At 38.9% G+C, this 59,001-nt stretch overlaps 2 protein-coding genes across 7 annotated transcripts; both read left to right on the forward strand.

The window, feature by feature from the left end:
• The first annotated feature begins 205 nt into the window (after positions 1 to 205).
• On the forward strand, positions 206 to 15,235 carry LGI1 (leucine rich glioma inactivated 1). 6 transcript variants are annotated; one of them, XM_088128970.1, is made up of 8 exons: positions 207 to 1,009; positions 1,384 to 1,455; positions 7,034 to 7,105; positions 7,204 to 7,275; positions 10,928 to 10,999; positions 12,431 to 12,600; positions 13,798 to 13,962; positions 14,045 to 15,235. In XM_088128970.1, exons 1-8 carry the CDS (start codon positions 810 to 812, stop codon positions 14,860 to 14,862), a joined length of 1,641 nt encoding a protein of 546 aa, XP_087985096.1. In that variant the 5' UTR covers positions 207 to 809; the 3' UTR covers positions 14,863 to 15,235. The 6 variants fall into 6 exon arrangements, with proteins under 6 accessions (XP_087985097.1, XP_087985096.1, XP_025029985.1 ...); XM_088128971.1 differs by lacking the exon at positions 7,034 to 7,105 and having other exon boundaries at positions 206 to 1,009; XM_025174217.2 differs by lacking the exons at positions 207 to 1,009; positions 1,384 to 1,455 and adding an exon at positions 1,462 to 1,612.
• Positions 15,236 to 38,919: 23,684 nt separating this feature from the next.
• SLC35G1 (solute carrier family 35 member G1) lies at positions 38,920 to 53,799 on the forward strand. Its single transcript, XM_088128969.1, has 3 exons — positions 38,920 to 39,244; positions 49,521 to 49,701; positions 52,041 to 53,799. The coding sequence occupies exons 1-3, from the start codon at positions 38,920 to 38,922 to the stop codon at positions 52,798 to 52,800; spliced, it is 1,266 nt and encodes a 421-aa protein (XP_087985095.1). The 3' UTR covers positions 52,801 to 53,799.
• Positions 53,800 to 59,001: the final 5,202 nt, after the last annotated feature.

The following is a 59,001-nucleotide window of genomic DNA, read 5'->3' on the forward strand; positions in this document are numbered from 1 at the left end:
ATCTCCCCCCCCCCCGCCCTTTGGATGTTTTCCCTCGCTTTCTTTCCTCCACGCAGACCGGCTTTTTCCCTTGGCTGTCGCTTGGCAGATGCAAAGCCCGATTCCCCCAGGGAAAATTGACGCGGGTGGAGAGATCCTCCCTCCCTCCCGCCCTGCCTGCTTGCCTCCCTCCCTCTCTCCTTCTCCCACGGAGGCACCCTCCACCCCCACCGCCCGCCCACGCAGCCGCCACCAGCCAAGCAGAAGGTGGTCCTATTTTTGGCCGCGAGAAGAGGGCCTCCCCTCAGAAAAGTGAAAGCCGTGCCTCTGCTCCGTTGCGTGCGTCACACTTTGCAACCCCGCTCAGCAGCCGCGCGCGCCTCGCTGCCGCCTGTGTGTATGTGTTGCGCGGGGATGCGAGTCTCCCTCTTTCTTTTCCTTCTCCTTTTTTTTGCTCTTTCGCCTCTCCAGCTGGCTGGACCCCCCCGCCCCCCTCCCTCCTCCCCGTTTTCCCGCAGGTCCCTCTCGCACCGCTCGGCTGCCTGGTGAATCCAAAAAGAACCGACGGCTGAGCGGCTGGAAGCTTCCAGCCCCCCGACAGGTTCAGAGCGGGGAAAGGAAGGGCAGAGAAGGGCTGGCGACGGGGAGAGCGAGAGCGAGAGAGCCGGAGGAGGGATGAAGGGGAAGCCGCCTCGCTCGGGCTCTTCACGCAGACCTTCCTCGGCCCGGTAAAGCGCGGAGGCTGCCGCCTGCCCGTTCATGGTTTGGGCTGCGCTGCTTCCTCTCGTCCTCCTCCTTCCAACTGGCTGGAACCAGAGCGGATCCAAAGGATGGGCCAGGCCAGCCGGCACCCCGGTGGAAGAAGACCCGCGGCAGTTCTCCTGTGCCTTTTCTCCGCCCTGTTGCTGACCGAAGGGAGCCGACCGGGAAAGACCGCCTGTCCGGCTTCGTGCACTTGTACCAAAGATAACGCGCTCTGTGAAAACGCCCGAGCGATTCCGCGCAGCGTGCCGCCCGACATTACCTCCCTGTAAGGGGCTGTAAGCATTGGGGGCTTGTCGTGGACCGTGGAGCCGGTCTGGGGTTGACGCTCAGGCCGGCAGGCGCGAGACCCGCTGGCACCGAAAAGCAGCCGGGATGGAGGAGGAGCGGGGGGCGTTTGGAGGGGCTTGAAGTTGGGTCTCTCTGCGCGTTTCCCTTGATGCGTCGCCGTCCGGGTCTGAGCGGCAGCGAGCTTGCATCAGCCCTTCCCTCCCTTTGGAAATTGTCCTTTTCAAAATTGTCACTCCTGTTGACGGGGACAGGTAACCAGCCAGAGCGAGGTGACAAAAAGGCTGCCCGGCGAGTTCCTGTCCTTTAACCTCTGGTCTGTTTTCTTTCCTCCCCCCCCCCTTCCTCTTCCAGATCCTTTGTGAGATCTGCTTTCACGAAAATCCCAGAAAGGAGTTTCATCTTCTCGCCCTCTCTGCAACTTCTGTGAGAACGGTTTATATCGTGATTGCTTGTTATGAAACGTGTGTCTCTAAAAGCGCTCCACTAACGGGCTTTAAGTACTTTGTTTTATATGGAAGAGCTAGTGCAGAGCTATTATATAACAAAATGCACGTAGCGTTTCCAGTGGAAGTAATTAAAGGTGTGTCATACCTAGCAGATTATTATTATTATTATTATTATTGTTGTTGTTGTTGTTGTTGTTGTTGTTGTTATTTTCTTCACGGTGTTGAGTGCTTGTTAGGGTCTTCTTTAGCATCAGCACCTATGTCAGGGTGTTTATTTGGTAACTTGAATTGATTGGAAGCGAATTCCTGTTAGGGGAACGACACCACGTTCCCATACGGTGTACCACCGTATCATGTACTGTATTTCCGAGGCTGGCTAATGGGTCATCATAATTCATTTCTCTACACTTTTAGAATTAGCTGCTGCTGAAGGTTAGAGTTGTGGCTGACTAAACAGACTTGCTTCTCTCAGAATGGAAACATGGATTTCAATGGGGCAATTTTACAAGCAAGCGTCATACCAAGGGTTTAGACAGATGCTTCATATTTTGAGGAGGGGTATTTGAGGTTCGATTTTCCTCCCCTCTGCACTAAAACAGTGGTCTGTGTGAGAATTGAAGGCTGTTGCTGCAATCAACCCAGCCCAGAAATATTTCTTTGGTTAGCATCATTTGGTCCAGAAGAAGAACCCCAAGTTCTGTGGAAAAATATGGTCCATAAATCAAGACCAATCTGATTCCGAGACCTGTCAAGCAATACCACTTCCCTTTTAAAAAGAGCCTTAGATACCCAGTCAGGCTCGCACATGGCGGACCGTATGAATAGGCCTAGGGCATAATTTTGCTTTAGCATGAAGCATTAGGTCTGTCTGATCCCTGTATCTGTCCAATTCAGATGCTGATACTCTGGCAGTGAGGTGATGTCCTTTCCCTTTCTCACGTTGTGTACCGGGAGCTGATCAGAAGGAATGCACACTCAGCTGGGGTTTGGATCCCAAACAAATGAGTAAATATAGTTACCATGGGAACTATACAGTTTCTCCCAGACCTTTTTCAGAATAAGAAGAACATAATAGGCATAGGGCAAGAATGACACCTCATCATGCTGGGAAGAAAAGATGATGACCATTGTTGTTTCTCCATAAAGGGGAAGGCACATGGTGACTTTGCTATTTAGTCATGAGGGACCCAGACCATGCCAGGTGGGCCATCTCAGCAGGCTTTGTCGTGACCCTTTTATAGATGGAAATGGTAAATGTTAATGTAAGTAAATATAAATCATACCTTTAATATATAGATGTACATTTTGGGACCAGAACCTCACTTGCCAACTTGAAAAACACAGATTTCCTGTTATCTGTGATCTGTAACCACTGACATTCTAGGGCGTCACAGGATAAATATACCAATTTCCTCACCTTATTCATTTTTGTATAGATGATGACACATTATTTCTGATTCATCTTCTGTCCATTCTGTGCAAAATACTAGTTCCTTGTGCCCTTTGGAAAGTCAGATCGTTGGTGAAAGAGAGGTGGGCTTTTGAAGAATCTATTTACATTTATGCCTTTTGATGTTATCATTTCTGCATTGGTGAAATATTGCTGCCATTTCCCAAGAATATTTAAAAAACAGAAAAGAATTGTCAGAATATTGAAAATGTAGCAGCAAAGCTAAAACGTGGAGTGTAATTCCCAAGGAATATACAGTATAGAACAGCCTTCTTTGACCTGGCATCTTCCAGCTGTGTTGGATGACAGCTCCCATATTTCCCCCAACTGGCATCCTCATGCTGGCTAATGAAAGTTACAGTCCAAGATCTCAGGAGGGCACTAGCTTGATGAAGACTGATGACAGTTATAACAGAGAAGGACAGGTGATGCTACCCTAAGGGAGATCCCAGCAACGCAAAAAAGAAAGTGACTAAAATTGACATTTGTAGTTAGTTTGTACTTCCTGACTGAGTCTAAACTACACTTGAAACCCCAAGTGTGGAGGAGTTCAAAGAGTTTTCAAGAATCCTGCCCCCCCCCCCCCATGGCATGGCATGGCAAGGCTACAGCTACTGACATTAGCCCTGAACATATCAAGAGGCAAAACCTGGTCCACAGTAAGCCACAATTAGAAAACAGGCACACAAAAGAACAGGAACTTTGGAAAGTCTAGTCCACTGAATACATGTCCAAGGCTTCAAAACCGGGGAGAAGGACCTCCAAAATCAGGAGCTGTATATATCTTGAAAATTAAAACTTTCAACAGGTATCTTACAGTTGATCTTACCCACATCCTCCACAATATTCTCTTGGTCACTTTGTTTCTAGGCCACCATCTTCCCTTTTATTATCAGGGAGCAGCATCTTTCCTTCTCTGGCTCTTCCTCTTACTTTTCAAAGATGGGGTCATAGGTGGCTTCTCTTCTTCAGGGGGTTTCTGAGTACCCCCTGGGGATCCAAAGGTCCTCTGGGCAGTCAGTAAGCCAGGTGTGACTCCACTTCTCGAACTTCAAAGAGAGAAAGAAAAAGTGCTAATAGCTGGTGAAAAAATGGGAAGAAAGGAGAACACAGGTAGGCCAAATGAGGGAGCAATGAAAAAGAAAGGTCACAGAATGGAGAGCAAAACTAGCGGGGGAAGCTCCTAGGGCAGAGGTGACAAGGAAGTCTCCATTGGGATGGGGAAACAAAATGTTTAGTCCATTTTTGGAGGTTATTGGGGGTGAAATGAGTGTCTTGAGCCTTACTTATGGCACTCCTACCACCTCTTTAAAAAACTCATCCCACTTCTCAGATGGGATTATTTTTCCAGCTGAAGTTAAGGAACAAAAAGGGCGTTTGAAGCTTCTCCTTAAAGTGCCTATTTCAACCCTTAACCCCCACCCCCAAATTGGCCAAATAATGTGTCCCCTACTTATTCCAATAACATCATAACATCACATGCCACAATTCCTGAACGCTTCCAAATCAAATACTTTTTTAATGCCACAACCACCATAACAAATATTATTTTATTTATTTATTTATTTATTTATTTATTTATTTATATATATTTCAAATTTGTCACTGCCCATCTCACTGCAGAGTGACTCTGGGAATATTGCAGGAATAAAGCAGGAATATTCTTGCATTAGGGCATCTTGTGAAGGGTCATCTTGATTCTGAGAGCATCATTGCAGGAGGGAGTTGCAGAACAGATGACCCAAACTATATCTATGGCTGCAATTCGTAAGAATTGATAGATCTAATGAAACTTCTATTCCACAAAGAATAAGTGACTAGGATAAAAATCACCAAGCAGGGAGGGAGTGAAGTTAAATTCTAGTAGCTCTTGGACATCTGGATAATGGCTGGGATCAAGTTTTACTTTCTTTCAGTTATGTAGAAAAAATATAAGGCATTAGTAAAATGACTGTTCAAATAACAGAGATTAATACTTCAAGAAAATTTAAAAATAATAAAGTGCCTCTCTGCTATTTCTATTTCTATTCCTATATTTTAAATCCAGGAATCCTATTATGCACACTGAACTTTGAAGTAAATAAAACTATAACCTATAGTCTTAAAATTTGCATTTGGAAATGTATTTTAACTATTAAAAAACTAAAATAAAAAACTTTGAAACTGCATTTCTTAGGGCAATGCACTATGTCCTTTACAGAAATTCAGTCAGACTTAATATAAGTGTATATTTCAGCCTATTTTTAAAAACTACTGATTACAATCTTAATTAAGTTGTAAAGACATGCTTGTTAAGCTTATCTTGTTTACCTTAATTTATGTAGTAACTCTCTATGGGCTATCTGGTTTAATATAAATTGCTTAAACTTCCCTTAAATGCAAAGGAAATATCAGGGAAAAATAGTATTTAAATTTAATATATCAACTTTAATTACAAAGAGACAGATGATAGCTGTAGTGGTACAGAGAAAACATTAGCATATTACTCCATTGATCATGTAACTTGCATTGGTTTAGGGGGCTAAGCGGCGTGTTTACTGCAAACAGCCCTTTTGGGGCAAATATCATGCAGATAGGGGCATTTTCTAAAAATAGAAACTGTTATAACCTCCAATCCAGTTGATGCTGCTTTGTGGGGTGAAGCTAGATTCCTTTTGTGCTGGGTAGGGATACATGTCATTGTTTAAATTTGATTAACTGCATCTCTCATTTGGCCCCACCATATTCTTGGTAATTTTTCTACAGTTCCAAGAAGTAGGTAGGATCCCATGATACCATATGAATTGGGGAGGATTAAACTTTTCAACCGTAGCCACTTACAGAGGTGGGTTGCACACTGCTCAGAGTTATTCGCAACTGGAGCACCCTATAAGCTAATGAAATAAATAAAATAAAAATATGCATTTCCTTCCCATCTCCTTCTTGAGTTTTAAAAGAAAAAAGAATACTACTAGTGCCATAGGATTATTTGTCTCTCATTTAAATTCCACGTTTGGTAGAGAGAGGAATGTTCTTGAGCCTCAGTTTCTGAGCAAAGGTTTAGCCTCAAAGAAACAGACAGGGGAGGGCAGGGGGCAGATGCTATTAGAGCTGCAAAAATCTGGAGGACCAGGGTATGACCCCTTCGTTCTCTACTACCTTCTACTGGTGGTCTGGAATTTTTCAGTCCAAAATAGCAATCCTACAATCTATATCCTATTCTATGTATAGGATATATACATAGAAACCAGAAGACCCTGAGTTCTAGTGCTCCCTTAGGGATAAAAGCCAACTGGGTGACTTTGGGCAGGTCACCCTTTCTCAGCCCAACCCACCTCACAGGATTATTTTGGAGAAAATAGGAGGAGAGGGCATTAGGTATGTACAGTACACTGCCTTGAATTGACCAAAAATAAAGATGGGATAAAAGATACATAATCTAACCTGTAGTTTGACTCTCATCAAAAACACCTGTAGATTTTTAGTTCATTTAAGGAGGGGAAAAAAACCAAACAAATAATTTTGTGTGTTTGGATGTGGGCTTAAATATGTGCCTTTTGTTGGAATGAATAGCAATGCTTATCCTTGCAAAAGTTCCATATGCAGCTGAGGATAGTGGTGAAGCTCTCAAATGGGAGCTATTATGTAAATTTGCACCAATTTGCATTCAACTTCAAACATTAGAGGAAGGGATAATTACAAGATGATATTTCTGACTGCAGTGAATTCAGTCTTGTAAAGGCAAACCCTAGAACTCTGAAGGAGACATTGTAGAGTTGTTGGAAACTACTCAGAAATGCCAGTTCTTTAAATTATGAGATATTTAATCAATAACATGAAATGGTTTTGTACGTATTATAATGCACCTATGTAAATTTATGTCTTGAAGATCGAGTTCAGCTGGCTGGACCATCTAAGAAATGTAGTTCTAACACATCTTGGAGGATATCAGGTTGGAGAAGGCTAATCTAGACTGTGTGCGTGCGTGCGTGCGCGTGTGCAATTTTGCTAGGTCATATGCAGGGCAAGAAATATAATCATCTTTAAAAATAAGCACCATGAAAAATCTGTTTATGTCTTCTAAGAGCATGTCACATTATTCTTTGTCTGATATTTCTCTGTACAGATTATTTACAGCAAACACATTTGACATCATTAGTAGCGATGCTTTCATGGGCCTTCCTCATCTAGAATATTTGTGAGTTGAAATATTTATGGTCCAAGATTCCTTGAGTGTGTTGAGTGCCTGTGATGGAGACACAGCTTTGACCAGTTGCCTTTATAACCCTATTACAGGTTTATAGAAAACAATAACATCAAATCACTTTCCAACACATCTTTCCGTGGGCTAAAATCCTTAATTCACTTGTAAGTATTATTTATTTATTTATTTATTTATTTATTTAACTTTATCGGCTGCCCAACTCCAGTGGACTCTGGGCTGCATACAAAACTAGGGAAAACATAAAAACAGCTAAAAGCATTGAATCACACAGACAGCCCAGGCTAAAATAATCTAATAGACAGCAAAAACAACAACCCAAAACGGGCCATTGAACAGATCATAAACATCAACCCCAGGCCTGGGACCAAAGCCAGGTTTTCAAACCTTTCTGGAACCCCAGGTGAGAGGGCACCCTCTTTATCTCAGGGGGAATGCTGTTCCAGAGGGTGGGGGCCGCAACAGAGAAGGCACACTTTCTCAGTCCCACAAAGTTGCAATGTTTAACGGAGGGGACCTGGAGCACACCCACTCTGCTGGAATGTACTGGGCGGGCAGAAACAGCTGGAAGCAAGTAGTCTTTCAGATATCTAGGCATTATGCCATACAGGGCTTTATAGGTAATAACCAGCACCTTGAACTGCATTTTGACAAGTTGTAGCTTTGGGGTGGTCTTCAAGGGCAGCCTCATGTAGAGCACATTGCAATAATACAGTCATAAAGTGACCAAGGCATGAGTGACTGGCTGAAGGGCCTCCCGACTGAGGAAGGGGAAAACTGGTGCATATGATGAACCTGTGCAAAGGCCTTCCTGGCCACAGCTGCCACCTTCTCTTTGAACAGTAGCTGCAAGTACAGAAAGATCCCCAAGTTGCACATCAGTCTTGACTGGGGAAGTGCAGCCCCATCCAAGACCAAAGATGGTGACATCCCAACCCAAGGGTCCAAACAGCCACAGCCACTCATTCTTGTAAGGATTGAGCTGAAGTCTGTTCTGCCCCATCCAGACCTAACAGCCTCCAGACTCTGGGTCAGTACATTGACAGCACCACCCCCATCCTGGCTCCATGAAAGGTCATCAGCAAGTGTGACCAACACCTCTATATTGTACACTGGCCTGAAGCCAGACTGAAATGGGTCCAGATAATCTGTTTCCTCCAAGATCCTCTGTAGCTGTCGTCCAACCACCTTTTCCACAATCTTTGTCAAAAAAGGAAGATTGGAAACTGGCCAGTAATTCTCCAGCAGGGAAGGGTCCAGCAGTGACCCCTTGAGGAGGGGGTGTACCCCCTTCAAGGCTGGTGGGACCACCCCTTCTCTCAAAGAGGCCAAAATCACTGCATGAACCCATCCCATGGTCACCTCCCGGGCTGCTTTAATAATCCAGGAGGGCCCAGGAACTAACACACAGGTGGTTGGACTGAGAGACAAAAGGACCTTGTCCACTTCCTTGGGTGTAACAGAATCAAACTCAGTCCAGATAGTAACACAAGCCTGTTCCCTGGGCAACTCATTAGGACTTACCCAGACAGAGTACAACTCCGAGCGAATCTGAGTGACTTTGCCAGATGGCATGAATATTCCTGACCACAGCCCTGGAGTTGATCCTGTGGCCCAAGCCCCCCCCCCCCCCAGTAGGGAGTGGGTCACCCTAAACAGAGTCGCCAGGCAGCTATCAGCAAACACAATAATGGTGGAGAAAAGTAAAAGTGATCATATTTACTCTGTCCTATTTGCATTAGTAACTCACAATACGATCCTACTTGCCTCTGTTTAGAAGGAGACCCTATTACATCCAATGGGACTTGTGTTCTAAGTGTGTATAGAAGCATTTGGGGCCCTGAAGTTACCTTTGTTGCTGAGCTGGAGGCTGCACATGTGATGTGTGTGTGTGTACATATTTATTGTCATACTCACACACACATGCACTTATAGAAAGGGGAGAAATTCATCACCATCATTCTGCTTCCAGCTGACCTGTTGCAGCTCATTGGTTCTCTCTCCACCATTAGCAGTGGGAAGCTCTAAGTTCTGAGCAGTGCCACCGAGAGAGAAGTGAATCTTCTCTGGCCCAGTGACTCTGCCCCATAGGGCGGCATAATATTGGCTCAGCAGATCCATTGGATCAAATGATTAACAAGAGAAGAGAAGGGCCTTTTTTATGGTTATATGGTTCACAAAAAGTGTGACCAAGAGCACAAGTGGGCTTCTGATACGTAGACTCCAAGGTAAAGATATATAGAATTGCCATTTTTAGTTTGAATGTTAACCAAAGTAATCCTTTTTAGTTTATTATATGTCTGCTCATTAATCAACGGATCAGGCGTCCATGTGGAGCTGAGAAACCCTTTGTAGCCAGGCCCTGCACGTTTTTTTAATTCGAGTTTTTTTTGAGGGCGGGGACATGGCAGAGGTGCAGTCATCAAAAGAGAGCTGGAACGTTCAGCTCTTTTTAAATTATTTTGAGAAATGGCCAAATTCAGCTCAGACAGGTGTATAGTAAACCTGTTGAGACCTCTCCCAGTTGTTCGTTTCCTGACAGATGGCAAAAAAATCACAATTGTGGGCATCCTCTAGGAGCAAGGGAGCAAGTGATGTCACATGCATCACCACATCATCACACAAATGATGTGAATTATGTTGCTGATGTGACAAATCCAATAGCATCATCTGCAGAATCAAATTGTGCTGGATACCTGTAATCCTAATGCTATTATTCAGCAATTTCCACTGTTCAAATTTTAACAATATACTGGGCTTTGGGGGCCAGTGTGGTCTATAGACCACCAAATGCTCAGCATTTAGTTATAAATATATCACCCAATAATCCAAAGAACCATAAACCTAGTTTTGCACATGGGAGGGGGATCTGGGGCTGGGGTTTCTAATATATCCAAGTATTCACCAGAAGTCAACTCCAGGGACTTTTTACCTTTACCTTCCTAAACTATAACTAGTAGGGAAGGACATCCGTAGGGAGGTTCAAAACAGTCAAGATGATGGCCACAAACTCTTTTAAATTTTGGAACTATTAGTGGTATTATGACAGTTTGCTAATAAAGGGGAAAAAATTAAGCCCTTGGAAGAGGCCTCATATTGGCCTATGGACAGACCTACAGCAATATGTTGGAACTGAGTCAATGTGATACAAACATTTATTTTTTTGCATAATATATATTGGGTGGGTTTATTCATCTTTTCTTGCCATTTAAGAATATGAATAATAAACAGCATGACAGCAAATGTATTCTGTTGTTGTGGGCAGAGCACTGCGTGGAGGGCCATCCAGGAAGGTTATGATGCACTAGTGGAAGGGGATCCAGTGGGTGGGAAACAATTTGTGGGGAGGTTATAGATGCCTCTTAGACAAGCAATAGCTATAAAGGTATTGCCACTGATATTCTGGGCTTCTAGAGGTAGAAGTGGTATCAAGGTAGGGTTTGGGAACAGAGGAAGCTTAAGGCAACATTGAGTCTTTTACATTCTTAACAATAACAACCAAAACACAAGGATTATGGTTGAGTTTGACAAGACAGCAGAGAGCTGGAAAAGCTGAGAATAATACGAAGCGTGGATGTAATATTTTAACGGGAATTGTGTACTTTGTGCTATAATAAGTAGTTCTGAATCACAATGATATTACTATTACTACTTGTACTATTGCTATTACAACTTATAATAATAATAAATCACATCATAGCAACGCATGTATTAATTATTTGCCATCTGAGTAATTTATCAAACAGGAAAGAAATAAAGAAAGGATTATCTAACCCTAATTATCTATATTTTTTACAGAAGTCTTGCAAACAATAACCTCCAAACACTCCCTAAAGACATATTCAAAGGATTGGATTCACTAACAAATGTGTAAGAAACCTTTTTAATATTCCCATTATGAATGGAAAGAAAAAAGCTCACGAATACTTATTATGGAACAACTGCTCATACTATGGGCCTGAAGTTATCCATTTCATGCCCACTAAGACCATTATCGTCAATTATCTCATCTGTCTGATAGATTTTTTTTCCATTTGGGAGCGTTCCTCAAGGCAGTTTTCTGCAAGCTGGCAACTTCCAAATGTGCTGGAGTGGGCCAGATTGCGGAAAGGTGCCATAGAACATCTAAAACAAGATTGTCCCCTACAATAATGTGTTTCTGCGGGTACTTTATCTCATAGGCACTTTTCCTTAAACTTATTTTTGTGTGCGTCGTTTGGAGTTGCCAATTGCCTTGCAAAATCCAGAGAGAGAGAGAGAGAGAGTCAACTACTTCATATGCCTGGGAAGTACAATCTGCGTAAGATTTCGTAGAAATGGGAATGGAATTAATTTCTCAGCCATCTCTGCTGAGAGCATTAGCTGTACTCTGTGCGCTAATTTAGCCACAACCATTCCCACTGTCAAGAAAGCCAGCTGCTTTAAACAATTTGCTCTGCAGCAATAAAAGCTGCTGCAGTGAAATCAGGAAGTCAGACTCTACCAGGGAGTCCCCCGTTTGCTTCCTGGACATAGAGAGGGGCATGGAAAACATGAGGAACTGTTGGAAGAATTTATATTTGTGAATCAGAAAATTCTTACGGAAAGTCACATTTCTTTTCCTTGCGATTATTCATGGCACAAATGTGCCTTCATCTGATACCTTGCCTACCTGTGAATGAAACAGTTGTCATTGGCCCTTGGCGGTTAAGTATATTAAGTATATTTTCCCTTTTATTCTAGCAGTATCCAAGGGCAAACAGAGCCAGCTTGGTGTAGTGGTTAAGGCACCAGGTTCGAAACCAGGAGACCATGATTTCTAGTCCCACTTGAGACACAAAGCCAGCAGGGTGACCTTGGGCCAGTCATTCTCTCTCAGCCCTGGGAAGGAAGCAAGGGCAAACCACTTCCAAAATCCTGCCAAGAAAACTGCAGGGACAAGTCCAGGAAGTCACCACTACATCAAACTGGCTCTGTTTGCCCTTGGATACTGTTAGAATAAGAGGGAAAATATTCTTAATTATCTTTGTTCCCCCTTGACCCACACTGTGCCTCTGCATCCATGTAATAGAAGGATGCTTAATTCAGTCTTGGATTTTTGCCTCCTCCTGTTCTCTCTCTTAAGAAGTTTAGTATACAGTTACTTTTTTAAGCATCCAGTTTTTTTAAAAAAAATATAGGTTAGTTTTTTTTCTTTAAAGTACATTTTTTTTCATGCAATAGTGATCTAAAATATTATAATCTGATAACCTATGCTTTTTGAAAGAAATGGTAATGTTTTTAAATCTTAATACATTTTTCAAAAACCTCCATTCTGTCCAGGGACCTGAGAGGAAATGCTTTCAAATGTGATTGCAAATTGAAATGGTTGATGGCATGGATCAGCAGAACAAATGCAACAGTAGAAGACATTTATTGTGAAAGTCCACCAGAGTATAAGAAACGCAAAATCAACAGCCTCTCTCCCAGTGAATTTGATTGCATTATTACACGTAAGTCTTCAACATGTCTTCTGTTTTTTTCATCAAGTTTGGTTCTGCAAAGGAATTGTCTGGGTAGAACGGTCTACCAGGTTAATCTGTCCATCTGCCTAGCCCCAATATTGCCTGCCTTCATTCACAGAAGCTTTCTAAGATCTCAGACTGAGGTTTCTCTTCTCTCTGTCTTTCAATCTCCATGTGGAGATTTCTCTCCTTCCCTCTCTGTAGGAGAATGAGCCTAGACAATAGTGATGTGACCTGGTTCACCTATTGCGCTAAATCTTAATGAGATTCCATTGATTTTGGCTTAGCCTCTTGTGTGACTATCTGTGACTTACTTTAAAAAGCCATAGTTAAACAAATGGTAATTCAGTGTGAAATCAACTCCACGGTACAAATTCCTTATATTAGAGAAGTTAAACAAGCAAAACTGTGCAGGAATTCTCAACTATATGGGACTCTTTTACTGTGTAGGGTCTAACTGGTCAAAACTGTTGGTTTTCATTCATGCTTAGAGAAGATGAAGATTTCTCATTCCATATTGACTGAAAATGGCAGTATCTTATTTGCAGTAACAGGTCTGAGTCCTTTTATGGCCCTAATCATATTTTATGAAAATCAGTGTGGCTGCTATATTCCTAATTCTAGTCCCAGGGCACTAGAATAGAAAGGGCCTGTTAGGTCTAAGGCAGTGTTTCTCAGTCTTAGCAACATGCTGGCTGGGGAATTCTGGGAGTTGAAGTCCACTCATCTTAAAGTTGCTAAGGTTGAGAAACACTGGTCTAGGGGGTGAGCTGCTAAATTAGAAGCTGGGAGGCCAAACATTCTAGTCCTGCTTTAGGCATGGAACTCAGCTGGGTGACTCTGGGCCAATCACTCTCTCTCTCTCTCTCTGCGCTAGGAAGAAGGTATTGGCAAGCCACTTCCAAAAATGTTGCCAAGGAAACTATAGGGACTTATCCTTGTAGTCAGCAGGAGTCAGATGTGACTTGATGGACCATAACAACCACAGTAGGAAAGTGGCTGATTAGAATCGGTTAAGATTCAAGCATGCATGTTATTCTCTTGTTAATAAACAGTTTCATCTTTTTTGTTGACCGAAGTCTAATAAACAGGAGAAATAGATTTTACAAAAATAACACTGCCTGTGAACTTTTTAAAATAACATTCAAAGGAGTAAATATCAACTTTTAGTATGTACTTTTCCAGAATTTGTTGTATTTCGAAAATTGCCATATCAGTCCCTGTCAGTGGACACTTTCTCATACATGAATGATGAATATGTGGTTATCGCTCAGCCTTTTATCGGAAAATGTATCTTTCTGCAATGGGACCATGTGGAAGGGACATTCAGGAATTTTGATAACATCACAGGTATTAATAGTTCATTTCTATGAACATTGTGTTGCCTTATCATAATGCCAGTTGATGATACCCTTTATCAATCTTTGTGCAGGGACTTCGGTGGTTGTCTGTAAGCCAATTATTGTTGAGAATCGCTTATACATCATTGTTGCCCAACTCTTTGGTGGCTCCCATATATACAAAAGAGACATTCATGCAAATAAATTTATCAAAATTCAGGATATTGAGATCCTTAAGATCAGAAAGCCTAATGACATTGAAACATTCACAATTGTAAAGGATGCCTACTTTGCAATAGCAGATAGTTCAAAAGCTGGTATCACCACTATCTACAAGTGGAATGGAAATGGATTTTATTCTGACCAGTCTTTGCATGAGTGGTACAGAGACACTGATGTGGAGTATCTTGAAATAGCCACCAAGCCTCACCTGATCATCTCAAGTAGTTCTCAACATCCAGTCATGTATCAGTGGAACAAAGGGACAAACAACTTCGCTGACCCAGTGGATATTCCAGATATGGAAGATGTTTATGCTGTCAAACACTTCAAAGTGAAAGAAGATATTTATGTGTGTCTAACCAGATTCATTGGTGATTCCAAAGTAATGAAATGGACAGGATCCAAATTTCTGGATTTACAAAGAATGCCATCCAGGGGGTCCATGGTATTCCAGCCTCTTCAGATAAAGCATTACCAGTATGCTATTCTTGGAAGTGATTATTCTTTCACTCAAGTCTATTTCTGGGATCTTGGAAAAGCCAAGTTTGTGAAGTTTCAAGAATTAAATATTCAAGCTCCAAGATCCTTCACACATGTTTTTGTTGACAAACAAGATTTTCTCTTTGCATCAAGCTTTAAAGGAAATACAGTGATCTATAAGCACATCATAATTGACTTAAGTGCATGATACATACACATATACATACACACAGAGTATGGAGTCTGTTGTGAGACTTCTTCCATTAATAATAGAGACCTAATGAACTAAATGCATGACAGTGATTCTCTTTACTTCCAGTCTGCAAAATGCCTTTAACAGCTGAGATTGTTAAAATAAAGCGCTACAACAAATATCTTCAACCATAAATGTCAAGTCTAGTGCTGTTGGAAATTGCAATTTTAAAAGAAAGACAAATTAAAGCATTAACTATTATTTGCAACAACTGTGTAAATAGCTAGCAAAGCTCCATCCTTCTTAAATGAGTTGGAAAGAACCAATCAAATGTACTTTTCCATTATTCACTGATCTGAAAATTGCCAAATAAAATGTTTATGTTTTCTTTCCTGTTCTCAAATAGTTTTATTTATATAATCATCCTGTAGGTAGTTTTTGCTCATGTTCAGTAGTTTCCTATGGTCATGGAAGTTCAGTATTACCAGAAATGTTATATTGTACTTTGATTCAAGTGTATTACTTACACTTTTCTAAACAGAAAGGTATTGTCTGATATAACATAAGCAGGAAATTTGTATGCATTCACATGTATGGAATGTGCAGCTTATTTATTTCCATGACCTTCATAAGAAAAAAAGTCAACTTGACTATGTCTTATGTTTTGTTCACGGCGTATACTGACATAATTTCTATCCTAATGGGAAAGAGACCAATTGCCATCTTTCTAAAGCAATTAGAATGTCATAATCTGTTGGCATTTAAATATTAAATATTCATCCTCACTCCAAGGGTTTATTTTTCATATTTGTGGATTTTTGCATGATTACTCATAAATAAACATGCATAGGATCTGCAAATATCCTATCCTGTATGGAGAATGAGCAACAGCTCAGTTGAATCCATCCAGTTCAGTAGGATGCATTTCCTCAAAAGCGTACCCAGCAACATAGGCTTATGCTTGCGAGAAGTAAGAGCCACAGAAATCAGTGAGCTTTCTTCTGAGTGAGTAGACATAGAACTGGATGAAATAAGAGATACTACACACTGGTTCTAATGCTTTCATATTGCACACTTAAATATTTAAATAGTGTCCAAAGCGAATATGAAACACTATTTAGATGTAATAGTCCTTTTCTTCCACAAAACGGCACAGTGATTATTTAATTCCTTATGGGTAGACACTGACAAGCCATAACCAATTCTTCCTTTTTTGGGGGGGAATGACAGAATGCAGTGGCTGAATAGTGAATGATATGATGCAACATTATTTTGGAAAATATTGTGGCGTCAGGCATCTTTCTAGTGTTACTTTGTACGTAAACATAGAGGGTTTTTTGATCCAGATGCTGATAAAGATAATAATTGCATCCATTCCCTCATCAGAAGGGGAAAAAATGAGTGGATTTCTTTCCATGCTCAAAAGAATATTGAAACTGATATTATATCATAATTAATTGTTGGAAATATCTGATGCAGTGGAAATGAAAGTACTATTGAGGACCCACCCCCCTCCCCCAAATTCCAGCATATATTCTAAATAATAGTAATGTCCTATTGGCCACACACTAGCACTTACCAAAGGTTTTGTATCACATGTGGTCACAGTGGCAGTATTTTTTATAGAACTATCCTTCAAACATAATCCACAAGATTCCTGGCACTCTATTAATGGAAAAACATCCCTAGTGATGATTTCCTGGAAAACCCCTGGAGGCTTTATAGAGCTCCAGGAACTCCTTTGACCATCTGTGTTTGTTACAAGAAAATTAAGTCGATTCAGATAATAAAAGGGAGACTTGCTGGATGCAGTTTAAGGAATATACGATCCTTTAATTGCTCTGATTCCAAGATGACTTAAAAACTAACAAGAATTTTGCACATATGAACATGCATGTATGCGCGCGTGCACACACACACACACATATATCCAGTAGTACTAAAATGACAAGCATGGTAACATCGTTTTGGTATGCTTGTTTATCTTCATGCATCACTGCATAAGCACCCTTTCCTGACAGGTATTTCGTAATATCTGGAACTTATCATCCATGCTCTGTGTTCAGAGTGCTCCTGCTTGGAATAGTTAAGGGTTTTAAAAAAATTATTTATAAAGTGTCTAATATGACCTCCCCCCACCCAGATTTTTTTTTTCTACATACACTTTTTCTAACCATTTTTCAGTAGCAGCAGTGTTGCAAATTTGATCATTTGAGCAGTGCTACACAGCTAGATAAGGGTAGATGTTGGAGAGAAATATTGTATTTCATAAGAATCACCCTTTACATGGCCATATGTATTACTTTAGTTTTGATGTTTCTTTTCTCCTGCTCTTCTTTTACTGTCCTGAGATGTTAGAACAAATAACCAAAGTAATTCTGTAAGCCAACATTAATTTTATATCTATCTACAGTATCTGTCTGTCTGTCTGTCTGTCTGTCTGTCTGTCTGTCTGTCTATCTATCTATCTATCTATCTATCTATCTATCTATCTATCTATCTATCTATCTATCTATCTATCTATCTATCTATCTATCTATCTATCTATCTATCTCTGTTTACAGTATCTATCATCTCTCTATTACTCTGTCTCTCTACCTATCTCTACAGTATCTATCTAACAATAAGAAAGAGAGAGAGAGAGAAAGACCGTGTGTGCATTTATGCATTTTAAGATCATCATGACAACAGAGATAAAACAGTTTCCTTCTCCTTTGAGATGTAAGCACATTTACATTTTGCTGTTGGAAAGGCTAATACTTTAAAAGTAAAAATAATAAAATGAGGATCCGTACCCATGTAATGTTCTGAATGTTCACTGCCAAGCACATACCTTTGTGCATTTTATGTTTTCATTTTAATAACAATGAAAGGAAACGTTGGGGTAATAAACCATAGTGTATCTGTCCCCCATCCTCCGAGGCATCATTTGGGTAGTAATTCGGGACGTTTCTTGGCTACAGGGACTTGAAGCTTGGCTAATGTCCACCATAAAGTGCTTCTTTTCATTGATGGAGAGATTTGAGCTCTTTTTATATACAGTAGATTCTTGCAGTTTGGCCATCACCAAAAATGGGTCCCCTTAGCAATCTGATTGCAAAGGTCATTATGATCACTCCCTATGAAAGCTGCCTTTCTAAACATTAATAGTAACATCTCTCAAGCTTTTTAATGCAGCAGGATTATATCTGAATTTACATTTATCTTAGCCTTGAACTGTCTGTTCCTGACTCAATCAAGAATATTTTTTGGGCAAAATCTTCCACAAAGATGACCTTGATAATTGCAGGCAACTTAGAGAAATGCAACTTTAATTTCATATGTTCTGGTTCTATATGAATTGTTCAAGCATCTTGAAAACCTTGAGAAAATTGGAGGGCTAAAAATCAGTATCCATATATTCACATGTGAATCAGAAGCAAGATGACTGGTTTCTGACTTCCCTATAACTTGTTTGTGTGCAATCCTTTTTTTTCCAGACAATACTGAGCAATGATATTGTCTTGGTATAGCCTTCTCTAACTTGGTATCTTCCAGATGTGATGGACAACTGCCAGAATTCCTAGCCAACATCTGTCTCCCAACACACCTAACAGCAGAAGTAGGGGAAGATATGTCATGCATAGGACTACTTGCAGAGTTTGGACAAGCCAACAAATTATATTTGAGCGGGCCATTCCAGGTAGTTACCTACTAAAGGAATGAAACAGAATTATTTCCTATAAGGTTAGTGAGAATTCTTAATGATGGCATTAAGATTAAAAAAAAAGAAATACATTGCAATATCAGGGACAATAGGATAAAACAGACCCCCTTTTCTTTCTGGACACACTTGCATTTCTCTATGATGATCACTGGCCAAGCATAGTATCCTTGGAATCAGCTTTTGAATGTCTTGAATATCAGAATGTATCTTTGTTCTATCACAAGTTGATATGATACTACAAGAATGGTTATATCTTTGTGGTCTTCATTAGCCAGACCAAAGATCTGGGTAACCCTGAAGATTCAAGGCTAGCCAAGAGCAGCTGGATTGATCATGCATTTCCTATTTAAGTCTAGTTACTTATTTAGGTAGGATCAATAAAATAGGTCTGTACTTCTGCTAAGTTAGTCCTGTTTTAGCTTCCTCCTTATTGCTAGAGCTTTCCCTGGACAATTTTTGCTACTCTGTCAAGAGTACATGGCATGGACTAAGCTCTCAATACTTTCATATGACTGTGAAAACTAGATGATGATAAATAGATAATAGATAGATCAATTTCATCCACAACACAAGGACTTCCAAGAAATCACTTTCTTCACTCCAGATCTGTAATGGTATATGGGAACAACCTTGGGAAACAAGAGGAAGAGGCTCAGACTACGCATTAGTCAGATAAGCGGCAGCTTAGCCCACAGAAGGAACATGGGAATGGCAAACATCTCAGAAGGGACCCTCCCTAGTTTCTTGGGCTGTAAAAGTGATGGGGGAAAAATGTACTTTCAGACTTGCAAAATTCTGTTAATGTAATCTTACAATAAAGTAGAGCTAGTACTTCTGGGTGTGCTTCTGGTCTGGACTACCTCACAAGGCTGCCAAGATCCCATGAGCCACATCTTTCCAAACTGAGCTTCCTTTTTGAGTATTGTACATGCTACATGGATTGACATTACTATTTAACTATGATGAGATGCCTTTTGAGTTAAGCTATTTGAGACTCCGATTTCTTGTGTTTAGAGACCAGGAAAATCTTAAAAGATGCAATGCAGGATCCAAGCTGAAATTATCTGTGTTAATAAAAAAAAGTCTATGTACCCCTGAGTTGAGAAGCCATCAGCTAGATATAACCTTTTTCTGAGCACAGTAAAGAAAAGGATATTTTTAGCATAACATTTATAGTAAGCTAATTATTTTCAAGGCAATTTCAAGCTACTGTGTTTCCGGTCCCTCACAAAGCAGTGTGAAACTATAGAGGCATCTGTATTAGGGGAATCAAAAAAGTCAAATCGCTGCCACTTAGACTTTTTTGCCCCCCCCCCGCCCTTGCCAATGACTTTCTGAAGCTAGCCTATGATCATTCTCATAACCACACGAGCCAATCAAAATTCTTGCCAGTGAGCTAATAGGAGAGTCCAAAGAATATAATAAAATATAATCAGTATACAGGTGGCCCTCGTTTAACAACCACTCATTCAGTGACTATTCAAACTTATTATGGTGCTGAACGAGTGGTAGTTATGACCGGAGCTTGTACTTATTGCTATCAGAGAGTACCTGCAGTCACGTGGTCGTGATTTGCGACCTTCCCTGCTAGCTTCTCTCAAGCAAAGTCAATGGGGAAGTGGGCAGGAAGTCAGAAGCTGTGATCACGTGAAGTCCTCACTTAACAATCCGTGTGGTCCTCACTTAACGGCAGCAACCAGGACTGCCTGAACTTCCATTGCAAAGCAGAGCAGGCACGTGATTTTTCGACTTACAATCGCATCACTGAACGATCAGGTTTCTGGTCCCAATTAGCATTGTTAAACAAGGATTACCTGTAATACAGTCAGGGTACAACCAGTGTCCAGCCACCAGCAGTCATAGAATCATAAAATATAAGGGCTGGAAGGGGTCTTAGAGATAATCTAGTCCAAATTCCTGGCCATTTTTAAGTCCATATTTGAATCAGTTTCAATCTTGTCCAGTAAAACTTGTTCCTCTTCCATAATATCATGCCAGGCCCAGCCCAAGAACAACAATGGAACAGTCCAGTCTAGTACAGTACCTATATTTGCTTATACCTTATAGACAGAATCTTGCCAAACTAAATCTATACTACAGCAACTAGTAGATATACCCTGTGAGATTCTAGGGAGTGGCTATCCTGAACCTCTTTCGCTTCCCATACTCCCCCTGCAGACAGTATTGTCTCTTGTCTCCTTTCCCCTCCTGGAATGCACCTCCTCCCTTCTGACAGCCTTGATCTCCCACATCTCTCTTGTCCTCATAGATACAGTCCATCACACATCATTTAGTCTATCAATAATGGCAGAGATCTTTAAAACTAACTTCTGGGTCCCCTGTTCACAAATATCTCTCAATACTTCCATTGTTTAAAGATTTTGCTCCAGTCTGCATTATCAGATTGAGTTTAAGTATTCTTCCGCTTTAATTATAATCTTTATTTCCTTATGGTGCCCTCTAGGGTCCAACCTTTGAAATCCCATCTTATCATGTTTTTCTCCCTAATACAAAAATATGAATAGTTTCCCATGGGAAGGATTCTTATATTTAATTTCAGAATGTTATTAAATCTATTTGGACCCTTAATCCATTTATAACTTTCTAAAATCAGCAGTCTAATCACCCTTTCACTGCTAATTCCAAAAAAAATATTTTTTTTTTAAATCCTTAATTTATATTTAAAACCTCTTTCATAAAGGATTGAAGAAAACTCAACCGGTGAATACCATGAAACTTGCTGTTCTGGAGGTTCTCAATATTTAAAAAGCAATAAAAAGATGACTTTGGGGGAGTAATGGCGGATTGAAGATGGAGCCAACAACTGTGTCAGTTAAGAGCAGATGGCAAAAAGTTTGGCTCTTTGGAACCATCTCCAGACAAAGGAGATGACCGGACCACCCACAAGTACTCCTTACAGAGGCTCCCTGTGAAGAGATCGCAATTTAGTGATCTCCAGTGGGTTCAGCACTCTGGGATTTGTGGGAAATATTAAGCCTAAGCCGTGGTTCAGAGCCTCTAAAGAGACACTAAATTTGCTTTCACTTCCTCTTTTAATTAACATTAGAAATTACTTATGATTTACTTGGAAATTAAAAACCTTCTGAAAGGCAAATTGCTGTACACTGGGAGAATTTCCTTCTATCCTGGGAGAAAGAAGTTTAAGTAAGTTTAAAGATTAAAAAGAAAAAAATTAATTTTTGGAAAAAAGCAAAAGGGAGTTAAGAATGTTGGCTGTAGACAGTTAAGGGGCCAGATGGATTTGAAAGAATAGTTTTTTTTAATGTACAGTTTTAAATTTTATAAAAATACAGCAGATGATTCGGGAATTAACTGTAAGAAAATTTATTGTGGGAAAGTTTTGGCTCTGAAAATAAACAAAAGATAAGGCTTTGAAGGTCAACTAGAGGGAATCAGAGAGCAATTAAAGGAAAAGTTGCTTCCTAACATAGTGGAGGAACATTGTTTTACTATAGAAGAATTTAAATCTGTTTGGGAACAATGTATTCAGGACTTATTTTTAAAATTGGATCTAATAGAGGTTATAGAAGAAGAAAAGATTCTACTGGATAAAACAGAAGCTGAGGATGATTTGAATAGGGATTTTAAAATTGACTGTAAAGAATTGCCAGACTATAAAAGAGATATGGAAGATATGGAAAAAGATGTTGTGGATTTGAAAGTGGACTTATTTGACCACAAGAGTGACATGGGGAAAGAAGTTGTAATGGATATACAAATTATGCTGGCTGATGTTTTAACAGTTAAAAGGGATATCCTGATTAAATATCAGAAGAGTGTCTTGGAAAGTTATCTTATTTTGGATCCACAGAAGGGAAGCACTAAATCTCTGAAGTTGCTACTGAAAACGATAAGAAATCACTATGTGGAACTTTATCTGAAGAAGCAACTGAAGATTAAGCCTCTTAAGAAGGAGGAAAAGGAGTTCAAAGTGGACTTGTTTGACCAGGGTTAAACTGTATAAATTTTGATTTTGAGTTGTTATTATTGGAATCTTTTTTTTTTTACCAGGATTGCAAGACGATGTAAAGATTTTTTCATATGGGGATAAATCTTTTACCTCCTACTTCTTGGAGAAAATTATGGGTTAGAATGTAAAAGGGACCTATTGGATCTAGTTTAAAATATATATGTTACTATTATTGATATTCTTTATACCTATGGGGATAAATCTTTTATGTCTTACTTATTAGAGAAAATTATAAGTCAAAATGCAAAATACATTTATTTGTCTAAGCTTAAAACATATAGGTTACTGTTACTGGTACTCTTAATGCTTTTGCTGAGAAAGACTGATTGATGAATCTTTCTATAATTTGGTTATTGTTTAATGATGAGAAATGGGAAGAAGAGGTTTTTTTTATTTCTGTACTATTAGAGAAGGTGTTAAGTTACTGTAAATGCTTATACTTGTTTGGAGGGAGGGGGAATCACTTTTTATATGTCTTTCTTTTTCTTTCTCTTGTTCTCTTTCTTCCTTTTTGTTTGTATATTTTTTCTAATTCTGTATTAGCTTTTAACTATATAAAACTCTAAAAAATATTATTAACACAATGTAAAGCAATAAAAAAATTAATTCCAAAGTGATTAAAAAATGAGGATCGGCTGAACCTTATGTCCTTAAAGGCTACATTATGCCTATGAACTTCCATGGAATCCCTTGACTCACAGCTGCTCAGCTCATAAGCAGATCGCAAAAATGTTGGTTCCTGCCATCTACTCATGAGGAGCCACTATCCAGAATATGTGTGGGCAATTTCATGATCTCTCTCTAGAGAGATTTCACCAGTCCAGATCCCGCATCCAGCCACCGATTTCAGCCATAATGTCGTCCCTGCTTCTTCAGGGACATCTTCAGTTCACCATGTCCTCACCAGAAGTCTGAATAGAATGTTTCTCATGCTAGTTCTGAAAAGTTAATACTTTATTTGTTCCATGTGTATGCACAGAACAGATAAATTTTATAGATATAATACTTCCATGGAATTATTTCTGATTTCAGGCTAAGGATCATGTTTGAAGACAGAAAATGTTAATATTACTTTCTTATGGCCTTTTATCAGTATGGAACACTGTTCACACTTAAGGTGAATGCTTTTTTCCTGTTACTGCAATAGGGTTATTTCTTTGCTTCAAGGGTGATTTGCTGAAGTAGAAATGGTTTCTTGAGGTTCCAAAGTGATTTTGCTTTAGAGTGACACATTACGTAGAAGTAACAAATGCTCCTGATACGATAAGCAAAGCAGAAAGTTATTAATGGATAAGACTGCAGATCAATTTTCCTCTACAAGAACTTCTCTTTGCTATACTGTGCTTTAATGTATTAGCTGTAAGAAGCCTTATTTCATATACCATTAGCTTTCTTATCTAGTATAGTATTAATTTTTAAATAATGTCTATTTATAAAATCTGTGGATTGCATAAGCTTTGTTTTGCTCCATCAATTAGCAGTGGAGCCAAAACTTTATAATTGTGTGTTTGTGTGTGTGTGTGTGTGTGTGTACTGAGAAATGAGCTTTTTCCTACATTTGCCTTTTGAAGGACATGTTCGATAAATTTGGAACCTTATTTAAAATATGAAGCAAGGAGAGGAAAATGGCTGAAGCTTGAGATACGAGTCTCTGTATTCAAACCTATGATTTTTGGAAGTTTTGTTCAGCTCTGATAGAAGAAATCTAGGGGCTCAGATTGCCTTAATTCTAAGGGTCAAAAGGTAAACGTTCTAAAAATATGTAGCATGCACCAATTTATATGGTTTTGATTATGTAAATTATAGGAAGGAATAATAATCGTAAATGCTACGTGCAGGGAAGGAAGACTTATGCCATTACTGTCCAGCACAATATTCTTTTTCTATTCAGCTGGAAGGCATGAAATGTTGCAAAGAAACCCATGGTGCATAAAACAGGGCTATTTTTGGACCTATTTTTGCATTTAGATCTTTCATTTTCTCCTGAAGTGTTCACCGTGTGTAACTCAAAGCTTCTGATCTGAAATGAATTGCTACGAGAGAGAAAGGTTGGTTGCTTTTGTTGTCATCCCATTCATCCCAAACCATTGTTTCCCCAGTACTATTAATAGAATCACCAGGAGATAGGAGACATGGGCTATCTCCCCAATGCCCTACTCTAAACTTTAAAAATAGCTTTCAGTCCCTGCCTGCAATTTCTTTTCATTGCTTTTAAGGAGAGTTGCAGTGCTTCAGAAATGCCTTTCTTTTCACGGCAACGCCTTGAGACATACTCTACTGCATAATTTTACTTAGGACACACTGATGTTCTAGAAAAAATTGATATTGCAGAATGTACTCACTAGCCAGGAGGGCGGCATGTGTCATAAGCAAGCCATCCCTTTGTGTCAACTCTGCAGAGATATCACGAATGAAATGGCATTCTTGTTTAGAATAATGGGCTGCCAGGATGGAAAGAGATACAACAAACGCTATTTGAAGTTCTTAAAACAGTTCTTTCAGAGATTCATGGAGTTTCTTTTACACCGATCATCTCAAGAGATCACATGCAAATCCCCTTATTACCCTTAAAGTATTACTGTCTCCCATCAATACACTTAATGAAGAATACATTCTGCAGATCTGATAGCACAATAATCCAGAGTGGCAGAAGAATGCTCGTGTTTTCCATATGGTTACTATTCTGCCTTTCCTAACTTGTTATTTTCCAGATATATTCAGTTACAACCTCCACCTCCATTACTGACGGTCAGTATGGCCTTTATTTATTTATTTATTTATTCAATTTCTGTAGCCGCCCATCTCAATCCAAGTGACTCTGGGTGGTGAACAATTTCAAGAATTAAAACCATTAAAAGCCTTTCCAACTGGTAATTTTGAGAGCTACGCTCCATCATATTTAGGGGACACCAGATTGAGGAATGTTGTTTGATGCTGAGATACTGTGAATATAAACTACACATCTGCTCCACTTATGTCTGTATTATACATGTACCATTGCACAATCCTGAAGCCACAACAAATTTTGAAAAAACAACAACTACAGGAGTCTGGGAGCAGCCAAAGACTTGTTCTAAAGTGCCAGTTACTTAAACCTTTTGGCAAGCTTGCTTCAACATATTTTAAGCCAAGTTAAACAAGAAATCCAGCTAAATCCAGCTATAGGACTGCCTCCAAAAACAAAACATCCCAGTGAAAAAATGAAGAAGGCATCTTTTATTGTGTGTAACTCTTGAGAATTTTTTCAAACATCTTGAAAGACATGGATAGCTTGATCTTTCAAGGAAGTAATTAAGATAAAGGCTTGTGGTAACACTACAATAACAAGGAGAAACAGGAAAAACGTAATCAGTGTGAAACATGTTAACAAAGAACAGGTCCTTCATAAGAGGTCATTGACAGCACTTGTCCCAAAGCACGAAGTATTCATCTTCCAAACTAACTACCATGAAAAGGGAAGAAACAACTTCAAGGCATTCCTGGAAACGAATCTGCTACTGTAGTCTGGAGATTCCTGGGTTCCAACAGAAGTCCTTGGGTTTCTTGCCGGTCCAGTCCAGCTGTATTAGTGCCATTGACAGAGGGACCTGCAATGCTCTTAAAATGTTTCCTGAAGAAAAATGGCGGTGGGGCGGGGGTGGGATTATAGCCCATCAACTGATTTTTATTTTGCCTGATGAGGTTGCCCAAGGGAAATATCAGTGGAGATACCAAATGGATGCTTCTTATGGTGGAATCGCAAATGCAGAGGGAAAACATTCCTAGTATGATTTGAAAGAGAAAGGTGGGTGAAAGAACTTAGAAAGAGGCAAACTAGGAGAAAGCTAGTTCACACAATGAACATGCTAATCACCCTCAGCAGCCACTTGTTAATAACTCAATAGAAAAAAAACTGCCTAATCCCCAGGAAGATACACACATATTCTGACACCAAAACAAGCAGCCACTCGTTAACCCAACACCCCCACACACACACCCTTCAGGCACCCTCGCTGATCTCTATAAATACCCACAACAGGGTCACATCATCCTGGGCACAGAGAGAACTGCTCCTGTCTGTGCTCCTGCCCTCTGAAGATGCCAGTCACAGATGCTGGCGAAACGTTAGGAAACAAAACTTCCAGAACATGGCCACACAACCCGGAAGACCCACACCAGCCATAGGAGAAAGCTATTCCCCATAACTAAGAATTAAATGTACCGAAAAACCTGACCTCCAGTTCCACTTTTTAAATGTTGGAATGCTAAGGTTGCGTATATTGTATTCATACTTAATTGGATACATATAAAGTTAAATTGAATGGTCACTTTAAAAATGCTAAAAACATCCTTTCAATTAGACAAAACATTGCAAAGGCATTTCTCTCAGTTTTAGGTATGTAAACTTATTGGTAGGTCCCTTCAGGGCCGGATTAAGGTCAGCTGATGCCCAACAGTGGTGCCCTACTGCTTAACTGAAAAGAGATTAAGACTCAATCAGTGGTAAAGGTGAAATAAGAGATGAAAAATTCAGTTTTTTTCCAGGCCAGATCTTACAACCACATTAAATATAAACCTTTTTAAACTTTTTTATTTATGTAACAAGAAATAGCAGTAAGTCATACAAGCAAATTATTTACTTACAATTAGATAGGGAAAATGCAAATTTTCAACATGTTTTAATACAATTGTTATAAGGGAAAGAGTGCAAAACAAAAATTTATTGAAAACTAAATTTGAGTGTAGCAGTGAAAGAGTTAAGGGCACGAAAGCTAGGGGTGCCCCCTTCCCTTGGAGGGCCCTAAGCAAATTCTTATTTTACTTCATGGTTAATCCAAGGCGGGGCCCTCCCAGACACAGCACTGGGCAACTTTTCTTCTTTTCACTAGTCAGCGCTGCTCATGACATGGGCCAGCATGGCAAAAAACAGAGACTGCTGGGGTGTGTTTGTGCCATAGGACAAAATGGACACAGCTGTAAGGTTTGTACTTTGTAGTTCTTAATGTGACCAGCAGATGGTGCCAGCTATTCTCAAGTTCTTTATACAGGTACAGCATTGTTCTCCCTGTGAAAAAATATTCCCAAGTGATGATACAAACTAAATTTACCTGTTCTTCATCAGAAGATATTCTGTCCATTCCCATATACATGCTGATCATGTATCAAATACCTAGCATACTGCATAATTGAAATTCATATCATAATTCCATCAGTATTAATATACAATAATATGTTATAATATGGTCATGCTTCTGTAGAGATGAATTTCTTACATTAAATTAATGTACATTAAAGCAGGGGCAGCTTTTTGGCAAAGCTGAGTAGGACCTGGCCTAGGGTGCCAAAGCTAGGGGGCACCATATTTTTTTGCAGCAATATGTGCCATTCCATTTAAGCTACCTCTTTTAGAAATAGTCTTCTCTCTATCCTAGAAGGGAATCTAGGAGTTTTAGATAAAGAAACCATAAAGATTAGACAAAGATTAGATAAAGAAACCTCCCTTTAGATAAAGGGAGACAAGTCGGTCAAGATGCTGATTTTCTTCTATCAAATCAAGATAGAAGAAAATGTTCTTGGCCTTGAGCCTCTGTAGCTCTGTGCTAATCCCCCTGCATCTGAAATACAAAGTACATTCAACTGGCAACAATTCACAGAAAAATCTTGATAATTGTCCTGTGTGCTTTGGGCCTTGTTTTTTTTGGTTTCCCCGGGGAATTTTGTTACAGTCCAGGGAATGGTCCAGAACGCAACAGCACAAACAGTTCTGGGCACACCTCGGCACCCTCATGTCACTTCTCTCACTTCTGCTATGCGAGTTGTGCTGGTCACCAGTGAGCTTCTCGGTACAATAAAATGAGCTGGATACCACCTATAATGCCCTTCACAGCACAGGGCCTGGTTCTCTGAGACACCAGCTCTCTCCCATGATTTCTGCCTGCCCTGTCAGACCTGACAGGATGCGCCTACTTTGTGTCCCCTCTATTAAGCAATGTCTCTGATGGGATCTAGGAAGCGTGCCTTCTCTGTTGTGGCGCCTGCCCTCCGGAATGGCACCCACCTGGAAGTTCAGACAGCCCCGACCCTGAACCTTAAGGAGCCTTTAGATCAGTGTTTTTCAAACTTGGCAACTTTAAGATGTGTGAACTTCAACTCCCAGAAGTTTCCAAGTTTGAAAAACACTGCTTTAGATGCTCTTTAAAAATGTGGTTTTTCCCTCAAGCACTGGGATAGGTTGCTGTGTGCCCATTTGATTTATATTATTTGTTTGGGCTGTGTTTCTCCCTGTACCTGGTCTTCCTTTGGTTTATTTTCTTTTTAGGTATTGTATTGGTTTTAATGTATGCCACGCAGAGTTAGATTTGAGTTGGGATGGCCGTATAAATCAAAATTCTAAAGGCGGGGAAGGGGGAGAGATAGACAGAAATTATTCCCACTAATGAAATGAAATTTTCTAAGCCATCCTTCACTGGCAAGCATAAGAAGCAGATGGAAGAGAAAAACTTTTCTTCACAAACCTCCCTAAATTAATTAATTAATTCTACATACCTGTATGACATCCATCCCCTCTCTGATCATCCACCAAAACTTTGCAGAGTGCTTTGGGAGTTATAGAAGGAATAGGAGGAGGGAGATGGGTTTTTTTCTTCCACATATTTCTTTAGGGCCCAAACCACTCTACTGACTATAATCCCACATTGTCATCATGCTGCAATCCATAAGAAAGGAATTTTACAAAAAAGTAAATTTTGAAGTTAGAACGCTGAAGGCTATGGATAAATTTAGCAGTTCAGAAGATGTCCATCCAACTAGGCAAGGACAAGGAAATGCTTTCTGGAAAACAGTAAGTTCAAGTTATTACAGCACTTGAAAAGGGAGGAAAATAACAAGTTGTTTTAATAAAACTTTTTATGAAGATTTAAGCTTTGTCAAGCCATAAAACCTCTCCTATATGTCTTATGCCAGAAAAAATTACTTGCATTCAGTAATTATATATTAGATCGAGGTTAACAGAGAAATAAGTAAGAAAGGAATTACATGTGACCATCTCCCTAGAGAGAGATAAAGGCCACCAATAATGTCAATAGTAATTAAAGAAACAACTTTTCAACTTTCAGAAACAAGATTTTGCAACTGAACTGTTAATTGGATAATCATTAGGATACATTGTGTATCAGCATATTCAAGGCCTTGTAATTCCTTTTGCATCGTCCCCCCTTATTCGTGGGAATAAATCAGTTTGTTGGTCATACATACTCTTAAGTTTTCTATATGGACTTTTTGCTATAATAAACTGAAATAGCTCATTATACTGTGACTAAGGCCTCTAGCTTTCTCAAAAATCTCATTCATAACACATAACCAATTTGATAGGAAGATCTGAAGAACATAAGGTTTTATTCTATAGAGCTTGGGACCTGGGTAACTTTGAGACTGTCTACTCCAGGTAGAATATGTATGTCTAATATGAATTAGCAAAGGTAGCATCTACAAGTATCTACCTTCCAGTAGACAGAGCATCTATAGGTTTGGACATGAATGTTGTCCATCATAGCTACTTCCTATACAAAAACTTGCCTGCTTCACCCCATTCCCCAAAGCTAAGTTGGCTTGTTCCTTGCTAATTTTTAGGAAGCCTGTTAAAACATTGCTTTTCCCCAGAGCCTTTGGGGAGTAAATTTCTGTTAGATGGATGGCAATGTTGTTTCACAGTTATATTTGTTTGCCTTGTCATAAAGTTTATGAAGATTCTCAGTCATCCAGGTGGAATTGTCTGTAGGCTGAGTCACATTGTTGCCTTCCTGGTGAACTTTTGAACTGTTCAACCTGATGAACGTCCACCTCTATTGAGGGAAGGACACTCATTTGAGGACAATAATGTTCACATTTTGGACAGAGAAGATAGGTAGTTTGAGAGAGGAGTGAAGGAATCCATTTATGCCAAAGTGGAAAATCCTTCCCTCTATAGAGGTGGAGGCCTCAGACACAACTTGTTCCCCATTTTCCAGGCTGTCCTTTCAACAGTCCCCAAGAAAATTAAGAACAGTTTAGTGGGAAGGCAACAATTAACATCCCCCTGGGGATCAGTGAGGGATTAGGAGTAGACATCTACCTCTCAAAGACTCTACTAATCACATCTCCTATTGTCCCTCAACGAGCCTATCATGCTAGTAAGAAACACAGCCACCCTGGAAGACTTTTATGGGGTCCCCCAACCAACTTTTTTAGACTGAAGAAGCTGCTTGGACAAGTAGTGAAACGTCTCTGCCAAAAAGAAAAATGTCCACTTGCCATGACTCATCCTTCAGATGCCTTGTCATAAATATATTTTTATTATTTATCTATTTTGTAAGGATTGTACTACAGAATCCTCAGTCCTAAAAACTATAATTGAGGCAGCATACAAGATGTAGCAAACCAATCAATTAATATTTAAAGTTGACATTTCAGCAGAGAATACCCACATTTCTATAATCTCATTCACATGAATGCATACCAAAAATATGTGCATGGGTACTGGTAATTTTTATGCAGTTTTTGTGTTCTTTACATGGAAGCTTCTAGAAACTGCTGCAGTCCTTGTTGATTGTGCACATAACTTTTCCTAACCACACCTAAACCATATTTTTGCTCCTGAAGAAGTAAAATAGAACTTTAGAAAGTGATTTATCCTCCATACTAGGAGAAACTCTAGCTCTGATAATAGCTGCATCTAGAGTTTGTTCTGCTATGGGCCTTGAGAGCTAAATCATTTGCTGAGCAATCAATTTTGTTTCTGACATTTCTGTTGTTAGTTTCAGTGTTGGTTGGTTGTCTGAATATTATATATATATTGTAATACTAATGTGAGATCAGTGGTTCATTGAGCACATGATGATGTAGCCATACGTCTTCACCAATACACAGGGCAGTATCAACAGATATGGAGGGACCACACACATGATGAAAAATCAGGAGGCTAAAATTAGTAAGAGTCTTCCTCCTTATAAAACATTTCTATGATAACTCAATGGCACTGAATATTGAGCGAGTGGTTGAAATGGGGAAAAAGAGAATGTAGTGAGGGAGATTAAACAGATTGGTGTGGGTAGAGATGGAACACTGCAGATCAGAATTGTAAATGTGGTTTACAATAACCACATACTGCTGTTTAGCTATGTTACCATGCTATTATGAGCTGGTGGTAGGGCTGAAATGAAGAAAGAAGTTTATAACGTTGCAATGATATTTATTTATTTGAATTTATTACCTGCCCAACTCCAATGGATTCTGGGCAGCATACAAAACTAGAAAAAAACATACAACCAGATAAAGACATCCAATCTGCCCAAATTAAAATAATCTTAATAATATTACTGTTATCATGTTGCAAGATGAGATGAGGGATATGAGTTCTATGGCTTGACTACTCAGTTTGCAAGCTCCAAAATGGAAAGGGAAATATCCTGCTGATTTTCCCTGTCAGTTTCATTCCCTTCAGCACACATCTACATACAGTATTGGTATGGGACATAGGAAGCCTGGTGGTGGTCAGAATAGAAAAGCAAGGATGGGAGACAAGGACACAAGTTCATGTTCCTCCTTCCCAACTCATTTGAACACAAATTGGTTTTATTTGCAGACGACATTCTTTTGTTTATTTCTAAACCTCACACTACTATTCCAGTGTTGATGCAAAGAATAGATGCCTTTAGTAAAATAGCAGGATACTCTAATAACTGGTCCAAATCAGAATTGATGCCAATAGGTGAAAATCTGGTTACCCATTCATTTAAGGAATATGAATTCCATATTTGTATCGAATCTATTAAATATTTAGGCAGGTGTATACCAAAGGATATAACTCAGTAAGCAACATGTAATATAAATAAAATATAGAGAGAAGTTTCTTCAGATAATGATAGATGGGAGTCATTAAACCTCACCCTTTGGGGAAAGGGTGAACACTCTTAAAATGAACAGTATTCCCAGATTAATTTATATTCTGAGAGGAATTCCAATTTTTATATCTGGAACATATTTTCAGAAAATAAATTCTTTGTTTAGAAAATTTCTATGGGGTCCTCAATTCCGAGAATATCTTTACAGAAAATGCAATTATCAATTAATGAGGGAGGATTCAATCTTCCGAATCTGGAGCTATATCATTATGGGTACCTATTGTCAAGTATTGAATACTGGAAGGCAACGAGTGGTGTTAATTTTCCAATTTGGGCAACTTTGGAATAGACATATAAATACCTTTGGTCAGATGGACATTATTACAATCTAAATATACTAAAACTCTGGAAACAATTTTGTCAGTTAGAAAACTATGGAGCGTAATGTCTAATAAAAAAAGATTTGATGCTTTTTCCCATGCCAAATTGACTTTATGGGGAAGTCCAACTTTAAAAATTGGGAAAGAGATGGTGATATGGAAAAACTGGATGGAAGCAAGGATATTGACTTTGGACCAACTGATAGATGAAGATGAATTTTTAATGCACTCTGTCTTAAGAAATAAATATCATCTATCAGATGTAACCCAATGGCAATATTTACAGTTACAACATTTGTTAACAACATTATTTGGACCGGCAGCATTTTTAGCTTGTGAAACACCTGAGATATTAGAATAACTTGTTAAATTCTTTAGAACTACAAAGACTTAGTTTGGATAGATATTTGTGATCAATAAATCAATTTGATATGCAGATGTTAAGGGATGAGTGGAATAAAAAATTAGAGGTTCCTATATTGCCTAGACAATGGGAGAGTATCTTAACTTCTATAGCAAGAGTGTCAATGGACCTTAAACTATGACTTATACAACAAAAAATAATATTTAGAATTTATTGGACTCCACTACATCTGTATAGAAAAGGATTGTCAGAAACAGCATTTTGTTGGAGATATAATAAGGATAATGCTTCTTTAAAACATGTTTTTACAATGTCCTATATTTATTAAGTTTTGGGAGAAAGTAGTGGACTATATAAATATGATTGTGCGACAAAAGCTAAAATTTTCAGAGGATAATATTTTTTTGAACTATATACCTAGTACATGGAATTTGACATCCAAACAACATAAATGGATTCTCCGTGCCCTTACTATGGCCAAAAGACTGATATTGCAGCACTGGAAAGATAAATGTATGGCCCCATTTATTCAACGGATTGAAGACCTGAGTGCATTTGCTACTTACAAGCGGATTGCCTACAGACCTAGACTTTGTATGGACAAGGATAATGAAATATGGGACTCATTTATACAAAATATAGTAGGTTAAAAAAAGTAGTCATATAAATCTATTAGAAATATGTATATACTTGTATTAGGTAAGCATATATAGAATTGAAATTGTTTATTGTTATAATGATATGTTAACACTTTTTTTCTGTTGTATTTTTTTTACTTTTTTGTTAAGCCACTCTTATATATTTTTTTTCTTCCTTTTGTAATCAAAAATTTAAACAAACAAACAAATAAACAAATCCATGTTCCTCCTGATGCAGAGGAGGAAGTAGCTGGAATTTGGGGCTGCTTAAAATAAGCTGCCGCGGGATTTCAGGCAGTGGCATTAGAATAACAGGAAGATGATCTGCACTCCTAGCACGCTACTTCCTGTCTGTGATGGTCATCCATATTACAACAATATCCAGCACAGGTCACTGTTATAGCCCCAGTGCAGATTGGAGGACTGTGCTGGAAACACAGACAGCCTTGCACTAAAAAAGTTGTTTACTTTTATATTTCAGGACTACCATACTTAAGTTATACTTACCATCACAGACACCCTAGGCTAAAACCCAACTCTCACTTGAAAGGGGAAACCTGATGCTCTGCTGACTTGCAAACTGGCTGAACTTTTGATGTTTAATGTTGAAAAACTGATTGAACACATTTTGCAGTAAGGTGAGACCCACATTGGAGCACAGAATCTCGTCTTTTCATTTATTTTTATTTTGCAGATTCAGGGAACAAACATACCAAAAATGCTTTGCTATCCCTTGCAGTGCTCTGCTCTTTATTGTAAGCCGCCCAAAAGAATATAGAGAGGCAATGAAAAGTTGTTTTAATAAGCCCTCATTGTTTCTGAAGGAAAATTAGGTATCTGGATATAAACAAACATACTTCCATGACTGCCCCAAGTCTGAAATTTTGACTTTCACAGAAATTGCAAAGGGAGTTTGCCTTTTTGCTGTGTTAACTAAAAAGAAATTGATAAAACAAAATATTACTTTTACAACACCCATGAATAACATAATAATGATAAAATATCAGCATATAGAGCCAATGTGTTGTAGTGATTAAGGATTAATTACTAATTACTTAAGAGATTAATTGATTAGTGACTAGGAGCAGGGAGATCCAGGTTCTCAGCAGAGATGTTCCCTGGCAGGCTTTGGGCCAGATGCTCTCTTATACCTCAATCTACCTCACTGGACTTTTGTTGGGGAAAACAGGAGAAGGGAGCACTATATAAGCCACCTTGAACTCCTGTACAGAATGTACCAATAACTAAAACTGGATATTGTACAAACATTAACAACTGATATGGCTTAAATTACTAAAATAACAATATAGACACGTTTGATTTTTTAAAAGAAAGAAGGACAAATGCCTAGAGATCTATTCCATAGACAGAGCAACTTGAGAAATCTAACCAAACTGCCATCTGATCACAGAAATTGTAGCTGAGGGATTGGGGGGATAAAATGTTTGGGGAGCTCTCATGAGCAATCTTTGTTTACTGCAGTGTTTTTCAAACTTGGCAACTTTAAGATGTATGGACTTCAACTCCCAGAATTCCCCAGCCAGCATGCTGGCTGGGGAATTCTGGCAGTTGAAGTCCGTACATCTTAAAGCTGCCAAGTTTGAAAAATAGTGGTATACTGCATGAAATAATCCTGAGGAAAGGAAAGAGGTGGCTAAGGAGGATGGCTGGGTCTGGCTGCCCCATTGCAAGGTTCCCTCTACTGGGAAAGACAGCGAGCAAGCAAGATTGTTCTGCTAGGCAAAGAAAGAATAAACACTTTAAGAAAGGCAGGATTTGGGCAGTTTGGAGATGGGATTAATAGATGAGATCGTTTTAGATAAAATGTTGAAAAAATATTACATAGAGATAAACCACATTTACACACCACTCAAAAGAGACAATAAAAAACCTAGGAAGACTACAACATATCCCCTCCAGCAGCCAACATTCAGATAAGCAGGGGTCAACACCATACAAACAATCAAGCAGAAAACAATACTCTAATCAAGGAACCATCAAGAAGGAAGCCACCACCCCACCAAAATGGGCAGGGCAAGCTATTATATATAAACAGGCAGCAAACCCACACTCACTCACACAGATGATGTTATCTAGCTGGGTAATGAAACGTCACAAGCAAACAACCAAGCTCAGAGAGCACCAGAAACTCTGCAGTTCAACCCTGAGCTACAGATATTATCTTCTACTACATTTTTGTCCTACTAATAAAACCGAGTGATATTGATGTTCCGGTTAATAAAAACACTGCCAGCTAAATGACCAAAGTGAAATGGCTGTATTTCCCTGTCTTGCCAGTAGCTTTGTTTTACAGTAATTGGGTTTTTTAAACGATTTCATAAAATGTGTTCTTTGATTCCCTAGAAATGTTTGTATCAATGCATGAAAAGGCTTTAGGGTAGAGGCCCTCGGATTAATAGATTAGTTATCGTACTGCATTCATGATGATTTAAGTTTGAGATCCCCGGTCTAGTGCATGGATGCAAATTGTTTGAATCCTTTGAGAAAACCATTTTTTTCTTGATCAAGCCATATCCACTGATCTGTTAAAAGCGAAAAAGGATAATAGAGCCCCTATCCAGACTTTTTCCCATTTTAATGATTATTCTCTTAGCTCATCCTCACACTTAGGCAGTAGAATGCAGTATTTAATTTCTCCATGCTGTTTTTCAAATTGATGCACATACATTATAGCTTATTAATTTTTGTACAGAAAAGTTTCCAAGGCTGAGTCAGTCATGCCGTGTAAAGTTACACTTTCCCTACATACTGATCCTGAATACAGTTACACAACAAAGTAGAAAGAATATTTGTGCTTCAAGCACAGGCATGCCCAGCTGATTGGGACAGCGCCAAGTCACAGTAGAAAATATATTTGAAACTATTGAAAGCAGGAAGTTTATCAAGCATTTGTTAAAGGCAATAAGCATTTACATCTCCTATTAACAAATCAAACATTCATTGCAATATATTTCATGTTCATATTATTTCTTATATATATGCACGTATATATTACACACACACACACACACAGAGGTTTCTATTGCTTTGAATTTGTTCTATTCTATTTTCTACAGTGATAAGTTTACCATTGGTTCAACATGGCTATATTAAAATTTCTTTCTGCAATGAAGTAGTGATCAATACTGGCTGCATAATTTATCACATAAATGTTATACCATCTGCACCCCAATCTGAGTGGCGAGAATTCCAGCATTTATTATTTATTTATTCCATTTCTATGGCCGCCCCTCTCACCAAAGGGGTGATGGAGAACGGAATTTAAAATTAAAGCAACAATATAAACAACTATAAAACAGGACATACAATTAGAGGAGAAAAAAAGAAATGACAGCCAATTTACAGGATTTGCATATATTATGTAAGATTTTTAGTATAACGAGCAGGATACTTTTCATCAAAGTGACAATGTCATGAAAAATGCCTGTTTCTGTTCCCCTCCTCAGTCCCCCCAACAGGATGTGGCATTGTATGCGTTCTCTTAACATTACAGATATTTTTATGGTACTTTTTATGAATTTCCCCACATTTTGCAGACAAAAACAAAGGGGGCTTTATGTTGTGCAGGTGACTACTTATGATTTTGTTCAACCAATTGAACTGGATTAAAATATTAAGTGGAACACCACAAGATTCACATCTCAGGCCAGTCTTTTTCACCATTTTTATTAATAAAGCAGTGAAGGAAATGTTTCACATTTCTCTAACCTATCCAATTATCTTGATAAGTTAGAGAAATGGGCGGAATACCAGAATTTAACAAAGACAAATGCAAAGTTTTTCACTGAGGAAACAGAAATCAAATGCACAGGAATAGGATGGGAAATACCTGAAAAATACACACACACACACACACACACACACGCTTGTGAAGAAGTTACTGGCATAGTAGTTGATTACAAACTGAGTATGAATCAGTAGTGTCATGTGGCTTAGAAAAAATGCAAATGAAGTTTTAGACTGAATCGACAGAAGTACAGTTTTCAAATTATAGAAAGTTCTATTTTACTCTGTATTAAGCAGACGAACCTTGAGTATTGTGTCCACTTCTGGGACTCATAAGTAAGATTCAGACCAACCTCTCTGAATAGATTCAGAAATGGGCCATGTGGTTGATCAAGGGACTTTAAATTACTATTAAATTATTTATTTATTTATTTATTACTAGTACTAGTCAGACTGAAGAAACTGGGCATTGTGACATTGTGATGTGCATGATAACATGATGCAAAATCTGCCTTTTATATATTTGTATGTGATGTCATGATGCAAATAGGAACAGCACTTGTGTTGTGACATCATAATGCATGTTAAATGATTTTGGTGTCATTAGGGTTAAGAATGGACGCCTTCTTGTTGGGAAACTGAAGAAGGTATTAGGAGAATATAACAGAAGCAGTGGCACCTATTATTAGAAGTGCAATGTGGGATGTAACGTTCAAAGATATTTGAAAATTTGTTTCTTGATGTCACTGGACTCTTCACAGTCAAAGATGTTCACATTTTTCAGGAATATGCCCAATCCGCCATTTTGGAATACAACCACAGTAAATTAAACTCCCCTTCCACTTATTTAATTCATAAAGAAATACAAGTCCCATTTTTGTTTCTGCATGCAGAGATAGATAGATGCTGTAGATAGATGATGAATATTGTAGATGGATGGATGGATGGATGGATATAGATAGGAACAAAATGTCCTTTCTCTTCCACAAGGTATTATTTAATGCAGTGTTTTTCAAACTCTGCAACTTTTAAGATGCATGGACTTAAACTCTCAGAATTCTGGGACTTGAAGTCCACACGTTAACTGGGAATTCTGGGAGTTGAAGTCCACACAGCTTAACTGGCTGGGAAATTCTGGGAGTTGAAGTCCACCCATGTGAAGAGTTGCCAAATTTGAAAAACACTGATTTAATGGGGTTGAACAGCCTGATGTATCCTCAAATATTCTCCTCCAAGCTTAACTCCTGACTGCGCCCTTTGGAGTCATCCGCTCAAGGGGGACCCCGCAAGCACCCCGCCAGAGGCCCGCCGTCACCAATAACCCCCCGTGGGAACCCGGCGGCCTCGCCCAGCGGACGGAGGGAGGCGGCGCCAAGCCGGCCTTGCCGCATGCGCACTAAAGTTGCCGGCTCCTCGCCGGACAGAGCCGGCAGGCAGTTTGAAGCCGCGGAGCGAGCGACCCTGATGGTGCAGGATCAGAGCGGCGGGGATGGCACCGCCGGTCCCGCCGCCGGAGCGCCAGCGGCAGCGGAGCGATGGGAGCTGAAGCGGGAGGACCCCGGGGCCCGGGAGGAGGAGGAGGAGGACGACGACGACGACGACGGAGGTGCCCCGGAGCAGCCCTGCCCCTTTCAGGTTCACGACATGGAAACCGCGGGCGCTGCCAAGCCGGGCGACGGGAGCTCCTGCCCGTGGACCTGCTGCAGGACGCCCGGTGGGTGAGGGGGGCAGCGTGCCCGCGGCTCCTCGGGGACCCGGCTTGGCGGGCGCCAAGCGTGCCCCCATCCCCGCGCTCTTCCCCTTGCGCCCCTGCCCTTGACCTTCGCCCGGGGCGCCGAGGAGCGGGGGGCTCCGCTCCCTCGGTGCCCTCCGGCAAAGGCGAGGCTGAGCCGCCGCCGCCGCCGCCGCCGCCGCCGCCGCTCCTGCCCGGGCGACGGGGCGTCCCAGCTCGCGCCCGAAAGACCTGCCCCTGCTGCTTAGGTCTCCTCCAACTTTCGAAAACTCCGGCCAAAGAATGCGAGCGGGGCTCCCCCAAGGGAGAAAACGGGGATGAACTAAACTGGTCTTAAGCGTTGAGTTAAAGAAGAGAGGTTTCTCTCTGGTTCCGTGAGAATAAGAAAAACCAAACCAAAGAACAGAAAATTCCCGAGTGGAGCAACCAGAATGGAAAGATTATAGAGTGCCAAGACAGGGATGGGTACCCAGTGTTTTGTAGCACTTGGGTGGTCCTCATGAAAGGCTTGCACAGCTCCATATCTTTGGGTTTTCATTTTTCACTCTTTTATCGAATTTATAAAATGTGCATATCCTGCCTCTTCTGTTCTGGAAATATGCATTCTTTTGGAGGTTGCATCTGTCCTGAATGTCAAATCTGTATTTACTGTGATCCATTTATTCTGCAATGTTGTGTCCAGAACTAGCATTAACACCGTTTAGTATCCCTACTTCATGCAAAGTGATAAATAGAAACCCTCCTTTAACTGTGCAACAACTCTTATCTAAGTTAATTTAACCCAGGACCTTATTCCTTAATGTGTCTTAATTTCTCCCAGCCTTCCAATGGAAAAATCCATGTTTGTATGGAATCAGGGAACTTTAATTCCAGATTAAGTACTATAAAAGGAAGGATTATTATTATTTTGTTTGTAAACTATGTTTGCACATTTTATTATTTTATTTAATAGGTTTAGAGTCTAGTAAAATCATACAGCATATGCTTTTTACAATAAAGCAGTTTGGGGTTTTTTGTTTTGTTTCTGTTTTTACAAAGTACGATTAAATTTTGCTGGGGGATAATTCATTTAAGTTGATTTAGAAATCATGTACCATGAGTCTTTGGATCTATAGTAATATGGAATATGTTACAGAATAATGTATTAGGTAGCCTGTATTCTCATTCTTTGTTAATATAAATAATTATTTGTATACCTTTATATACACATATGCACATGCACATACATTTTAACTGATGTTCCACCTAAGCATATTACTGTGGAAAAACAGAAACTAATGCTTCACATTTCAAATAGCTTTGCAGATGTAATGTGCTATTATGTATTCATTGATTCATTTTAAATAATTCAGTGCTTTTAGTCAAAGCAAAGAGCAAATGATAACCTTTTATTTTAGAGCAGATCAACTTCTACTAGTATTTCTTTTAGCAAATGCAATTATATTGTATAAGCTTTAACTTCCAAAGCGATCCTCACTGAACCTTCAGGTTTTGTTAAGCATCTCACTGCTATATACATAGTCCCTGAAGCCTCTCAGCATACAATTTGGATTTTTCGTACTGCCACAGTTACCCTTTTATTTTAATCAAAGGCATGATTTTCATTGTTCTGTAAGGTTGTTCTTAGTCCTTGAGAACTTAAGAGATACTATCCTGGCATATGGTATTTTGATTGGGCTTTGCCTCATGTGATACCTTTGAATAACTTGGCTTCGTTTTCATGTAGTAAACGCAGTGTCTGGATTGTACCATTTGAGACTGCGAGAGGGGACAGAGATGCTTTACTGCCTTACGCAAAGAACAAGATGGTACCACCCTTCCTAATCCCATGATTGACAGTTTAATCTTGTTTGATAGTGGCTGAGGATTATAGCTTATCTGTCTCTATCTCTATATCACGCAAAGAGTCGCTTTGTGTGAGATGGGTGGCTATATAAGTGTGATATAAATAAAATAAATAAATAGTTTAGGCCTGACATAGTTCTGTCTTCTACTACCTCACACTGCTCCCCACCCCACAATATCTGTAAGTTTATTCTGATTTAGGACCAGCTGTAGATGGGGGTGGGGGTATGACTGAGTACTGTAAACTTATATTGAACCTATGCTGTTCTAAGATCATAATAAAGATTTGATTTGACATGTTGAACCTTTGTATAAAACATGCATAGGTTGGTGTGTTTATGACTGAATGCCTCTCCCACGTGAAGAAATATATTTTGGATGCAGCCTATACTGCTGACATTTTGTGCTTTTATGTATAATAATTCGTTCATATACAGAAAGAATGATAACTTCTGTGGATCTGGCATCTGAAATGGCAAAGTCCAGTCAGACTTGTACCTTAATAAGAATGACATCTCTGTTCCTCAGCATAACTATGAAGTCAGGTTGAATTTAAAATTCCTGTAAAGGGTAATGTTGCCTTTTCAGTGCTGCTTTGGAAGTATGACTATATTTTAAGATCCAACTTGAGTGGAGCATAGTGCTTGAAAAATATTATCTTACTCCAGTCTTAAAGCTTACATTGAAACGACAGACCATGCAAAAAGTATAGTAATTTGCTGGGTTTGTGGGAAAAAAAATACAATGGAATGAAAAGGTCCTTTATTTTATTGTATTTACTTCAGCGATGTGAAGTAATAGCATAGTCTTTCATCTGAGAAAGTATTAGAAGATAGATTAATCTCCCAGCAGAATGAATGGAAAGAGCATGCAGAAGCTGCATGGAACAGAGTGAAAAGAATACATTATAGAGTGCCTATCGTGTGTGGGAATTATGCTGATGGGACGCATGAAAAAGGATGCTTTGTGAAATTATGACATGAAAGAGGATGTGCATGAGGAAAAGTGCACACCAGAGAATGACTGCTGCAACAAATGTGAGGAGGGGGAGATGTTGTATAATGTGCATACAGAGAAAGAGATCGTTGAGAAGAATAGTGAGAACAGGGAGTGGTTAAGATTAAAAGAGGTGCAGAAATTGAGCAGGTTTACTGGAAAGAAATGTTTTGGAAGTAGGTGAAGGAGCTTCCATGAAATTGAATGAAACTGGGATGAAACTGAGGTGAAGAAAAGCTGGAAGTATTTTAGAGATTTTAGGGAATAACAGTGATATACTGAAGAGTAGAACTGAAACAAATGCTACAAATATTAGTGTCCAAGGGGGAAAAAAAAGCAAATGGTTCAACATTGAGCTGGGAATTGTTTAATATATTTATAAATTAATGTATGAGGAATGCTTGTGAAAAGTTAAAGGTGTTGGTGATATGAGTGTACCTGTACAGATGATGCCATGCTTTTGACTAAGAACCAGAATGATCTGGAGCAAATGTTAGATTGTATGATGCAGTGAGGAAGAGACAGGGTCTAGAATAAATAGGTGCCAAATGAATGCAGACAGACTATAAAAGTGAATCACCAGTACAAAAGAAATATCTGAAAGTAGTTTGGTCATATAGAGAAAATGAATGAGAACCAAACTGCAAAAGCCAAATATGAAGGAAGAGTGAATGAACTGAGAGTAGGGAGAAGACCAAGCAAGTGATGGTTGGATGGAGTTGAGATCCTGAAAAAAAGAGAGGGAAGAGGTTTAAAGACCAAAAGACAGAGTATGAAGTGGTGTGTGATCATGGTGGAAACAAGAATGGTTTGAAAGGATGGAAAAGTACCGAGATGCGTAGCAAATAGTGTTAGCGTAAACTGGCTTTTCCTTTAATTTCTTCGTCTATTTCTTACTCTTTCCTGCGCTCTGCATAATATAGCTTACCCTGAAAAGGAATAGCATGATAAGCATGCATGTGTGTATATATATATATATATATATATATATATATATATATAAATAAATAAATAACTGTTGGTAATGTAAGGATTTTCTCTTTGTTAACTGTAGTAGCAGATATTTTATATTTATTTATTTATATATCAGATTTATATCATATTGATTATAGATATTGATAGAGCAATACGTTTCAAAGACTTTTATCATATGGTACTTGGGAGAGACAGGGTTGGACCTGCAGTTCTTTGGGTTGTGGTCCATTTTAACTGTTCCACTATTGACTTTGGCATCTTGTTTTTCTGATAATCAAACAGACTGCTAAACATTAACCTGATATTTTATTCTTCAAGGTCAGCATGGTTTGTATTTCCTTCATCAGCTGCAGTTCATTCTGAGCATCCTTACTTTAAAATAATATGCAGATAAACAGTACCCATTAATGTGGGCCTGCATTGTATAATGAGCAAACTAGGAAAATAATGTAATTGGGATCAAAACAAGTTTGCAGTGGTTATAATCAATCAGATGTAAAATGGTATATCTGTTCTTCTAAGAACAATCCAGACTGAAACTACTGTGATTAAACAGAGGTGTTCATGTGCAGCTCCAGTTGTAATATGCTTGAGATTCAACCTGCTTTGGAAGCTTCCTGCTTTTTTATAATCAGTATATTGCACACTGCTTTGAATCATTTTTTGATATTAGCGAGAGAGAATGAGAGAGAGAGAGAATTGCCCTATGTGTAGGACAGAGATTTTAGTAAGAAAATTGGTAGTTAGAAGAATTGTGAATTTCTTATGGAGAAGGTACAGTCTGTGTAGTTAGGGTAAGGGCCAAACTGCCTGCAACTACAGGTAGTTCCCAGGTTAAGAACAGACTACAGACAACCCATAGTTAAGAATGGATCTATTGTAGCAAAGTTTGAATTAAATACACAGTGATTCGAGTTAAATACACAGTGGTTCAAGTTCATTACACAATACTACTTATACAGTATTATACAATAAATACTGTTCCAGCTTACAGACAAATTCAACTGAAGGACAGACCTTGGGAACGGAACTTGTTCTTAAACTGGGGACTCCCTGTACTGCATTTTAAAAAAGAAACATGCATGTAAGTGGATTTCTTTTCTCCCAATTGAGTACACTTCAAATATTGGCAAATGTTGGTACAGACACTTCCAATGACACATGTATGTCTATGCTTTGGGAAATATCGGTGTAACGTTAGTGTCTTCTGACACAGTTGTTAAGTATTGAAATGTTTTGGGTGGAAGAAAAGACAAGAGAAGCCAGGAATACCACAGAAAGTAAAAATATACCCAGTAAAGTCTTTCCTGGCTCTGCAGGAGGAGAGGAGCACTGAAGCCAAAGGAGACTCACAGAGGGTCATGCCAAGAATGCAAAAATCTGTGACCACATCATGACTTTGGGGTTTTCATCAAGAACTCAAGTCAGTTTTATTTTTATTTGTGGCAGATACACGAATATACGAATACACAAATTTTTACTTTCTGTGGTATTCCTGGCTTCTCCGTACCGTAAGTATGCAACATACTTCCAGAGGATGCATGCAGTCTGTTGGAGATTTCAGACATATGTTGTCCCAAATTTTGCCATTGCATTTTGAAACTAACCCACCCTTCCACTGTAGTCATCTCTTGTCCTTTTTCCCAACTGTGTCTCATTTTGCCACGGCTGCCTCATCCCTGGGCCTAACTCTAATTTGATTAAACAAAATACCCAAACAATCCATGGGTTATGTTTAAGTAACGATTGCTGACTTGTATATATAATTTCTTCCAAGCTTGGAATTGGAGCAAGTAACAAAACTTAGTCAGAAGTCAGGGTATAGGAGAAATAAGGAGAAATTAAACTTTTCAGATAGGAAGGTCAGTGCACTTGACAGAGCAAGAAGTAGAATCCAGGGACAGTGAGAAGAGATCAAGTACAGGCTCAGTAAACATAGTTTAGAGCAGTGTATCTCAACCTTAGCAACTTTAAGATATGTGGACTTCAACTCCCAGAATTCCCCAGCCAGCTGGCTGGGGAATTCTGGGAGTTGAAGTCCACATATCTTAAAGTTGCTAAGGTTGAGATACACTGGTTTAGAGGATGAAGTGTCTCTTGTACTAAATACTGTTTTTTTTGCAAACCATTTCTTTCTATATGTTTCAATAGTGACTCCTTATCACATCAACGTTAAGATTTTATTTTAAAGTAAATACTGTTCAAATCAAAGGCAAGACATAACTTTGCTCATTAAAATTTCTAATGAATTCGAATTAAAACTTTTCCAGTGGAGGTTCAACTTAGGGTGGGTAAAATGGTGGTAATAAAGACTAATATTTTAATATTGACATCAGGTGTTTTCAACATAAACATTAAGTCTCTCTTAAAGAACAACTAGGTTAATTTTAAACAATCAGATGTAAATTTATTATCCAATAAGTCTCCAAATGCAATGATTGTCTAAGCTAGATAAAAAGGTAGACTCCTTTGAGCTCACCTCACCTCTTAGTGACTTCATAGATACCTTCAGGAAGTTTTCTTGCCTTCTTCTGGAATATTTTTTGACTTCGTAGATCAGCGTTTCTCAACCATGGCAACTTTAAGATGTGTGGACTTCAACTCCCAGAATTCCCCAGCCAGCTGGCTGGCTGGGGAATTCTGGGAGTTGAAGTCCACACATCTTAAAGTTGCCAAGGTTGAGAAACGCTGTCCTAGATAGATGAGATTCAAGTAGGTTTTTTTTTTTTTTTTAATGGAAATCAGGACTAGGTAACCTGTTGGCAGCATGTGATCTCCCCATGCCCATGTTTGTGGTGAAAGTGGCTCCCAAGATTGCTGCTAAAACATGCCAGCTAGTTGCTGATTTTCCACAGCATGAGTTTTCATTTTAAAAAAAGGCTGAAAATAGGTGTGGTTATCCTCTGCTAATCTTAATGCTTTTATGTTACATTAACTGCTGCAAATTCTCCAATCCTACCACCCAAATAGACTGAACATTTCAAACCATCCTCCTCAGAGGCTGGAAAATAGGCTCTGGTTGCAAAAAGGATTTCTATTCATTTCTGAAATGTAATATTTACACTTTACTAGCAAACGTAAGCATTTACTTTTAACTTATACAAAATGTCATTGATCTGCGTAGTAACGATGAGGTTTTACATCTAGCTGTCTGTGTATTCAGAAGAGCCCTAACCCTGGCAAGATTTAATGCTGTTCCAACCACAGTTTTTGAAAGGAAATTATAGAGTATCCTATTTTACACCCTATAAAAACGTTGCCCTTCTGGCAAAGGAGTTCCTGAAACATTAACCCACATTTTGCGGTACTGCCCTTATTAAAAAGATGCCTGGTTGCAGTTAGCAGTTCCCCATCTAGTCTGATTTCCAGGCTACCCAGATCCAATTTAAAGTTTTACTGTCTGATCAGTGTGATTTATTTCTCTGAACATGGCTAAGTTTTATTTTGCTATTTGTAAAATAGGCCATATTTTGGCCACATCAGTTTTATTATTAAGCTTTGGTTTAGTATGGTTTTTATTTGCAGCTCAGAATGTGTTTTTGTTTTTGAATTTGTCAGTGACCGTAATATCTGTCGGTCTGTCATTTTTGTCTACGGTTCTGTTTTTTGAGATTTGGACTACCAGTGCCAAGGGCAGGGATAAAGAAGAACGCCGGAAAAAGGAGAGAAAATAGTTGAACGTGCCTATTATTATATTCCAATGATATAATTTGCCAGTTTGTGTGTCACTGGTGAGAAAAACAAAACAGATGAAGACCTTTCCTGCATCAGGCCAAAGAAGTGATCCATCTAGGTCAGCATTTTATGGTCAGATTACCTAAAATCCTCTCACAACACCTATAACGCTACAATTTTTGAAAAATAAGTACAAATGGCAAAAGTACTAAGCTAATATATTATGTAATGTTTTTGCCATTTTTACAGTGGAAAGTGTTTAAAGACTTTGTCCCCAGCTTTATTTTATTGAATATCTAAGAGATCAGGAACATTGCAGGGAAGGGATCAAAAGACCCATGCCCATATCCATCCGTGCAACATTGATGATGTGCAAAAGGGGTGGGACCTCCCCACAGACCACCTGTAAGAGATACAGTACAGTACTTGTTTTTCATCTGTGCTTATTGGATTAGGTGCAATAGCTACTGAATCATGATAAAAATCCATGCTTGACTTCTTGTATCAAGCACAGTCATTAATCTTAAGCACATCAGTGTGACCAGTGATTTGAGATTCAGCCTTTTCAAAATAGAAAGTTTACTGCTGGTTGAAAGCTGATTTTAGCACTGATCTCCAGGGACTGAAATGGCTAGGCCATGTCCTTCTATATTTTGGCACCTTGGATTCACAGCTGCTCACAGTTAGAAAACACTGATTCTCAAGTTTCAGGTTTAATTCCATATTGCCTAGCAACTGAGAAAAGCACCCCGCCAAATCATGCTTTGTTTCAGTCACTAAATCCTGAGACATATCTTTGGCTTGTCTAATCACCTTAAATGAACTAATCCAGAGCAGGGGAGAAAAAAAAATCAATTGCAAAGCATTATTACCTCCTAAGAGGTACTGTACGCAGTTCATGGAAGCATCCAAGTCCCAAGAAAGTTTTCAATTATCTTCTCTGTCTTCAGCAAGCTCTTTTTTTGTTTTAAATACTTATGTAGATACATAAGCTGTCATAGAACTCCGTGTTTCTTTTCACTGTTGGGTGTTGGGCATGTATTAATTTCCTGGTCCTGACCATCTTAGGTCCTTGAGATCTTTGTTTAAGACCTCCGTAATTAAATTAAATTAAATTAAATTAAATAGACATTTATATCTTTTTCAGATCAGTTTTTTTTAATGCTGTTTGTTACATTGCTCAAACTTTTAGCTCATTGATTTGGCTTAAGAAATCAGTGTGGAGTTCTCTTGATTTCCTCTGAACCTCCCTTTCACTGTCTTCTAATATCTAACTCCTTTCTCATTTCTTTTCACATCCAGTTTGTTTGCCTTGTTAGACAGTTTTTTAAAACCACTTTTGCTTTTGCAGTGTTTTATCGCCATCGAGTCCTTTGCTAAGCTAAGGGTCTGGTTCTGCATGTTGCTTTTTTTTTTTTTTTACTAGTTCCATTTTGCCCTCTTGGGAAACCTGGCAGAAAGTCCATCAACCATCTTTTTGGCCTAAGTTCAATAGTTTTTAATGGTCCAAAAAAAAAAAGATCCACAGCTATGGCAACCAGTAATCTAAATGTAAGATACTTCAAGAACTTTTTTCAACCATATTTTGTGGGGCTTTGGCATCCCAAATTATGGTTCAGTCTACACTTGGTTGCTTCTTAATTGTGACAGAATATATGAAAGTTGTTTGACAGTGTCCTGGATTATGGGTTCTGCCTCACACAGTTCTTAAACTCAGGAGGCTGGTAGCACCTTTTCTGACTAACCCAATAATAATTAGTTAAATTAAAAATAAATTAACACAATTTGTTAGCCGGAAAAGATGCTACCTGACTCCTGATTTTTTGCCCCTCTAAAGTAGCATGGCTCTCTTCCTACATAGTTCTGAAGCTGTGACTCCTGAGGTTAGCTTGTAACTTCAGTTCTTTTCCATTATCCATAAGCAGCCTTGAAGTAAAGCTCTTAGTGTTTCTCTTCTAGTCATTCTAAATAACTCTGGTGATATTTTTCTTTTTCTTTTCCTTTCTAAATATGTTAATGGAAGGCCAGAGTAGTGTAGGGATTAAAGTAGTGGGCTAGGCTTAGGGACACTCAGGCCCAAGACTACCCTCAGCAGACTTTGGGCCAGTCACTCTCTCTCAGCTCAGCTTATCTCACAAGGTTGTTATTTGGGGAAACATTGGAGGAGAAAGTGCTACGTATACCACCTTGAATTACGGGATATAAATTTAACAAATAAATAAAATCTTTGTGTTTCCAGGCTTCATTTGGTTCACATAGCTCTCTGGGCCGTGGTATTTAGAATTAGTGTGCCAATCTATATGATAAAGGGCAGGTATTATAACACAATCATTTTCTTTGCTATATAGTGAATTGTTGTTTTTGTTGTTGTTATTTTTATGTGTATGAAAATATTGATGGAGCTCTTTATTACATATGAAGGTGAATGATTATTAAATGAACTGACCTTCGACAGTTTTGACTCAGTATTATCAATGTGAGCTAATTTTCCCCAAATCTATGAGTCAGAAATAGCTTTTCTTCATAACAGTGTATAAATCTGCTATGTATGAACCTTATTTCATTTAAAAGAGCATCTATACTAATCATATATATGTATATATGAAGATTTGCATGTCCATAGGCATATCTCAGGCAATGTTGAACTGCAAAGTATTCTCCTGAGTGTTAATTGTTCAATATGTCAGCAAGCATATTAAAAAAAAAAAACTTCTCAAAAACGTTATTTATTCATTGCTAACTGGAAATTACAATTATTCCATTCCAGGAATAAAGAAGAAAAATGGTTGTCCAGGGCTTGGCTTGTTCTATACGTTGTTATCTGCCTTCCTGTTCTCTGTTGCTTCCTTATTTCTAAAGAAAATCGAAGATGTGCATTCCGTGGAAATCAGTGCCATTAGATGTGTTTTTCAAATAACATTTGTTCTTCCTGGTTTAATATACTTCAAGTGAGTATTCTCTTCCTTTTGCATGTGAAAATAAAAACTTCATAGAGTATTAGATTAAAAAGTGCAAAAGATGTTTGGGATGGGTAACTATAACTATAACTATAACTATAACTATAACTATAACTATAACTATAACTATATATAGAGTGGTACCTCTAGTTACGAACGCCCCTCCTTACGAATTTTTCAAGATACAACCAGCTCCGGCCCCAAAAATTTACCTCGACTTGCGAACTCTGCCTCTACTTACGAACCGGTTCTGCGGCCATTTTCCCTGCTGCCACGCGGTTGCGGCTTCCTGTGGGCGAGATCGCGGTAGCAAGGAGACGTTCGGTGAGGCTTGTGGTGTGTTTTGTGGCGTTTGGAAGGTTTTTGTGGCGTTTGGAAGGTTTTTGAGGTTTAAAAATAAAATGCATATGTTTCAGAACTGTTTAGCCGTATTTACATTGAACCTTATGGGGGAAATTTACCTCAGGGTGCAACCAAATTCAGAGGGCGGATTAGCCGTATTTACATTGGACCTTATGGGAAAATTTGCCTCGTGGTGCGACCAAATTCGGAGGGCGGAACGGATTAACCATATTTACATTGAACCTTATGGGAAACTTTATGTCGACTTGAGACCAACTCGAGTTGCAACCAGAGTCATGGAACGGATTAAGTTCGTAACTAGAGGTACCACTGTATGCTGAATTTCAGTCAGAACATTATATGATTGTATGCTTTTTGCAGCTAACATGGCTTAATTCCACAATATTTTAAATTGATAGAAGGATATATGACATGCATTTTACAAATTTGGAGCAAAGCTGTATCTGATGATAGCAGAGTTAAATCCAATTAAGGTGCTGTCAGATCAGTGTGAAACAAGATTGGGGGAGAAAAGGAGATTAATACTGCAACTTAGGCAGAATGAGAATCCTGAATTCTTCTCCCAGAGTTTGTTTGTTTGTCATATTTATGTATTTATACATTATTTATATCATATTTTTATCTTGATGGGATTTCCCAGCCAGAGAAAACAGCTGTATAGAAGGGACTTGAAGGTGAAGTGATGAAATGTGAGTGAAACAGGAGACTTAAGTTCTCTTCTTTTGCTTTCAGTGTACTTCTACAGCAAAGGCCTAAGGAGTACCTTATTACCTTGCTTAATGTATAATGCATTCACCTGAGCCCATGGTCCTAGACAAGCACCTCGCCAATGTGTGAGGTTGCCACTCAGTTTGCAGCTGGGAGACACTGCTTCAGGAGGTGAGGGCTCTGTATATGTGCACATCGTGACCAATCAAAGAGGGATTTACAATTGTACGGATATATGGAGGTGACAGCATCTGGCTCACCTCCTCCAGGCTGGGAAACAAATTAGGATGGGAGTCTGCCAGAGAATAGGGGAGCCCCTTTCATGGTTATATTAAATGTTGCTCTTGGTTGTTTTTTTCCACCGGCTGCTATTTGTGTTATTTATAATTTTATTATATTGTTTTTATTTTGCTTTTAAGTATTGTTAGCTGCCCAGTGTCATGGCAGCTAACAATAGTTAAATGAGATGGGTAGCCATATACAGTATATTTCATGCATGCATGCATACATACATACATACATATCAGGGCTGTAGACCAGACTGGAAAATCAGAAAACATTCCAGAAGATATTGGCAAATCACTTCTGAACTGTTGCTCAGAAAATTGCATAGATGTCCCCATGAGTCACATTCAACTTGAATGAGACTTGACTTGTACTTGTACAGCTCTCATAAAATGGCATTAGTTTGAATTTCCTAATTACAAGCTCAGTAGCAGATGAAGACGGATGAGAGTGAAAGGATGTTGATTAGTCTGAACATGTACATGCTTCAAAGATACTGAAAAATCTTTTGGGGTCACCCTTGATGGTGGATTGATGCTAGTGAGAGATCTGTTCATAATAGTTGAGTTGGGCAGCCTAAATAAATATCCTTCAGCATGCTTATTTGAGATAGCCTAAATAAATATCCTCCAGCATGCTTATTTTAGCCATGCTTTTTTTTTTTTTTTACTTGTAAACATATTTACTGGAAAGTAAGGTCCATGAAGTTCAGAACCTTGAAGAAAATGCATTTGGTATAGGGGTTAAGAATATGGCTTATAAAGGGTACTAAGATTAGGATATTAGGAGGATTTACATGAAACGATTCTAATAGTGTCCTTTTTACCATTAGTGACGTAACTGTGGTTGGATTTATCATTGTTTGTTCTAAATTTCATAGTATGATGTTAGGTATATTGATATATGATCATTGAATCTCAAGGCATAGGATACATATGATGTCTTTCTCTCTCTCTCTGTTTCTTTCATTTCAGAACAGGATTTCTGGGACCAAAAGGCAAACGAATTGTTCTTTTCCTCCGAGGATTGCTTGGCTCCAGTGCAATGATCCTTGTTTATTATGCTTTCCAAGTGATGCCTCTTGCTGATGCTACCGTCATCACATTCAGCAGTCCAGTTTTTACATCCCTGTTTGCCTGGATATTTCTTAAAGAGAAATATAGTCTTTGGGACCTTTTTTTCACCCTGATTACAATCACCGGAGTAGTGCTTATAGCAAGGCCACCTTTTTTATTTGGATCCACTGTTCCTGAAATAGAAGAAAGTTACACAGATCACCTTAAAGGAACAATAGCAGCCATTGCAAGCGCAGTAGCTGGTGCCTTGACTTTTGTCATCCTAAGAAAAGTGGGGAAATCCGTGCATTACTTTTTGTCCATTTGGTATTATGCAATAATTGGGTTAATTGTGTGCATAATAGCACTTTTTATAATAGATGCGTGGAGTTTGCCCAGTTGTGGAATAGATAGATTTCTCCTAATATTAATTGGATTGTTGGGGCTTGGTGGTCAAATATTTCTTACTAAAGCATTACAAATTGAGAAAGCCGGTCCTGTCGCTATAATGAAAACCATGGATGTGGTATTTGCTTTTATTTTTCAAATTCTTTTTCTTAATCATATACCAAGATGGTGGACAGTGGGAGGTGCCCTTTGTGTGGTAGCCAGTAGTTCTGGAACAGTTATCCGGAAGTGGTATCAAAACTCCAAAAAAACCACAGAACAGAAAATTTAACCAGCTGAGTACTATGTCACTGTTAAGTAGAACAAAGCATTCAGATACTTATTTTAAATAATTCATCAGTTGGCCAGTTCTCTTGACTACCAGTGTTCGTTATCAAAGTAGGAGTACTCACCATAACCAGCTGGTTTTATATCTAGGGATGAATCCAAACAAGAAGCTTGTTTTGTGTGCCAAAGTTAGGATTGCCTTGTTTAACAGCCTTTGTGCCTTGCAATGCAGCATAGTTCTGAACCTGCCAAGAATTTCATGATAAGTTATGGGTATTTATTCTTTAGGTGAAAAAAGATTACAAAAACAAAATGCCACAAGGCTAGTCTAAGTGCTTAGATATTCCTAAAATAGGTTTTGCAACCTAACTCTCATTTCTTTTGTAATGCATCCCTGTTACATGTTTTTACGATCCCTCGGCACCAATTTATACACTATAAAAACTATGGAAAAGGAGGCACCGTGAACTTGCATATCCTCCTTCTCCACCTCTCTTATAACTTGAAAAGTGTAACCAAACTGTAATCTTTAAATCATTCCTAAAGTGGGATTTGTGAGGTGTAGAATGATGTGGTATTTCACAACCTGAATTGGAATAGATGCAACTTCTGTTTCACAGTGGAACTGGGAAAAAGCCAATTATTTGTCCTGTATTTTCCAATTTTCATTCAAGATGAAATGGTGGTTGCAACATCTGAACATGTTACTCCAGTGACTTGTGCTGGGTAATGGTTATAATATGCCAGTTATAGCAGATAGTGAACTGTATGTGCTTTGGATACACTTCCTTATAAAGGTGGGGTACTTCCACGGGGCCCACTTTGAATGTTAATTTAGGTAACATTTGCATTTGTATAAACTAAGTACAATTTGATTGCATATCATATTGTATGACTGGATCATGCAGATTATAATGTTAAAATTATGTTGCATTACAGCTTCATACATTTTTAAAATATAAAGTAGAACTACATGTACTGTACAAAACTTACTTTTAAAATATTCACGGCATCAGTTTTATTATTTTAGTATAATACATTAATTACATTCAGATTGGTCTCTTTTCAGCTGCAAGTGGGGAAAATTAATTCTTGTTTATTTTTGTCCTCTAAGACTCTAAAGAACAAATTCTTTATTTTTAAAAAATATCAATTTGATATAATTATGCTCCTGTATTTTGTTTAAACAAATTTTTATTGCATTTGTAGTTATGTCAACTATTTATATGTCTTAAATATATTGTTTCTGAGTAGAAGGAGTGAAAGCCATATTGTTAGGCTTGTGCACAGTGTTCTGTGCATGGAACAGTTGCTTTTGAGTGGCCCATGTCTGAGCTGAAACACATTCTTGGGTCTGTGCATGGAAGGAAAGAAGGCAGTTTTGATCCTGGGAAAAGGGGTGGTGGAAGGCCTGGGGAGGAGGCTAAGGGTGCAGGCAGCTAAACAGAGGGAGACAGGAAGCACTGGCTGGACCAGTGGAGATGCTGTTCTGGACATGTGCCAACTGAGGAGAAGAGAGGGAAGGCCCTGGGAAGGTGATAGGGCAGGTGGACCAATCAGATATGCTATGCTAGGAGCTGATGATCAGGGGAGAGAGGAAACAATACCCACTTCCCTACTTGCCCTTCTGGATTTCGTTTCACCCAAAACATGAAACAATCAAAGTGATCCAGGGTTTGGTTCTGTTGAACCATGTCTGATCCAAATAGTTCAGTAGAATTTCCAGAATGTGGGGGCTTGTTCTGGGTTTGAAAGAAAGCATTTTCTCCCTTTCATGCATACCTTCCTACAAGTACTCAGCTACTAAAATTCACCAGTGTCTGTCAACAGAAGGGACAACCTTAGTAGAACATTCTCTCTGTCCCACTGCAACTCCCTCTTGTGTTCCCCAACTCTGCACTACAGACAGGTACTGGATGGGGAGAAAGGAGAGCGGAAATCACTTGGTCAGGCAGAAGTCTGCCTTGCCTGCTCAGTGCTGAGTGGAACAAAACAATCACTTGTGTCAAGGGCCATTTCTTTTCGGAGGAACAGATTGTAGCTGCTGCCTTGTGCAATACTATGCAAAGTGTTTTTAATATTTTAGTGATATTCCTATACAGTTAAAGCATTGGTTTATCAGATGTTTCAAAGTGTGGAATTTAAGATGGTGTTGTTGTTTTTTTTACATTAAGCCCATGCATACTAAAAACAATATGAACCAGAAGTGTGTATCCTAAAAAAACATTTTAAAAGTTGTTACCCTGACATTGTATTAACACTGCTGCATGATATTGCATGCAGATATGCTAGAGGACATTATCAGCATTGCTGTACTTGTCAGTTGAAATCCAGTTATTTTAATTGATTGATTAAATGATTGATTTAGCCTCAGTTTATGCCTCTGTTAAGATAATTCCAGGAGTGTAGCTGTATTAGTGTCTAGCAACAAAAAAGCTATTGTCCTGTTTAAGTTACTACTTTGAAGATGTGAATTCTTACATGGTTCCCTTTCCAAAAAAATAGAAAATCTTGATAAAAGGGCTATTCAGTGAGCTTTTTGGTATACATATGAATGGTAAACTATGACATCAAGCTCGGGTGACAACCCGGTCAGTCAATTCTGGTTGCAACCAATGGATCAACATTTGGTTGATCCAAAAGAAAGTGGACCCTGCACCTGCAGGAAAAACGCTAGGAAGAAAAAAAAAAGAATAGTAAGCTAATCTAAGACCTGGGCAAAGATTACATGGGGCTCATCCACACGGCCTAAGTTCTACTAAGCTTTTGCAAAAGACATGTCCTTACTGTGGGGCCTGGCTTTCATTGCCAGCCCACTTCTGAGGAGGGGCTGAAGCTAGATCCTGGTGGTGGATTCCACGTTCCATGGAGGAGTCTTAAGAGGATTGGCAACCTGCTGGGTTCTACCTGGCCTACTGGAGGAGCATCTGGCCAGAGGGTTCGGTGACTCCATGGACAATTTTGCTTTGGCTGCCAGAGGGATGGGACACCTGATCAGCACAGCCTGTTTCTCTTACAGGTAGTCCTCGCTTAGTGACTGCAGTTGGTTCTGGTGAAATGGTTACTAAGCAAACCATGTGACTTAGAGAGAGAGAGACTGCAAAGATCACTGGTTGCTGCTGTCTCATTCAGCTAAGGTTCTCTCATACAGTGTCCTGTGCCAGACCCATTTTCCCCCCTCACAGGGCAGAGGAATTGTTTAAACAAGCAATCTGTTCCTGAGCTATTTTTCTCCCTACAGTGCAGCACTTCCCTAAAAAGTGCTAACTGCAAGTTAAAAAGTTCAGCTCTGTGACCTTGATTGGTTGATTAGAACCCTGCCCCCAGTTGCTGCTGCTGCCTGAAACTGATCAAACTTTAATCAGTTTCACACTGAAGGTTTTTGTTGTCCTAAATGCCTGCATTGGTCATGTTTGTGAACAGTTGCTAAATGAGGACTACCTGTACTTGTTTGTTTGTGGGGATGCTGACTTTATGGAAGAGTGGCTGCACATCTACTAGGAGGTCAGTATTTCCACCAGCACACAAAACAGCCTCCCCCTGAAGATATTATGGGCTTTCAGTAAAGAAATGGGAGTGGGTTGAGATGCACGTTAAAAAAAAAAATCTGTATGTTGGATTTAGTTCAGAAATATCAGCCAATGACTGAAGTATTTCCCTTTCCCACGTCCTGTTCTTTCCCAGTTTTCCTATTGGAGAGCTGCCTAGGAAGGAAAGCAGGAAGTGAAGCCTTTTTTGCTGAGTCAGGATTATGCGGTGGCTGGCAGAAGAGGTCTGTTCTCCCCACCATCTTCTCTTGAGTCCTGATATTTGACAGTCATCCCATCCATATGCTCAAAAAGATAGAGAACTCTAGCACATGTATTCAGTTGCAGCATGCGCCTATGAATAGAACCTCAATTACATGGATTTTGTATAAGTTCTTATTCTACATGTGTCGATTGTAAATACAATGTGAATTTATGACACTACTGTTGCCCACTTTTGTCAGCCTGACAGCAGTGGTATTACTGAGCAAGCAATATTTGTTCAGTGCTAATGTGTTTTGATTTTACTTTTGATCCTACACCTGTGCCGAAGCTTCATCAGGCATGTTCTGTAAGCTGAAGTGACTTTTGGCAGGAAGTATATACAGGTAGTCCTTGCTTAGCGACCACAATTGGGTCTGGGAATTCGATCACTAAGTGATGCAGTCACTAAGTGGAAAATCATGTGACTGCAACTTACAATTTTACTTCCGCCTTCTGTATTAACTCTGCTTGTTGCAAGCCAGTTGTGAAGAATGCAAATGGCGATCATGTGACTCCAGGATGCTGCAGTGGTTGTAAATGTGAGGATTGGCCGCAAAATTATTTTTAGCACCATCATAACTTTGAACAGTCACTGCACAAGGCATTCGGTAAGCAAGGACTACCTGTACGTGCAAATAAAAAGGCAACCCTTCTGCATCCTCCTCAGATCTTTGACTGCTACAACAGATGCATCATGGGAAACTTTCTGTGTCCTACTCTGTAATAGATCCACTCTGAGCCATGAGACTTTTCTGTTTCTAGTAGCAGGGAGGTCAGATCAATACGCATTTGGGGAAGAATAGGAAAGATTTGAAATTTGAGAAGCAAATACATACCAAGAAGGTTTTAAGAAATTAGTAGTAAGAAACCAGCAGTGTGCCTCCTTTTCTCAAATAACTCTTCCATTTTTTTTTATTCACCCAGCATTTTTCTCTGGGAAATGGGAAGATAATGAGGAGTTCAGTAGTTCTCACAGTGATTCCAATCTTCCCTGCCTTTTCGGATAGTTGAGGGATAAGCCCTTGGGATTCTATACACTCACCTTTCACTGTGAACATTAGTAACATGTAGTCAGGCTGGTGCTTTATGATAAGTTGTTCCCAAAATTCAGATATCGCTCAATGCAGTATAATAAAGTGGTCAAGTTGTGGGGAAAACATTGTTTGACGTATGTATTTTAAAGATGTACTTTCATAGACATAAACAGAACCTTCAGATTTTACCACCAGCTCCTGTTTAGAATTCTAACAGTAACAAGTCTAGGGGCAACGTTGAAGCATTAATTTGTCTCTGGATGAGAAAGAACTAAATGTCCTAGTTCTTTCAGTAATGCATAACATCTGAAGACCACCAGATTAGATTGTTTTACTTAGCTGTCAAGGTCTCTGTTCTTTGCCTGCTTTTTTGCAAACTCAAAACATCTCTTTTTCAAACTCTGGGTTTGTATATCAGGGCAGCTAAAATTTGAGGCCATTAAAGAATATTAAGAATGTTAAAGTTACTTTAGGGAATCACAGAGATAAACTCACAATTGTAAATAATCATGGATGAACTGACTTGCATAGCATAACTTTTAGGGACAATTTAGAATTTATGACTGGATTTGGATTTCTTAGCCTGTTAGATATTTTTCCCTCTAAAAGTTTTTAATAATTACAAAACTTTCAATAACCCTATATGAAAGAGTCTGTCAAGAGTTATGAACAAGTTTTGCTTGGTCTCAAACTGACCAATCTTGCATTTCAGGAAGATCCTATGCTTAATGCTATTTAATGCCATGCAGGTTTTTTGGACTGTTTGAGTGTCGTATATATTTATAATCATGCTGTGCTTTATTTAAAGAAACAATACCCTATTAGTTAAAGATTACAATATTAAGTCTTTGAAAATATCCTATAAACAAATTTAACTGCCATAGTACTGCCCTCACTTTACATTTACTAGTACTGTATAGCAAATTATGTTTAAAATGTGTCTTTTTGTATGTTGTTTGTTATAGTTTAGTGTATGTGTGTATGTATATAAAATATATATTTTATTTAAAATATACATTTTATATAAACAGCATTGCTTAACACTCATTTCCTGAACTTAGCTGCAAATATAAAGTGACTTCAGTTTGAATGTGCCACATACCTTCCAAGCTTTATTTTGAAAATTCTGTATTCAATTTTTTTTTTTACAAATTTTCTTTACAAAAATTTTAAAATTCCCTATATCATAGGAGTAATTTTAAAATGTATGGAAGGGAGTGAGTGATTCATATTATAATAAGCTCCTACTTTACAGAACATAGCTGTTGTATATTTGCATTTGTTTTGCTTAAAAGTCTCTCTGTAAAACATGCAAACTGTTTTAAAACAGAAGCAATGCCTTTTTTTTCATGTCACAGAATATGATCAGGACTCAAAAGT

Source organism: Python bivittatus, unplaced genomic scaffold (assembly GCF_059951505.1).
Source record: "Python bivittatus isolate LINGU-HERP-01145 unplaced genomic scaffold, Pbiv_v1 ctg000780_np1212, whole genome shotgun sequence".
In the NCBI taxonomy this organism is placed as follows: domain Eukaryota; kingdom Metazoa; phylum Chordata; class Lepidosauria; order Squamata; family Pythonidae; genus Python; species Python bivittatus.

Bases quoted from the DNA above. Each gene is read 5' to 3' on its own strand.
- SLC35G1 (XM_088128969.1), top strand. From the start codon at position 38,920: ATGCGCACTAAAGTTGCCGGCTCCTCGCCGGACAGAGCCGGCAGGCAG. The intron at 39,245-49,520 runs GTGGGTGAGGGG...ATTCCATTCCAG, and splicing joins GACCTGCTGCAGGACGCCCG to GAATAAAGAAGAAAAATGGT. The intron at 49,702-52,040 runs GTGAGTATTCTC...CTTTCATTTCAG, and splicing joins CCTGGTTTAATATACTTCAA to AACAGGATTTCTGGGACCAA.
- LGI1 (XM_088128970.1), top strand. From the start codon at position 810: ATGGGCCAGGCCAGCCGGCACCCCGGTGGAAGAAGACCCGCGGCAGTT. The intron at 1,456-7,033 runs GTGAGAACGGTT...TTCTCTGTACAG, and splicing joins TCGCCCTCTCTGCAACTTCT to ATTATTTACAGCAAACACAT. The intron at 7,276-10,927 runs GTAAGTATTATT...TATTTTTTACAG, and splicing joins CTAAAATCCTTAATTCACTT to AAGTCTTGCAAACAATAACC.